General features: G+C 38.6%; 1 protein-coding gene and 1 long non-coding RNA gene across 2 annotated transcripts; both read right to left on the bottom strand.

The window, feature by feature from the left end:
• Nucleotides 1-27426: 27426 nt before the first annotated feature.
• Nucleotides 27427-28355, bottom strand: LOC122012111. The gene is made up of 4 exons (XR_006120128.1): nucleotides 28222-28355; nucleotides 28056-28136; nucleotides 27557-27639; nucleotides 27427-27479 (listed from the first exon to the last, which is right to left on the bottom strand). It is a non-coding gene; the product is annotated as an uncharacterized LOC122012111 (long non-coding RNA).
• A 21050-nt stretch (nucleotides 28356-49405) lies between these two features.
• On the bottom strand, nucleotides 49406-50071 carry LOC122011000. The gene is made up of 2 exons (XM_042567450.1): nucleotides 49907-50071; nucleotides 49406-49813 (listed from the first exon to the last, which is right to left on the bottom strand). Exons 1-2 carry the CDS (start codon nucleotides 50069-50071, stop codon nucleotides 49406-49408), a joined length of 573 nt encoding a protein of 190 aa, XP_042423384.1.
• Between the last annotated feature and the right edge of the window lie 22018 nt (nucleotides 50072-72089).

Raw genomic sequence — 72089 nt, forward strand, 5'->3', positions numbered from 1 at the left:
GAGATGATACAATTGATTGATTATGGTTTGATGATATGGTTGATAGGTTGATTGGATGATTATCGAAATTGGGAGATATTATTGATGTTGGATAAAAATTGGATTATTGATTTGGGGAGTTTTAGAGATGATTACATGATTGTTAATTGAGTTCATTGGATTGATATTGTGATGTGTAGGGATGGAATAGAATATATGATGGAATTTGATAATGGATGAATTTAGGTTGTGTGGTTAAGGATTATTTGGAGGATTAGTCAGGGATCAGATTTGATTGGAGTGATCCTATTGGGTTAGGGATTTTATTTAGTTATTTAATTCATATGGATATAGCTAAATGAAATATATATATATTGATCACAGGACTTGGATTCGGGACGAGCATCTTGACACGGGATTACTTGGCACGATCTACACTTTAAGGCGGGTATTTCTTCCTTGGTCTCTACGTAGTTTTTTTCTTGATCTTGGTGCATGGCTATTATGTGATGATTTAGGCTGCTTTATCTTATATCATGACCGGTTGCTGTTTTTCCTGCATGATACTTATGCTTGACCCTTGTGATGATCTACGTAATTCATATACAGTCTTCACTTTTGATATCTACTCTGTTGTGATTACACGTGTAGAGTACGTCTTGTAGGGATTGTCGGGTTGTTGGTATTACCATGCTGATTGGGTATATGATGTGGACTGTACATAGGTGGGTATGTGTTTTAGGGGTTATCTTGTTGACCGTGCATTTGCATGTTGTATGTACACACGTATTTGTCATGTACTTTTGGAGGAGTTGTGTTGATTGTATGTTCGGAGTATATACACACGTCCGTTGTGTTTTTATTGGAGGATACATGTTGATTGTACTTACGTTTTGTGTACATGTGTCTGGTGGGATTATTGGAGTTTTGGTTGATTATACATGTGTAGTAGGTACATATGTTTGGTGGGATACGTGGAGGTATCATGACGATTATACTCTTGTTGGAGGTATTTATGAGGTTTGGGGTGTTACATGGATGATGATTATATATATATATATATCATGTTCATCATTCATTGCATCTGATGACTATTGTCTCCCTTGTGGTTGAGAGAGTCATCAGCAGGTTTGGTTTAGCATCGCACACTCGGCCACTCATGGGTAGTGGTAGTTGGAGTAGTTGCTGCTAGTCCTGTCGTGCCACCCGGTCACGAGGTTTAGTGAGATCCGGCGTTGTGAGCAGTCAGGGACCCTGATGCTATGTAGTTAGATAGCTACTAGCGGACTGTCCGCCTCGACCACTATATAGTGGGCTGGAGGGTAGTACAGTCGTCACAGACCCAAGCCTCTCGGCCATACAGGGGTCATGGTGTTCGGAGAGGTGGCGGGGGTGACCATGGAGCATGCATGCACTTTTGCATATGATGCACGGTGCATCTGGGGGTTATATTTGCATACATGCCTACTAGATACTAGTTGCATGTGTTTGTGGTATGTTGCATTTGTTTGCGATATGATTGTTGCATATGGTTGCCATACTGCATACATGTCATTTATTTTACATGTATATGCAGTCGTATCTATATTGCACAGGTGTCACGGGTATATCTGTTGCAGATCCGGTGAGTTTACTGATCATTGTACTATGTGTCGATTCCAGATTGGGTATGTATCTGTCCTTATGTTAGTTGTGGTTTGTACAGTTTATATGTCAGGTTATTATGTCAGGTAGGTTCAGATGCATTGACTATGATAGTATGATCATGTTCTTTATTCCCTACTGAGACTGTATACTTGTGATCTCCATGTTTGTTTATTGACCATGCACTATCTTGTCTATTACCCGCTGAGTTACCTATACTCACCACCGCATGTATACATTTATGTTTTCAGGTAGATGGTTGGAGTGTCGCTCGGAGTATCCTGTCTGCCGGGTCCTACGTCACATCCGAAGACTGTGTTCGTTTTCTATTGTATATTCTTTTCTTATTCGTGGCATTGTATTTGTGTTTAGCCATGTGGCTATCTTATTCTTTTGGTGTTGTATTTGTGTTTAAGCCGTGCCGGCATGCATTGTATCTATTTGTCTTGTGTGGGCTTTCCGTTTTCATTTTTCCGCTGTGTTGGTTTTTGGTACAGCCGTGTGGGCTGTTTTATATATAACTGCGTGGTTGTGATTGTTTCATTCCAGCCGTGTGGGCTGTTATTATAACTGTGTGGTTGTGTATATAAATATTCCAGCCGCATGTGGCTGATGTATTTTGCTTGTAGTGATGCTTCATATTGTCACTGGTACAGGGGAGGCTCTGTCGGATTTTTGTCTGGCAGGGACTCCTTTGGGGCGTGACACGTACTGTGCTGAATCCTTCTGTCTGAGACATTTTAGTCCTGCGAAAAAGAGAAGAGAGAAAAAAATCCCAAGACTTGGTCTTGGATTAGTAGTGCGGGAAGAGAAAAAAATAGTAGTAAAAATCTAGATTCGTGTTGCACCAATTTAGATTAATTAAGAAAAAATATTAAAGTAAAGATACACCAGTTTTAGAATTAAACGTCGAACTGAAAACAAAAAAAATTTTACCCCCAGTCTGATTGGTGGTTGCACCAAATCAGAGCGGAACCTGGCTCTGATACCACTTGTAGGACCGTTAGATTCGATAGAGGGGGGGGGGGGTGAATATCGATTCGAAAAACAAGAGTATAAATACGCAGCGGAAAAGTAAATGAACACAGTTGTTTTTTACTTCGTTCGGAGCCTGTGACGACTCCTACTCGAAGGCTCGTGGTCCTTGACCACTTTCGTTGGGCAATCACTAGCAATTCGAATATAGTTACAAGATGAATACAGAAAATGCTAATGGAACAAAGTAATACCGACAAAGAAGTAAACTAAAAACCGAATGAGCACTTTGTCGGAGCTTTATCAGCGTCGAAGGAACGTAGAGCAGCAAGACCAGCAGTAGAAGAGTTCTCAGATTGATTGTTGATTCTGAAGCTCCTGCCTGGGGCTTCTTTTATATGTTGCTCCGGGCGCCTGGATTCCTTCCGGGCGCCTGGAATGTGACGTAGCTACTCAAACCGTGATGCTACACGTGGCGACGACTTGGCTGGATATAATTTGCCTTCCGGGCGTCCGGATCCCCTCCAGGCGCCCGGACCACCTTGTTCCAGAAAACTCCCTTTTCCTGCAAAACAAAGTTAGTCCGAGGCAATATATAACCTGCAACATAGATTATTAGCACATTTTATAATAGTATGAATTAGCACAAGTTAGTATGACTTAGATTCCGTCTTTCCGAGACCAGAATCTAGTCACGATCTCGACTTAGATATCCGAAATGGATCTAAGCCGGATCGACGCCTAATGTTCCCTTCCCGGGAACGCGTCCTCGCAGTCACTCCCCTCCAGTGACTTACCTCACTTACCTGCTAGACGTCCGGTCAGCCCGTCGACCCGTCTGGACTTCTCGCCAAGCGTCCGGTCAGCCCGTCGACCCGCTTGGACTTCTCGCCAGCTATCCGGTCAGCCCGTCGACCTAGCTAGACTTCGTGCCAGACATCTGGTCAGCCCGTCGACCTGTCTGGACTTCTCTTGCACACTCGATCAAAGTGTCAGACAACAACAAAACTAACTTAACCTATTTGTCATTCATCAAAACCTAGGTTAGACCGTTAGTGCTACCCGCACCAACAATGTTAAACTCTGCAGGTGGACTTAGTCCGACACGACAATAAGGTTGAGTGATACTACTCTTGGACTATGATATTAATTAAAATGAGTTGTTAGTAACTCAATTAATTAGTGGGCATCCGACATCTTAAACACAGGGAGATTAACACACTCATAATAAGAAGGAGCCCAAAATGTAATTTGGGATTGGTGTGGTAGTTCAATAATAATTCTTTAGTGGTATGAATTATTATTGATGAAATTAAGTTAGGTGTTCGGGGCGAACACGGGAAGCTTAATTTCATCAGGAGACCAAAACTAATTTCTCCTCTCGGTCCCTATCGTAGCCTCTTATTTATAAAGTATTATACCCACCTATACCCACCTTCTTACCCACCTTAAGGTGGTCGGCCAAGCCTAGCTTGGAGCCCAAGCTAGGGCCGACCAAACCAAGGTGAGTTGGATCTAAGGTGTGGCCGGCCCTAGCTTGAACCCAAGCTTGTTGTGGCCGACCACATTAAATTAAAAAGGATTTTATTTTTTTTTTAATCTTTCTTATGTGGAAGCTATGGTTTTAAAAGAGAGTTTAAAATTTAAATCTTTTCTTTTATAGCTTTCTACAAAGGATTAAAAGAAAGGTTTGATATCTTTCCTTATTTGTAGTTAAAAGAAAGATTTTAATTTTTGATAAAACTTTCCTTTTTTATAACCATCCTCATGGTTTTAAAAGAGAGTTTTAAAATTTTAAATCTTTCCTTTTATAACTTTCTACAAAAGGTTAAAAGAAAGGTTTGATATCTTTCCTTATTTGTAGTTAAAAGGAAGATTTTAATTTTTGATAAAATTTTCCTTTTATGAAACCATCCTCATGATTTTAAAAGAGAGTTTTAAAATTAAATCTTTCCTATTATAGTTTCTACAAAAGATTAAGAAAAGATTTGATATCTTTCCTTATTTGTAGATTGAGAGGAAGATTTTAATTTTAAAGATAACTTTCCTTTTTGAAAATAATCCACATGTTTTAATAGAGAGATTTTAATTTATAAAATTTCCTTTTATAACCAACCATGAAGGGAAAAATTAATAGAAAAATTTTTATTTTAAAATTTCCGGAAACAAATAAGGAAGTTTTAATTTTGTGTTTAAAACTTTCCTTATTTGGAGTATGAGATGCGGCCGGCCATGATAAGGGTTAAAAGGAATGTTTAATTAAATTTTCCTTATTAACCAATGGCAAGGAGAATAAGGGAATTTTAATTATAATTAAATTTCCTTATTTGCCAAGACCAAGGAATATAAAAGAGGAGGTAAAGGTGGCTCACCTTACACAACATATCTTCTATAGTTTCTCCTCTCTTCCTTGGTGTGTGGCCGACCCTATTCCCTTCTCTTTCTCTTCTTCTTTAGTGGTCGGTGCATCCCTTCTTGGAGCTCTTGTGGTGGTCGGTTCTTGCTAGGAGAAGAAGGAGAGAAAGGAGGCTTTGCTCTTACATCCCTTGGAGTTTGGTTGGTGGCCGAGACTTGCTATCTCTTGGAGAAAGGTGCTTGGCCGAAACTTGGAAGAAAGAAGAAGGAGGCTTGGTGGATTCTCATCTCGGTAGATCGTTGCCCACACAACGTCCGAGATTAGAAGAGGAATACGATAGAAGATCAAGAGGTTGTTGCTTACAAAGAAAGGTATAACTAGTAATTGTCTTCCGCATCATACTAGTTTTCTTTGTATGAATTCCAAACACAAGATGCATATAATTCTAGGTTTCGAATTTGTGATTCGAGTTTGTGTTATTTTTGTTTTTCGAATTTGTGATTCGATTGTTCCTTTTGGTTAAACCTAGGGTTATATAAGGAAATTAAATATTAGATTTCATTGAAATGCTTTGTCTAGGAAGTGGTGGATGCTCTCATACCCAAGAAGACCTAGTGCATCGCCATGCTTAACCTGGAAGCTGATTTCTAAAATTAATATTTAATTGAATTTGTAATATGGGTGGATTTGGATCAATAATGTTAAGCATCGTTTGCGATCCAAGTCTAAACCACTAAGAACAGATAAGTTAAATTTGAAATCAATAATGTTAAGTTCCGTTTGCAATTCCGAATTTAATTTCTAAAGAACACAAAAGGTTGTTAGGAAAGGTTCGATACTTGTACAAAATTTTTATACAATGGAACCGATACGATATTCCTAGGATCAACCAACACTAAGTACACTTAGGACTTTCCTGCAAACTCATTCAAACATGTTAGACAACACATAACCTTAATTTGAACCCTTTGCAATTATCAAAATTTAGGTTCGATCATCGGATGCTTCCCGCACCAACAATCTCCCCTTTTTTGATTATGACAACAAAATTCAAAGTTAAGTAAAACATAAAATCATAGCATAAATGCAATATATAAAAACATAGCATAACATAAATGCAAAAACATAGCATAACATAAGTGCAACAAACATAGGTGCAATTTGTTGTATCTCCCCTGGCCTAACCTTAAGGATCTTACCTTCACTTCACTTAAGATTGAATAGTAGATAACTTTGGAATAGTCATAATATTTTGGTTACTAGATGACCTCGGATCATGTCAACTCATTTGGAAAAATTAAAATCCCTATATTTGCATTATACTTGCATATATGTTAGTGTTATATTTTTAAAGCACCAAAAAAAAGAAACAAATCATTTGAATAAGGGATAGAAAATAGTTGTCGTCAGTGGAAACTAATAATTTACCCCTTTGAGACTGAGTTAGCTTACAGAAGAAATAAATATTATGTTTCTCTTAATTCTGATTAGTCCTTTGAGACCTTGTGTAGTCTAAGAAATATGAACCAAGTATGTAGCAGGTAAGTGTCTATCATCGGGAATATAAGAACTTAATTGGATAATGAATTTACTAGGATAGAGATTGAAACTTGAAAAACTTGGGTCACTTTTTGCACTATACACTAGAACTTATGCTTAGGTCATACTTGGGTTACTCCATAATCATACTCACAAATGAAACTAGTTGATAGAGTTAGGCAAGTGCACTAGGGATTATGATGTATTATAGGAGCACATGAATTTAGATTGTAGCATTTTGCTTGAGGACAAGCAAAGGTTTAAGTCTGGGAGAATGATTTACGTAAATTATATATACTTTTATGTATATTTTGATGCACATTCACGTATTATTTACGTTTGATCTATAAACTTTTACATCTCTTATCATATTTTTAGCATAATTACTATTCTTTGTCGGAGATATGCTCTTTGTGTATTTTTTTTTTTTGTTGACAGGATGCGCTTTTGGAGTGAAAATTATGCTTGTAGATGAATTGGAGAACAAATAAAGAAAAGGGTCTGGCAATGTGGAATCCACACGGTCGTGCCACATTCCAGAAGAGGATAAGGCTCCAGTTGTGTGAACTCACATGGCAATGTTGGTTAGTCCTAGGAAGATCGTACCGATTCCACTGTACAAAAATTTTGTACAAGTGTCGAACCTTTCCTAAATAACCTATTGTGTTCTTTAGAAGTTAAATTAGGAATCACAAACGGAACTTAACATTATTGATTCCAAATTTAACTTATCTGTTCTTAATTGTAAAGCCCGAAAATTCTCAAAACTGTTTTAGAAATACAGTATGATTTTTCTGGAATTTTTGGATATTTTTCCGGAATTTTCCGAGTAGCGGAAGGAGCAAAAATAATTAGAACCGTAAAATAGCTTAGGCGGGAATCGAACCCGAGACCTATGGTTTACGGATAAGTTTAGTAACCGGTGAACCCAGCAGGGCCGTGCTGAAAGAAAGGAGAACCAAATATATTTATGTTAGAGTTGGGTTCATTAAACCACTTAATATAAATAATAAACTTAAGTTGAAGTTGGGTTATTTTTATTTTGGTTCGGCACCTTCCCCTCTCAAACCCTCACGCCGGCGCCCCTCTTCTTCTCCTCTTCCTCACGCACGGCACACCAAGCCTAAGGTCCATCGGTTCACCTTCCGGCGACGACTCCAACACGAAAGAGGTTCTTCTCCGCGAGAGGAACGCGAAGACGTGATCGGATTGTCGAGAGGATCACCTCTACCGGAACTTTAGCGGATAGAATCGTAAGAAATTACGATCAAGAGGTAAGAAACCCCTCACCTGCAGTATAATAGCTCCGGTTGGTTTCCTATGCATTAGTTTTAGCTATATGCAGGTTTTTCCGGCACATATGGTATGTTAAACCCTCCTCGAGGATTTAGGGATTTAGTTGAACACCTCTGGACGGGCCGGACACGTCGTTCTCCTTTAGTTGGAGATTCTAGACGTTGTCGGGTGCCTAGAGGTGATCTCCCTATTAGAGGAGAGAGTTGAAGCACACCAAGTGTTCGGTAAAATGTTAGTGTAGCTAAATACCACCTCAGTTATGTTTAATAGCTCAATTAAAGGCAGTAGAGGCATTTAAACCAGCACATTAGTTTAGTTCAGTTTTATGGGACTACGGTCCAATGGGTGGGCTCCCACAGTCGCCTCTAGGTTCAGATAACCTCGCTCTAGGTTCAGATAACCTAGAAACAGCATGTTATATCAGTTAGCTATGGATATCAGTATTTTATTTTTAGTGGCACTGTACTGGATTAGATATCCATTGGGTTGGACTCCCACAGTCGTCCCTAGGTTCAGATAGCCTAGACAACCCTGCTAAATTCGGGACTTGCAACCCCGGGTCTAGTAGGGATGCGCGCACAGCAAGTACAGTTGCCGGGCCCAACAACATGTTTAGTATTTTCACTTATTACGTATTAAATTTCAAAACTCAAAATCAGTTATGCTAGTTGAGTTTGTTTCCAGTTACAGATTCAGTTTCAGTTAGTTTAGCCTATATTCAGTTCAGTGTTCTTTGGGTTGCTTTGCCATGATTCAGTGCTTATGCCATGCTTATATGTTATGCCTTATGATTTCAGTATACCATGTCTTAGTAAGTTCAGTGCATATTTTCAAATAGCATGATTTAAAAGCATACTGCATCGAATGCATGATTTTGTGAGGTAGATGGTTTCTTACTAAGCTTTAAGCTTACAGATTCTATTTTTCCTTATACTGCAGATAAAGGTAAAGGAAAGATGGACTAGCGGAGGCTGGAGGTCAATGCATTGATAAGGATGTGTGTGGATGGAACCTGGAAGAAGATCTTAGGGAACCTTAGCAAGCTTTATTTCAAACATTAGAACTTTTCAGTGTTTCTTTTTATCATCTTGCACTTTAGTATGTTATTCATTATGAATTAGTTAACCATGCACTTTATTATGCTTAGAACACCTCTTTTATGTTGTTAGAATGTTAGTTGTTGTCATTAGAGTGTTTCTTAGTCATTTTGGTACTTGTAATGTGGTTGAGGCACGAAACAGTGCTGAAATCAGATTGTGGCACGCGTCTGAATCGATCACCGATCGATTCGAGGGTTTCCAATCGATCGATCGATTGGGCAATCTGCTCCGCGAATGAGCCTTTGGATCGATCACCGATCGATCCGGACTGATCGCGAAGCGAGAGCCCAGGATCGATCATCGATCGATTGATCATCCTGGATCGATCACCGATCGATCCAAAAGACCTCGACAAGAGTACGCCGGATCGATCATCGGATCGATCCAACTTATGTCATGCATACGATCACTGGATCGATCCGACTATTCCAATCGATCCGTGGATCGATTGGGAGGTCTGGTATCAGCATGGAAGTGTCTAAGTCCAGTTCCTTGGCCATGGGGAAGGTAAGACATATTATGAGTAGTTAGTTACCTTCCTTAGCATGTATAGAACCAGGAAATGTCAGGGTTTTAGTGAAATTTTAATTAGTACAGCTTCCGCATCTAGACTTACTAAATGGTCAGGGAATAGTTTAGCACAGCATAATGTGACGATCAGCCTTACAGCCTAGTGGTAGAAGGCGGGTCGTTACAGAGTGGTATCAGAGCGGTGTTCCATACTTCCTACACACACATCAGCATTGTACCTACAGCTTCCAAGTAAGAACACCTCTACTTTATTTATGCTTCTTGTTTATTATTACAGCTCATGTTTATATACCTACTGCTTGTTAGCATGTGATAGTTTAACCATGATATCAGTAGTTAGATAACCGTGATAGTGTTAGTTATACCTGTGTTCTCTATGTCTTTAGAAATGGCACGAGGACGCCCAGCTAGAAGGGCACTAGCTACTGAGCCCCAGCAAGAGGCAGGCAGTTCAGTGCCTCCTCCAGACCTTACAGCACTGGTAGCTCAGTTACAGCAGCAGCTAGCTGAACAGCAACAGGAAATAGCCACCTTAAAGGCTAATCAGCAGAATACCCCCAGAGGTACTCAGTGGTCAGTTTCTGACGGCACTACCTTCAGGAGAGGTCATGGCATCCACGCACTGGCTCAGAGCAGTGCCAGTCATTATAGCAGACAGGGAACTCTTCTGTGATCTGATCCTGCTCGAAATGACTGACTACGACGTCATCCTTGGGATGGACTTTCTGATCAAATACGGTGCTTCCATAGAGTGCCGTAAACAGAAAGTCGTATTCCAACCCGAAGCAGAAGCACAGTTCGAGTACATCGGAGAACCAAAGAGAAAAGCCAGAAAATTTCTCTCAGCTATGAAGGCACAGAGGTTGATGGATTCGGGATGTGCGGGGTACCTAGCACATGTAGTCAATACCAGCCATGACGAGGACCAACAGCTAGCAGAGGTCCGAGTTGTATGTGACTACCCAGCAGTCTTCCCTGAAGAGTTACCAGGCCTAGCACCAGTCAGGGAGATTGAATTTGAGATAGAGCTCTTTCCCGGCACCAATCCTATATCCAAAGCGCCCTACCGCATGGCTCCAGCAGAACTGAAGGAACTTCATGAGCAGCTACAGGAGCTACTTGACAAGGGTTTCATACGCCCTAGTCACTCACCATGGGGAGCGCCTGTGCTATTCGTGAAGAAGAAGGATGGAAGCATGCGGCTATGTATAGACTACAGAGCACTGAATCAGGTCACGATCAAGAACAGGTATCCTCTTCCCAGAATAGATGACATGTTCGACCAGTTAAAGGGAGCAGCAGTGTTCTCTAAGATTGACCTCAGATCAAGATATCACCAAGTCAGGGTCAAGGAGGGTGATATACCGAAGAGAGCATTCAGGACCCGATACGGACATTACGAGTTCGTAGTCATGCCTTTTGGCGTGACAAATGCTCCAGCTACATTCATGGATCTCATGAACAGAGTATTCAGGGAGTATTTAGATAAGTTTGTTATTGTATTTATCGATGACATTCTTATCTACTCAGGAACTCAGGAAGAACACTCAGAGCACCTGAAACTAGTATTGCAGACCCTTCAGCAGAATCAGCTATACGCCAAGTTCACGAAATGTGAGTTTTGGCTAAATCAGTGTCCTTCCCAGGTCACGTAATCTCAAAGGATGGTATTATGGTAGATCCCAGCAAGATAGAAGCAGTAAATGGAGGAGACCTAGGAACGCCAGTGAGATCAGGAGCTTTCCGGGATTAGCAGGATATTACAGGAAATTTGTAGAGGACTTCTCCAGATAGCCTCCCCACTGACAGCTCTCACCGGGAAGAACAAGAAATTTCGGTGGACAGAGAGTTTTCAAGAACTCAAGAGGAGATTGACTAGTGCACCTATTAATCGCTGTAAAATACGCATACCGATATATATAGTGCGCCTAAATTGGGATTAGGAGCGGTCTGATGCAAGATGGCGGGGTAATCGCCTATGCCTCCGGACAACTCAAGGATTATGAGAAGAACTACCCTACTCATGATCTTGAGCTTGCAGCAGAGTGTTCGCTCTCAAAATTTGGAGACATTATTTGTATGGAGCTCGGTGCAGAGTGTGATCATCGAGTCTGAAGTACTTCTTCACTCGAAGGATCTGAATATGCGACAGTGCAAGTGGCTAGAGCTAGTCAAAGATTATGACATAGACATCCTCTACCACCAGGAAAGCCAATAGGGTGGCAGATGCACTTAGCAGGAAATCCAGCGCTACCTTATTATCTCTAGCAGCCATGTCACCACCCCTATAGAAGGAGATCGCGGATTTTGGTCTCGAACTCATCGTCGGACAGCTCTCTACTATGACCTTAGAGTCTACCTTGCTTGGTGATATTCCGTCAGCTCAGGACCTCAAATTCAGAAAATCAAGCAAGGGCTATCAGAATCAGAAAGTAGAATTCAGAGTTCGATAGCGGGGTGTTGTATTTTGGTGATAGACTATGTGTCCCGATCGGGAGGAGCTACGGAGCAGATTTTAGATGAGGCTCACAGGACTCCTTATGCGATGCATCCAGCTCCACCAAAATGTATCAAGACCAAGAAACGTTTTGGTGGCCGGGATGAAGCGAGACATCGCCAGATATGTTAGCATCCCTCACCTGTCAGAGGGTCAAGGCGGAACATCAGCGACCGGGAGGAGTTCTGCAGCCTATACTGATTCCAGAATGGAAGTGGGAGGATATCTCGATGGACTTTATAGTGGGACTACCCAGAACCACAAATGGTTTTGATGCCATCTGGGTAATAGTCGACAGGTTGACTAAATCAGCCCACTTTTTAGCTATCAAGATATCCTACTCCATGGAGAAGCTAGCTCAGTTGTATCTTCAGGAGATCGTCAGACTACATGGAGTCCCACGAACCATCATTTCAGACAGAGACAGCAGATTCACATCACACTTCTGGGAGTGTGTACAGTCAGCATTGGGCACCAAATTGAAATTCAGCACAGCCTTCCATCCTCAGACAGATGGTCAGACGGAGCGAGTAAATCAGGTACTCGAAGATATGCTCCGAGCGTGTGCCCTAGACTTCAAGGGAAGTTGGTGCAAATATCTGAGCTTAGCAGAATTTGCATACAACAACAGTTATCAGGCCACTATCGGCATGGCACCGTATGAGGCACTCTATGGGCGGAGGTGCAGATCACCAATCCGTTGGTATGAGAGTGGTGAACAGAAGGAGCTAGAGCTTCAGACAAATCTAGTGGCAGATACCACAGTAGCCATACAGCAGATTCGCCAGAGGATAGAGACTGCACAGAGCCGCCAGAAAAGCTATGCTGATACACGACGCAGACCCCTAGAGTTTTCAGTTGGGGATAAAGTTTTCCTCAGAGTAGCTCCCATGAAGGGAGTCATGCGTTTTGGGAAGAAGGGCAAGCTAGCTCCCAGATATGTGGGACCATACCCTATCACGAAGAGAGTGGGCAAGGTAGCATATGAGCTAGAGCTACCTCAGGAGATGTCAGCTGTCCACAACGTATTTCATGTCTCCATGCTGAAGAAGCCTATCCCAGACGCCACCCAGGTGATTGAGCCCCAGTTGGTACAGGTCCGTGATGATCTCAGCTATGACAGTCGGCCTATTCAGATAATAGACCGAGCAGTAAAGAAATTACGGAACAAGGAAGTACCATTAGTCAAAGTCAGCTGGCAAAATCACACAACAGCAGAGGCGACTTGGGAGACAGAGGCCAGCATGAGACAGAAATACCCAGAATTGTTTTAAGTTCGGGGATGAACTTTTTATAAGGTATGGGGGATTGTAAAGCCCGAAAATTCTCAAAACTGTTTTAGAAATACAGTATGATTTTTCTGGAATTTTTGGATATTTTTCCGGAATTTTCCGAGTAGCGGAAGGAGCAAAAATAATTAGAACCGTAAAATAGCTTAGGCGGGAATCGAACCCGAGACCTATGGTTTACGGATAAGTTTAGTAACCGGTGAACCCAGCAGGGCCGTGCTGAAAGAAAGGAGAACCAAATATATTTATGTTAGAGTTGGGTTCATTAAACCACTTAATATAAATAATAAACTTAAGTTGAAGTTGGGTTATTTTTATTTTGGTTCGGCACCTTCCCCTCTCAAACCCTCACGCCGGCGCCCCTCTTCTTCTCCTCTTCCTCACGCACGGCACACCAAGCCTAAGGTCCATCGGTTCACCTTCCGGCGACGACTCCAACACGAAAGAGGTTCTTCTCCGCGAGAGGAACGCGAAGACGTGATCGGATCGTCGAGAGGATCACCTCCACCGGAACTCTAGCGGATAGAATCGTAAGAAATTACGATCAAGAGGTAAGAAACCCCTCACCTGCAGTATAATAGCTCCGGTTGGTTTCCTATGCATTAGTTTTAGCTATATGCAGGTTTTTCCGGCACATAGGGTATGTTAAACCCTCCTCGAGGATTTAGGGATTTAGTTGAACACCTCTGGACGGGCCGGACACGTCGTTCTCCTTTAGTTAGAGATTCTAGACGTTGTCGGGTGCCTAGAGGTGATCTCCCTATTAGAGGAGAGAGTTGAAGCACACCAAGTGTTCGGTAAAATGTTAGTGTAGCTAAATACCACCTCAGTTATGTTTAATAGCTCAATTAAAGGCAGTAGAGGCATTTAAACTAGCACATTAGTTTAGTTCAGTTTTATGGGACTACGGTCCAATGGGTGGGCTCCCACAGTCGCCTCTAGGTTCAGATAACCTCGCTCTAGGTTCAGATAACCTAGAAACAGCATGTTATATCAGTTAGCTATGGATATCAGTATTTTATTTTCAGTGGCACTGTACTGGATTAGATATCCATTGGGTTGGACTCCCACAGTCGTCCCTAGGTTCAGATAGCCTAGACAACCCTGCTAAATTCGGGACTTGCAACCCCGGGTCTAGTAGGGATGCGCGCACAGCAAGTACAGTTGTCGGGCCCAACAGCATGTTTAGTATTTTCACTTATTACGTATTAAATTTCAAAACTCAAAATCAGTTATGCTAGTTGAGTTTGTTTCCAGTTACAGATTCAGTTTCAGTTAGTTTAGCCTATATTCAGTTCAGTGTTCATTTGGTTGCTTTGCCATGATTCAGTGCTTATGCCATGCTTATATGTTATGCCTTATGATTTCAGTATACCATGTCTTAGTAAGTTCAGTGCATATTTTCAAATAGCATGATTTAAAAGCATACTGCATCGAATGCATGATTTTGTGAGGTAGATGGTTTCTTACTAAGCTTTAAGCTTACAGATTCTATTTTTCCTTATACTGCAGATAAAGGTAAAGGAAAGATGGACTAGCGGAGGCTGGAGGTCAATGCATTGATAAGGATGTGTGTGGATGGAACCTGGAAGAAGATCTTAGGGAACCTTAGCAAGCTTTATTTCAAACATTAGAACTTTTCAGTGTTTCTTTTTATCATCTTGCACTTTAGTATGTTATTCATTATGAATTAGTTAACCATGCACTTTATTATGCTTAGAACACCTCTTTTATGTTGTTAGAATGTTAGTTGTTGTCATTAGAGTGTTTCTTAGTCATTTTGGTACTTGTAATGTGGTTGAGGCACGAAGTGCTGAAATCAGACATTTGGCACGAAATCGGTAACTCGAATCGATCAGGTGATCGATTGGGGTTCAATCGATCGGTGATCGATTGGGCAATCTGCTCCATGAACAGTAGGCCTTTGGATCGATCACCGATCGATCCATGCATTCGCGAACAGAGAGCCCCAGGATCGATCATCGGATCGATTGATCAACTGGATTGATCGACCGATCGATCAAATTATCGTCCCGCCACGGTAGCATCTTTGGATCGATCGGATCGATCCAACTTATGTCCCGCATATAGTTGCCGGATCGATCACTGGATCGATCCGACTATTCCAATCGATCCGTGGATCGATTGGGAGGTCTGGTATCAGCATGGAAGTGTCTAAGTCCAGTTCCTTGGCCATGGGGAAGGTAAGACATATTATGAGTAGTTAGTTACCTTCCTTAGCATGTATAGAACCAGGAAATGTCAGGGTTTTAGTGAAATTTTAATTAGTACAGCTTCCGCATCTAGACTTACTAAATGGTCAGGGAATAGTTTAGCACAGCATAATGTGACGATCAGCCTTACAGCCTAGTGGTAGAAGGCGGGTCGTTACATTAATGGTTTAGACTTGGATCGCAAGCGGAACTTAACACTATTGATCCAAATCCACCTATGTTATAAATTCAATTAAATATTAATTTCCAAAATTGGCTTCCAGGTTAAACATGGCGAGGCACTAGGCCTTCTTGGATATGAGAGCAACCACCACTTCCTAGACAAAGTCTTTTAAGGAAAGCTAATATTTAATTTCCTTATATAACTCTAGGTTTAACCAAAAGGAACAATCGAATCACAAATTTAAAAAACAAAAAACACAAACTCGAATAACAAATTCAAAAAACTAGAATCTATTGCCTCTTATGTTTGGAATTCATACAAAGAAAAATAACTAGCATGATGCGGAAGAAAATTACTAGTTATACCTTCTCTTTGTATTCTAATAACCTCGAGATCTTCTGTCGTATTCCTCACCTCACCTTGGACGTCGTGTGGGCGACGATCCTCCAAGATGAACACCACCCAAAAGCCTTCTTCTCCTTCTCTATGTTTCGGCCACCACCACCACCAAGGAGCAAAAGAGAGCAAAGGGAAAAGAGAGGGAGAGAGGGCCGGCCACAAGAGGATCACCAAGCAAGAGAATAAGAATTGTTATCTCATGAGGCCTCCTCTCCCCTTCTTTTATATTACTTGCCCAAGGCAAATAAGGAAAGACTTTTTACAAAAATTAAAATCTTCCTCTTGTTTTTCCTTTTCCCCTTTTATTTTTTTTTTCTTTCCTCTTGATTGATTCAATCACCAACCATTGATTGGTTTAATTGATTGAACCTTTTAAAGGATGATTGGTCGGTCCCTTGCTTGGGCAGCAAGCAAGGGTGGTCGGCCACAATTAAAAGGAAAGAAATAATCCTTGTAATAATTTTATAAGCAAAGAAAAAACTCTTATAAATTTTTACAAGCTCTCTTTTAATTTCCTAAAGTGAATGTTAAAAAAGGAAAGTTTTAAAAATTAAAACCATGTTTTAAAATTTAAAACTTATCTTCTAAAAATTTCCTTTTTTAACATGGTTACAAAATTAGAAAATTTAAAACTTCTCTTCCTTTTTTCTTAAAACCAAAAGGATGGTTAAAAAAGGAAAGTTTTAAATCTTTTAAATTTTCTTTTAAACCATGTGGCCTAATTCAAATAAGGAAAGTTTTAGAATTTTAAAATCTCTCTTTTAAAACGTGTAATTTTCTACAAAGAGAAGATTTTAAAATTCAAAACACCCCTCCTTATTTGACATATAGTGGCCGACCCCTCATTGCTTGGGCACCAAGCAAAGGGCCGGCCCCTCATTGCTTGGGCACCAAGCAAAGGGCCGGCCCTCTTTGAGGAGATAGTGGTAGGCCCTTGCTTGGTCACAAAGCATTGGGCAGGCCCCCTTCTTGGACACCAAGATGGGCTATTATTTGGATGGACTTGAGGCTTTAATGAGGCTACGACAGGGACCTAGAGGAGAAATTGGTTTTAGCCTTCCGATGATCTTGAGTATCCCGTGTTCGCCCCGAACACACAACTCAAGTTCATCAATAATAACTCATTCCACTATAGAGTTATTATTGTACTACCGCACCAATCCCAAATTACATTATGGGCTCCTTCTTATCATGAGTGTGTTAGTCTCCTTGTGTTTAAGATAACGAATGTCCACTAATTAAGTAAGTTACTGACAACTCACTTAATTAATATCTAGCTCCAAGAGTAGTACCACTCAACTTCATTGTCATGTCGGACTAAGTCCACCTGCAGGGTTTAACATGACAATTCTTATGAGCTCCTCTTGGGGACATTCTCAACCTAGATAACTAGGACACAGATTCTTTCTATAATCAACAGCACACACTATAAGTAATATCATTTCCCAACTTATCGGGCTTATTGATTTATCGAGCTAAATCTCACCCTTTGATAAGTTAAAGAAATAAATATTAAATATATGTGCTTGTTATTATATTAGGATTAAGAGCACACACTTCCATAATAACTAAGGACTTGTTCTTTTATTAAGTCAGTATAAAAGAACTTTCCTTAAATGGTGCTGCTCAATACACTTAGAGTGTACTAGTGTAATTTATTAGTCAAGACAAACTAATACCTAATTACACTACGACTATTCCAATGGTTTGTTCCTTTCCATCTTAGTCGTGAGCTACTGTTTATAATTTATAAAGAACTGATAACACGATTTCCTGTGTGTGACACCACACACCATGTTATTTATATTATAAATTAATTGAACGACTACACTCAGTATATATAAATGTAGACACTTGACCAATGTGATTCTTATTTCTAAATAAATATTTATACAAAAGCTAGGCTTTTAGTATACAGTCTAACAATCTCCCACTTATACTAAAAGACTAAGCTTCCATATATCCTGCCATACATCTGATTCCCAACCCTTCAACATGCCCATCAAAAGCTCTTGCTTTAAGGTCCTTAGTGAAAGGATCTCTCAAGTTATCATCTGATGCAATCTAGGCGGCAACAACTTCTCCTCGTTATACGATTTCTCGTATTGGGTGGTACTTGCGCTCTATTGTGTTTACTTGCCTTATGGACTTATCATTTCTTTGAGTTTGCTACTGCACCACTTATTATCACAATTTATTGTAATAATTTTGGGCAAATCAAGAATCACATCTAAGTCCATTATGAAGTTTTTGACCCATACAACTTCTATGGTTGCCTCAGAGGCTGCCACATACTCAGCTTCTATGACGAAGTCCGGAAAATCACCTATGCTTAACACTCCTCCATAGTTATGGATTCACCTCCTAAAGTAAACACAAAACCCTGAGGTCGACTTACTATTGTCACTATCTGATTGGAAGTCAAAAATCCGTATAACCCACAGGGATCAAATTATCTGCCTTGAAAACTAGCATATAATCTCTAGTCCCTCTAATGTACTTTGATATATGCTTTACGACAGTCCAGTGTCCTAGTCCTGGGTTACTTTGATATCTAATAATCATGCCCATGGCAAAACAGATATCTGATCTCATTCATAATATGACATACATTCATTAGGCTTCCGACAGCTGAAGCATAAGAAACTGCCTTCATGTCCTTTATCTCCTTTGATTTCTTCGGAGACATCTTTTTAGATAAAGCTACTCCATGCCTAAAAGGTAGAAAACCTTTCTTGGAGTCTTGCATGCTAAAATGAGCAAGGATTGTATCGATATATGAAGTTTGGGATAAGCATAATATTCTTTTCTTGCGATCCCTTATTACTTTGATCCTAAGAATATGTGCATTCTCCCAAATCCTTCATATTGAATTGTTTGGACAACCATACCCTTACTTCCGACAACACTTTAATATTGTTTCCAACTATCAAATATGTCATCTACGTATAGTACAAGAAATACCACCACGTTTCCATCACACTTCTTGTATACACAAGACTTATCCGGTCACTGAATAAATCCATAGGTATGGATTACTTCATTAGACCAGATGCCCAAGACCTTGAAGCTTTGCTTCAGTCCATAGACCGATTGAGCTTACATACTAGATGCTCCTTGCCTTTTTCAATGAACCCTTCTGGTTGCTTTATATGGATATTTTCTTTAAGACTTCCATTAAGGAAAGCTGTCTTGACATTCACTTACCAAATCTCATAGTCCATATAGATAAAAGAATCCGGATAGACTTAAGCACGGCTACTGGCGAAAAAGTTTCCTTTTTCAACAAGCCTTGCTTTGAAAATTTCCACCTTCCTGTCTACCCCTCTTTTCCTATTGTAGACCTATTTACACCCAATGGCTTTTACACCATTTGGTGGTTCTACAAGCTCCCAGACTTTATTAGAATACATATATTCTAATTCTGTATTCATTGCTCTTTACAAAGATGCTGCATCTTTATCTTGGAGCGCTTCGTCATATGTCCGGGAATTAGGTTCATGTTCACCAGGGATCAAGTCCAAAGACTCTCCCAAAACATGAATATTTTAGGTTGCCTAATAACCCTCCCACTATGACGAGGTACTTTTTACAATTGTGTATCATCTGTGATACGTGTTTGCAGTTTCTTGTGATATTTCATCTTGTACAGTTAGTACTAGATTAGACGTGTCTTTTATTATTTCCTTAAGAACAAATTTACTTATGGGCTTATGGTTTATTACATAGTCTTCTTCTAAAAATCATGCATTGATGCTAACAATGACCTTCTAATTTTTAGGACTATAAACCTCCTTTCATTTCACTAGGATAACCTACAAACAAGTGAACTCCTATCCAACTTATCAGTGTCTCTCATGTGCTAGACCACCCAAATCCAAATATGCTTCAGACTAGGCTTACGCCCATTCTGCAATTCTATGGGAGTAGAGAGTTCTGACTTAGAAGGTACTATGTTCACTTCCGTTTCTAGTGTATATCCTCAAAACGAATTTTGGTAATTCTGAATAACTCGTCATTGATCTAACTATTTTCATAAGAGTCCTATACCTTCTTATTACACCATTCTGTTGGGGTGTACCAGGTGTAGTTAGTTGGGATTGAATCCCGTTTTATAATAAGTGACTCCTAAACTCTCTTAAGAGGTTCTTGCCACTACGATCTCAGCGTAGTGTCTTGATACTTTTACCTTGACGTTACTCCACATCAACCTAATACTCTTTGAACTTATCAAATTACTTAGACTTGTGGTACATCAAGTAAATGTACCCACATCTCGAATAGTCATCTTATAAAAGACACGAAATATTCGAGACAACCTCTTGCCTGGATAGTTAAAGGTCCACACAAATCAGAATGAACCAATATATCTTTGGCTCCATACCCCTTAGTCTTAAAAGCTTCTTGGTTATTTTTCCTTCCAAGTAAGACTCGTAGGTTGGAAAGATTTCCACTACCAATGAACTTAAGAGTTCACTGATTATTATCCTTTGAATCCTACTCAAGTTAATATAACCTAGCTTTAGATGCCAAAGATATGATTGGTTCATCTCCGAAGGTTGCTTTCTCTTATTAAAGTTAGAAAATATGTTATTAATTTTCATCTGTTGCATTGTGGGAATAATTAGATTTTTAAATTGCCAATCAATGTACCAAAATAGATAAATTTCCTCTTTTTCTTGATAACAACTTTGTTATTAAAAGAGGTAGAATATCAAGTTCTTTAAATAGTTTAGAAACTGAAAACTAGTTCTTTCTAAACTTGGTACGTAAAGACAATTTCTCAAAAAATCCATGTTTTATTTCTCTCGGAGGATAAACACCTCCCACTGCAACAGCTACTACTTTTGTAGCAGTGCCCATGTAGACGATGATTTTCCTTTCATATAGTTGTCGGGTTTCTTGGAACCCCTGCAATAAATTACAGACATGATCAGTGGTTCCCGTATCTACACACTAGGTACCAGTAGATAACTCCACTAAACATGTAATAACTAATGAATAAAATACACCTTTATTGTTCTTAGTTCTAAGAAGAAAGTCCACCTTAATGTCCAAGTCTTATTTCCAATCATTATAATTTGGGCCACTAAGTCTATCCTATAGTATAACAGCTAGGGCTTTGACTAACATTTGAAATCCTAAGAATCACAAAAATATTTGATCAAGACCAACATCTCAAAATCCCCGTGAATTTTGTATGCCATGATAGTGTGGACGTATACAAATTCTAAAAGGAGATTTTATCCATTAATTTTATTATCTTGTCAACTTATGACAAATAAAATTAATAGTTGGTCTTGTTGGAATGTATACTAAAAGCCTAGCTTTTGTAGACATTTATTTTTGAAATAAAAGAATCACATTGGTCAATATCTATATTTATTTGTTAAATGTAATTGTTCAATTAATTTATATAGTAGATAACATGGTGTGTGGTGTCATACTCAGAAGATCATGTTGTCGATTCATTATAAATTATAAACAGTTGCTTGTGACTAAGATGGAAAGGAACAAACCATTAGAATAGTCGTAGTGTAATTAAGTATTAGTTTATCTTGACTAATAAATTACACTAGTACACTCTAAGTGTATTGAGTAGAATCATTTTAGGTAAGTTCTTTTTATACTGACTAGAAAAAAGAACTAGACCTTAGTTATTATGAAAGTGTATACTCTTAATCCTAATATAATAACAAACACATATATTTCATATTTATTTCTTTGACTTATCAATGGGTGAGATTTAGCTCGATAAATCAATAAGCTCGATAAGTTGGGAAATGATATTACTTATAGTGTGTATTGTTGTTTATAAAAGGAATCTGTGTCCTAGTTATCTAGGTTGAGAATGCCCCCAAGAGGAGCTCATAAGGATTGCCATGTTAAACCCTGCAGGTGGACTTAGTCCGACATAACAATGAAATTGAGTGGTACTACTCTTGGAGCTAGATATTAATTAAGTGAGTTGTTAGTAACTTACTTAATTAGTGGGCATTCGTTATCTTAAACACAGGGAGACTAACACACTCATGATAAGAAGGAGCCCATAATGTAATTTGGGATTGGTGCGGTAGTGCGATAATAACTCTCTAGTGGAATGAGTTATTATCGATGAACTTGAGTTGTGTGTTCGGGGCGAACACAGGATACTCAAGCTCATCGGAAGGCCAAAACCAATTTCTCCTCTAGGTCCCTGTCGTAGCCTCATTAAAGCCTTAAGTCCATCCAAATATAAGTCCATCTTGGTGTCCAAGAAGGGGGTCGGTCCAATGCTTGGTGACCAAGCAAGGGCCAGTCACATCCTCTTCTATGGGGGTCGACCCTATTGTTTGATGATCAAACAAATAGGGGTCGGCCACATTAATCAAACAAGGAGGGTTGTTTTGAATTTTTAAAATCTTCTCTTTGTAGAAAACTATAAGTTTTAAAAGAGAGATTTTAATTTTAAAAACTTTTCTTATTTGAATTAGGCCACATGGTTTAATAGAGAGTTTTAAAAGTTTTAAAACTTTCCTTTTTTAACCATCCTCATGATTTTAGAAAAAAAGGAAGCGAAGTTTTAAAAATTAAAATTTTCTATTCATGTTAAAAAAGGAAACTTTTGAAGAGAAGTTTTAAATTTCAAAACATGGTTTTAATTTTTAAAACTTTCTTTCTTAACATCCACTTTAGGAAAGAGAGCTTGTAAAATTTTATAAGAGGATTTCTTCTTGTAAAATTTTATTAAAATTTTTATTTCTTCCTATAAGTGGTCGGCCACCTTTGCTTGGTGCCCAAGCAAGGGGTCGGCCAAGATTAAATCCATCCAACCATTGATTTGGTGATTGATTCAATCAAGAGGAAAGAAAAGGAAAAATAAAAGGGAAAAGGAAAAACTAGAGGAAGATTTTATTTTTTGTAAAAATTCTTCCCTTATTTGCCTTGGGCAAGTAATATAAAAGAAGGGGTAAGGAGGCTTCATGAGATACAACTCTTATTCTTTTGCTTGGAAGATCTCTTGGTGTGGCCGGCCCTCTCTCTTCTCCCTTTCCCTTTGCTCTCTTCTCCTTGTTGGTGGTGGTGGCCGGATTTTAGAGGAAGAGGAAGAAAGCTTTTAGGTGGTGTTCATCTTGGAGGATCGTCACCCACACGACGTCCAAGGCGAGGTGAGGAATACGACAGAAGATCTCGAGGTTATTAGCATACAAAGAGAAGGTATAATTAGCAATTGTTTTCCGCATCATGCTAGTTATTTTTCTTTGTATGAATTCCAAACACAAGAGCCATTAGATCTAGTTTTTCGAATTAGTTTTTTGAGTTTGTGTTTTCTTTGTTTTTCGAATTTGTGATTCGATTGTTCTTCTTGGTTAACCTAGAGTTATTTAAGGAAATTAAATATTAACTTTCCTTAAAAGGTTTTGTCTAGGCGGTGGTGGTTGCTCCCATATCCAAGAAGGCCATGTGCCTCACCATGCAGTCCTGGAAGCCAATTTTGGAAATTAATATTTAATAGAATTAGTAACATAGGTGGATTTGAATCAATAGTGTTAAGTTCCGCTTGCGATTCAAATCTAAACCATCAAGAACAGATAAGTTAAATTTGGAATCAATGATGTTAAGTTCCGTCTGCGATTCTTAATTTAACTTCTAAATAACACAATAGGTTATTTAAGAAAGGTTCGACACTTGTACAAAATTTTTGTACAGTGGAACCGGTATGATTTTCCTAGGACTAACCAATAGGTCTGTCTTTAATCAAATATTTGGTCAAGACTCTAAATTTAAAATAATATTGTTTCCTCTAACAATACTATTTAAATTTACCAACACCTCAAAACACCGTGAATTTTGCATTCCACGTTAGTGTGGACGTATACAAAATCAACATTTGTAAGAAGAGGGTTTTACCCATTAACTATCTTGTCAACGTAACTTTATGACAAATAAAATTATCTCAAACACTGTTAATTTTGTATGCTACGTTAGTGTGGACGTATACAAAATCAATCATTTGTAAAAGGGGTTTTAACCTATTAATTTTATTATCTTGTTAACCTAGTTTTATGGCAAATTAATAGTTGGTTTCCTTTTGGTCACACAAGTAATAGCAGTGACTCCGTTAGGGAGGATACTATTAGATGCATCTAAGTGTATACCATTACTTTGATACTAAGTTCATTAAATAAAATTGTGCCCCTTTAGTTGGAGAAGATCACACACATCATAAATAATTTCCTATAACCATCCATTAAGAAAATTTGATCTAGTGATCCGTAAACAAACTCATCCGTTGTGGAGGGAGGCACTCAGAGCCAACACGCAAGCTTATTGCATCACTTACAAACCAGTAATGGAGACCGTGAGATTTATATATTAATCCCTCTCCCACTTAGTTATTTAAAATGAGGAATTTTAACCTATGCTAGCATATAATACATGCACACACACATCACAGTAAATAAAAGCAATAAATATGGGAATTAATTTTCCAACTATTATGGCTTCTTCCATCACTGTCCATCGCGTGCTGCCAGCCCTGGCTGCTGCCATCTTTAGCCACCGCCATCGGGTCCATGTCGTCGGGTCCATCGAGCTTCCTTTCCTGCTGCGCCTCTGGTCCTCCAATAGCACCACGCTTCTCAAGGATACGATCCGCGACAAAAATAGAATTTTACATATATCAATCATATATTCCACAAAGGAATGTACATGTAATCTAGATCGAAACCAAAATGTAAAATCCTATTAACTAATATAGCTCCTGCTGTATTTAATATTATAATCATGCACACACAATAAAATGTCCTTGACATGTCCAAGGGTCCAATCACACACAATATCTATATGCCATAATAGTTGGAGCCTGCAACCACAAAGTTAGCACATCTACTATTATCCTACCTAAATTATGTATGACATGTGCATAATCTATTTGAAAACCAAACACACAGAGGCAAACCCTAGCTCTGATACCAATTGTTGGTTGGTCCTAGGAGGATTGTACCGGTTCCACTGTACAAAAATTTTGTACAAGTGTCGAACCTTTTCCTAAACAACCTATTGTGTTCTTTAGAAGTTAAATTAGGAATCGCAAACGGAACTTAACATTATTGATTCCAAATATAACTTATCTGTTCTTAATGGTTTAGACTTGGATCGCAAGCGGAACTTAACACTATTGATCCAAATCAACCTATGTTATAAATTCAATTAAATATTAATTTCCAAAATTAACTTCCAGGACTGCATGGCGAGGCACATGACCTTCTTGGGTATGGGAGCATCCACCACCGCCTAGACAAAGCCTTTTAAGGAAAGCTAATATTTAATTTCCTTATATAAATCTAGGTTTAACCAAAAAGAACAATCGAATAACAAATTTGAAAAATAAAACAAAAGAAACACAAATTCGAAACAAATTCGAAAACTCTAGAATCATATGCCTCTTGTGTTTGGTATTTCCAAAAATAACTATACAAAGAAAACTAGTATGATGCAGAAAATAATTACTAGTTATACCTTTCTTTGTAAGCAAATAACCTCTTGATCTTCTACCGTATTCCTCTTCTAATCTCGGACGTTGTGTGGGCAACAATCTTCCGAGATGAGAACCACCCAAGCCACCTTCTTCTCCAAGTAAGATTCGGCCACCACAATAACTCCATGAAAGGATGAGGTTCGGCCACCACCAAGCTCCAAGGGATGCTTCCTTTCTCTCCTTCTTCTCCAAGCTAGAATCCGGCCACCTTCAAGCTCCATGAGATGATGAAGTTCAGCCAATGAAGAAGAAAGAAAAGGAAGAGGGAAAAGCAATAGGGCCGACCATCATCAAGGAGGAAAAGAGAGGAAGAAATAGAATAGAGTTGTCTAGCCATGAAGGCACCTCTACCCCCTCTTTTATAATCCTTGGTCTTTGGCAAATAAGGAAATTTAAATAAAAACTTCCTTAATTCTTTTGCCATGAAAAGGAAAATTTATTTTGATTAAAAAATAATTTTCTTCTCTTATACATCATGGCCGGCCACCTTCTCACTACAACAAAAGCCCTCATAGACATCGGTTTTCCACCGGTGTCTATTTCATTTTCGACCGATGTCTATGAAGCCGATGTAAAAGGTCTGCCATTTTAGACATCGGTTTAAAACCGGTGTAGTATCACTTAACGACACCGGTCTTTGAATCGGTTATTAACCGGTGTAGTATCATTTAACGACACCGTTTCATCAATGGTGTAAAATCGATGTAATATTGTATGTTAATAACACTAGTTTTGGCAGCAGTAAATGACCGATGTAATATTAATTAATAACACCTGTTTTGCAGCGGTGGAAAACCGATGTAATATGAATATTTTTTAACAATTTGATTTCTGAAACAATGAAAAACCGACAATAATAAAAAATATACACAAATATTCACAAATTATACAAATATTCTTCATTCAACAATATCCATAAAATACACAAATATTCACAAATTATATAAATAATCTTCTTACAACAGTATCCATAAAATACCCAAACATTCTTTTTACATCAAAAGCTAGCTAATAGATATCAAAATCAAGGTAGAACATTCTTTTAACAACACATCAAGGTAGAACCGCACTTCAAATGTAATCTAGCATGCATTCAGCCCACTCAATCCGCACTTCATCAATTTCAACTCTAGAGTACTTGAGATTTGTAAACTGTAAAAATACATAAATAATATATTAGTAAACCAAGACCAAAAATCATAGTTGAAAAAGCAGTAAGGGCACCAGGTAACAAGATGATTAACTGAAATGCTTAAAAAAAGAAACATTCATCAATTATCACATAAATATAAGGGATTAATTTGTAACAACAACTCAACAAAATGTACTACCTCCCTAAACTAAGGGATTGGTGTGCATTGAGATCAAGAAAGGTGAAACAAACAACTGTATATATCCACTAAAGAACTTGAGCTTTTCTGACTTGTAATCCTCTCCCCTAAACAATCCAAAACTCTTGTACGTATAAAAAGTGACGAAGAATAAATTTCCTTTAGAACCAACTGAACTATGAGATCAACTTGATAATCAAATTACTAATATTATGGTCAATATATAATTGTATATAATTTCCAAGGCCTATAATATATGGATGAGGATGCTCAATAATACATCAAGTAAAACAAGAAATAAGTAAAGAAGTAAATTCACCATATATCATCATTGCTTATTGTATATTGTTTATAATGTGCATGTGTAGATCATATCATAAAAGAATGATATTATATCTGCTATAATACTACCCTGTTTACTTGATGATATGGACAGGATGGAAGGCAGAAATTTATGCACAGGCACAGGGGGATTAGCAGTGGATAAACAGGACGGTAACATTTGCTACTTTCATTGTGCCAAAAATGCAAAGCCCGAACTCTAACAAAGGAAAGGCGGTGGATCAATATCTGCTATATCTATTTCTGTCATTAACTTTGAGATATCATCGACCAAAAATGGAATGCTGCATCAAAGGAGAATGTAAATCTAATTTATAGTAACTAATATGTAGAACAGAGGAAGAAAAAGTTTAAGGCCTACCTGGAATCATCATCTAACAAGAAAGAATTATTGGAAGAATTATTTGAGCCCTCGGCCATCACAAGTCTCATACTTGAAATGATCTATAAAATTGAAAAGGAAAAAAAAACTCTACGTCATTACTTGGAAAGACCTAAAAGTGCAACAGAACAGTTTGAAGTCATTGCAAAATAAGGTTGATACCATTTGTCCCAAAGGCAAGCTATGAGATAGAAGACTTGGTATAGGCCAATATATTTATTCCCAATTGTCTTCCATCAGTTGGTTATGTCAACAAGAATATTACTAGATGCTAGAAACGCACCATTATTGTGTCACTAGACTGGCCCCATCTTGGTGCCTTAATTGCTCTCTATTTTGTCCCCACACAAACTTAGTTGGTACCACACTTAGCTATTCCATTGTGAATATGAAAATTATGCATGTGATATATATATATATATATATATATATATATAAACAGAATGCAACTTAAGAACATATCTAAGTGAAATCAGACCTCTGATGTAACACTCTGCGTGCCATACTTGTCATCCCAGTACATAGTACTGATTCTGTATAACTGTTGTATGCTAAGAACCTGAAAACCAAATCAAACCAAAAAAACAGTTCGTTACTGACAATCTAAATGACTGAAACTTTGAATATTTATAAGTGGTCTCAACTGGGCATAAATCTTTGGTTATCTCCTTCAGTGTCTTCTTTGGTTTCTGATGTAAAACCTATATCACGATATAATATTAATAGTTCAAAGATAAGTTACTGGACAACAAGTATAGTATACAATAAGCAATCTTGATGTCTGGTAAGTACGTGCTGAATCGCTCAAACTCATGGCAAATCTGCACAAATATAAATATGAATCAAAATTCTAGAACCACTAAAATCAACATAAATCATTCTTTAAAAATAAAGTCAAACCTGGAAGGCCAATTCTCTTGTATGACACATCACAAGTGCAACAACTTGGCCTGCTGTTGGCTCAATTTACTGAAGAGTAGAAAGTACAAAAACCGCCATTTTACCCATTCCAGACTTTGCTTGACAAATAACATCCATTCCCAGAATAGCTTGTGGAATACATTCATGTTGTACTGATGAAAATTGAGGAGTACCCCAGTAAGTAAAAAATAATCTTCTGGATCCTTTAATGGAAAGGTTTACCTTATTCTCCACCAAACTGAGAAACATGCAAGTGATCTTTACCTGCAAAATACCATAAAGATTTATGCATCTATCCACTTGATGATGAAACGAGATATCTATTTAAATTTAAATAGGCTTCTCCTGATTTGCTCTCAAATTAAGAAAGTAAAATGACAGAAGACAAGTCTATAGTTCTAGTACTTTAATTGAAAAAAACCACTTCCATATAATTTCACTGATTACCTCATACGCCTAAGATAAAAGCAGCATGGACTTTAATTGAAATTACTAGGCATGATAATGATAATGATCCGCTTTTTTGCACCATCACTGACCAAGGCACACAGTTCTTCCTAGTGTTTAGTGACTGTGGCTTTTGATTGTGCTAAATAATAGAGATAAACAGACTAAAAAATGTCTCTAAGAAGATCTTAACTACAAATATAAGTTGATGATTCACTCTGATCCAACATTTCTCACTGAATTAAAGGGTATATCCATTTTCAGTAGTCAAAAACCGCATCAAACTATTTATTCTCAGGTTTGTGTGAAACAATCAGAGAGAAGGTCAAAAAGTAGAATATTTTCACTTCTCTCTGCAATATGGATAAGAACTCATGTTAGCCAACACAAAGAAAGAGATTGAGGATAAGATAATATTGGAATTCATCGTTTTAAGCCAAAGTGAAAGATAAACTTACAGCTAAACTATTTAAGGAACATTGATACTAATTCATAACAATAACCAATTTTCCCAACACACACATCTAGAAGTTATCCAACACTATTTTAATGTTGAAAAAGAATAAAAACAAGGTGTCGGAAAGATAAAAACAAGGAAACATTCTAACCGAGCAATAAACGTTGAAGTTGCCACAAAATGTGGTTGGTGCACCAAGCGAGGTGCGGTACCATGTATGTCATTTTCCACAAAGCACCATGCTTTACCAAAAAATTGTAGCTTCTTGGTAATTGATTAAATGGCCAGGGCGTATGCTTCGTCCACAAGTCAGTCACAAAGACCTACACTAGCACAAGGTTTTGATCCATAGAGCAAGGGGAAAAAGCTACTTTCTGGACCACTTGGAGACAAGACCACTAATTAAATTTCTAATTCACCTGGTACTCATCGTCGAATTCCTAGTTGAGGGCAGCCCTGATGGCCTCCGCCCGCGCGATGCCCACCACCAGTATCACTCATCAAAATCAAAACCTTCTTCGGCCTCTCATACTCTGCCACGCCGTTAAAGGGGGTGTCGTTGTCCTCGGCAATGAGAGGGATCTCATCCTCCAGACGGATCTCGTCGTTTGAGAGGCCGGCGGAGGCAAACCCGATGGGGGCATTAAATTATGAGAATCAGAATCTGTTCAACTTGCTATATTGCTCCATTCTTGAAGTACTCTTGAAGCTCCTAATGGTTCAAAGTTTCCAAAGATTCACAACACCAATGAAATAGAAGTTAGGTTAACATTTCAAGCAAATTGAATATAAATCATTTGCGCTGACAAAATTAGCACCTTCCAAGCCTCATCAAGACTTTGGTTGGTATTTTCTGCATTAACCTTCTTGGAAAGGGTAGTCAGCAATTCAGCTTGTTGCAACAAGGCAGTAAGTTTTGGGTCATCTCTCCCAAGGAAAGTTGCTTGACTAACCTTATTAGAAGCTGCTTAGTCATTAGGAAAAGGCGAGGGCTTAGGGGGAAGCAGAAGGCATCAACAAATCTTTTCACAAAAAGAAGATAAACCAAATTGATAGCGGTTTACCATCATATGTATAACCTCTCATATTACCTGATGACTGATTAACTGTGTCAAAGTTTTGAACTTCTAATAGAGGTGGCCTTTGCAGATGTTGAGCTGGACCATGTTCCCCAAGAGATCTCCTATGTGCTTCAATTGTCTCTTTGAGAGGAGAGATGTGATACCTATCTTGCAAATGAAATACTAATAAGAAAAATAAATAATTAAACTTTTTCTTGATGGTTTAGTTCATAGTGAATTCATCTACCCCGTCTGCTTATTTGATGTCGATGGTTCCCCTATTAGTATTGCTATAGATGGTTCTTCAACAAGAACCCTCTTATTGCTTGGGTCCAAAGATGGAACACTATTCTCCTTGGATGAAGCCTCAAATTTTGCCCTTTTCTTGCAGAGGGTGGAGAAGCGGTTCTTTACAGCGTTATCTGTTCTATTGTAAAGCAAATACAAATCATATTTATACAACCTGTCCACCCATCACAGCGGATGGCTTATTAGTAAATACTAAATAAAGAAGTTTGGTTGAAATACCTTCCTGATACAACCTTTGCAATCTCTGTCCATCTGTTGCCAAACATCTTTTGTGCCTGATTGTCAGAAAGCTTCAAGCAATGACAGGTAGCTTGATTAGTTAGATTACAAAACCCAAACAACTATATAAGAAATCCAGATTTGATCAAACCAGTAACTTAAATCAATAAATGACACAGATGTAAGTAATAATGCAATAAAAAGGAGAAAAGAAATACCTTAAAGGCAAGGTATTGATCTATATTGTTAATTAGCTCCAGGGAACACGAGCTCTGCTTCTTCAACTCAACTGCTCGATCCACAACCAGCAAAAAAATTGTTAGAAAACTAATTGAATTCCTTGCGATCAAACAGTCCACCCAAGAAGCCAAACAAAACAATCCACAACCATCATGCATGATCATAAAAAAAGGGAAATGTAGGACTTAGACTGTTTCAAAGACCAAATGCGAACCATTAAGCAAGTTTAAGATCGTACACGACTCCAACCTCACACCGTCCAGAAAGAAAGCAAACCACGAAAAACACATAAAACATGGATCGATTGATCGAGGAGGAGAAAAGGGAAATGTAGACTTACAGACGGACTTGAGCTCCTTAGGCTCGATTTCCAGTAACCCTCCTCTCATTTCTCTTCGACTCTGTTTGCGATTTGTTGCCTCCTCCTAACAAATTGAAAGTGTAGAACCTGGAGATTGGTACAACGATGGTATCTCAGAGAGGAAATGTTCGATTTTGGCGGAGTACAGATTTTGTAGACCCAGGAGATTGATATAATCAGAGTTCGAAGGTGGTCTCGCAGACAGCCACTAAAAGGCAGGAACCAAACCGATCTACGGGCGTAGATTTACAAAGAAAACAAATCGATCGAGTAAACCCTACACATATCAACCGATCCACTCAAATCTCCCAGCGACGACCACAATAGTGAAAAGGCAAACAAAACCAACATCAGATCAAAGAACTGCAACAGGTAAGAGTGTAGATGTAAGGAGGGGATTAGGGTTTTCACATTTCCACAGGGCCTCAATCTTCACCCTCAATCTTCCCAGGCAGTGAAAAGGGCCTCAAAGACTTCATCCAGTGGAACCCCTCTCCTTCCGAGGCAAAGGCAAGGGTGGGCGGCGAGGAGAGCATCACGGTGTTGCTGGTGTGGGCGAAGCCGAAGCTCCCCGAGCTTCCCCTTTCCTGCACGGGATGATCGTGATCCCCAAAGAACCCTTTCCACATGTACAGTGGGATCGTGCAGAGGGTCACCGACGAGAAGGCCGGTGTGCTCTTCGAAGGGGGGAATTACATCTATCATTTATGCTGCGGTTTTGCTTAGGACCGGAGCAAGTGATTTTGATCCTGATCGGGAGAGGCAGGTACGCTAGAAGGAGAAGAGGGAGATGAGGGGCTGAGAGAGATGGCCGGAGGAAAGTGGTGGTGTTGTAGCGACGATATAGGTTTAGGGCTAAGTATGGGTGGACGGCGCGACATAGGTTTAGGTTTGGAGGGAAGAATGAAGTGTTGCAAATTTCGGCAAAGTATGGGTGGAAAAATTAAATTATTTTATTTAATCATAGACATCATATTTTAAAAACCGCTGTAAAAATCGGTGTCTATTAACGAAAAAAAGGCGCTAATAGACATCGCCTAAAAAACCGATGTCTATGAGCGAAAATCTGCGCTCATAGACACCGGTTTTGGAAAAAATCGGTGTAAAATACTCAAAGACATCGGTTTTTGCTTAAAACTGTTGTTGTTCCACCGATGTCTATGAGGGTTTTTGTTGTAGTGTCTAATCCCAAACAAGGAGAGTTTTAATTTAACACAAGAATTAAAACTTCCTAATTTGTTTCCGGAAATTTATAAAAATTCTCTAATAATTTTTCCCTTCATGGTGGTTTGCAAATAGGAAATTTTATAAATTAAAAGCTTTCTTTTAAACATGTGGATGATTTCCAAAAGGGAAAGTTGTCTCCAAAAAATTAAAATCTCCTTTCAATCTACAAATAAGGAAAGATATCAAATCTTTTCTTAATCTTTTGTAGAAACTTATAAAAGAGAATATTTAATTTTTAAACTCTCTTTTAAATCATGAACATGGTTAAAAAAGGAAAGTTTTCTCAAAATTAAAATCTACCTTTCAATCTACAAATAAGAAAAGATTTTAAATCTTTTCTTAATCTTTTGTAGAAAGCTATAAAAGGAAAGATTTAAATTTTAACTTCTCTTTTAAAACCATGGAATCCACATAAGAAAATTTTAAAAATAAAATCCCTTTTAATGTGATGTGGCCAGCCACATCATGCATGGATTCCAAGCATCGGTCGGCCACCAACTTAGCTCAACCACTTGGTCTTGGCCGGCCCTAACTTGGGTTTCAAGCTAGCTTGGCCGACCCCATTAGGATGGGTAAGAAGTGGGTATGTGGTGGGTATAAATCTCTATATACAAGAGGCTACGATAGGGACCGAGAGGAGGAATTGGTTTTAGTCTCCCGATGAAATTAAGCTTCCCGTGTTCGCCCCGAACACACAACCTAACTTCATCAATAATAATTCATACCACTAAAGAATTATTATTGAACTACCCACCAATCCCAAATTACATTTTGGGCTCCTTCTTATTATGAGTGTGTTAGTCACCATGTGTTTAAGATGTCGGATGTCTACTAATTAATTAAGTTACTGACAACTCATTTTAATTAATATCACAGTCCAAGAGTAGTACCACTCAAACTTATTGTCATGTCAGACTAAGTCCACCTGCAGGGTTTAACATGACAATCCTTATGAGCTCCTCTTGGGGGCATTATCAACCTAGATTACTAGGATACAGTTTCCTTCTATAATCAACAACACACATTATAAGTAATATCATTTCCCAACTTATCGGGCTTATTGATTTATCAAGCTAAATCTCACCTTTTGATAAGTTAAAGAAATAAATATTAAATATATGTGCTTGTTATTATATTAGGATTAAGAGCACACACTTCCATAATAACTAAGGACTTGTTCTTTTATTAAGTAAGTATAAAAGAACTTTCCTTAAATGGTCTTGCTCAATACACTTAGAGTGTACTAGTGTAATTTATTAGTCAAGATAAACTAATACCTAATTACACTATGACTATTCCAATAGTTTATTCCTTTCCATCTTAGTCGTGAGCTACTGTTTATAATTTATAAAGAACTGATAACACGATCTCCTGTGTGTGACACCACACACCGTGTTATCTACAATATAAATTAATTGAATGGCTACACTCAGTATATATAAATGTAGACACTTGACCAATGTGATTCTTATTTCTAAATAAATGTTTATACAAAAGCTAGGCTTTTAGTATACACTCTAACATTTAGTATACACTCTAACAATCTTCCACTTATACTAAAAGACTAAGCTATCATATCTGCTGCCATACATCTAATTCCCAACCCTTCAACATGCCCATCAAAAGCTCTTTCCTTAAGGGCCTTGTGAAAGAATCTCTCAGGTTATCATCTGATGCAATCTAGGAGGCAACAACTTCTCCTCGTTATACGTTGTCTCATATTGGGTGGTACTTGTGCTTATTGTGTTTACTTGCCTTATGGACTTATGGTTTCTTCGAGTTTGCTACTACACCACTATTATTACAAAAATTGTAATAATTTTTGGACAACCCAGAAATCATGTCTAAGTCCATCATGAAGTTACTGAGCCATATAACTTCTATGGCAGCCTTAGAGGCTACCACATACTTAGCTTCTATGGTGAAGTCTGAAAAACAACTATACTTAACACTCCTCCATTGTTATGGCTTCACTTCCTAAAGTAAACACAAAACCCCGAGGTCGACTTACTATTACCCCTATCTGATTGGAAGTCAAAATCCGTGCAACCCACAAGAATCAAATCATCTACCTAGTAAACTTGCATATAATCTCTAGTCCCTCTAAGGTACTTCAATATATGTTTTACCGCAGTCCAATGTCCCTGTCTAGGGTTACTTTGATATCTGCTAACCATGCCTCGGTAAAATAGATATCCAGTCTCGTACATAGCATAGCATTCATTAGGCTTCCGACAGCTGAAGCATAAGAAACTGCCTTCATGTCCTTTATCTCCTTTGATGTCTTCAGAGACATCTTTTTAGATAAAGCTACTCCATGCCTAAAAGGTAGAAAACCTTTCTTGGAGTCTTGCATGCTAAAACGAGCAAGGATTGTATCGATATATGAAGTTTGGGATAAGCATAATATTCTTTTCTTGCGATCCCTTATTATTTTGATCCTAAGAATATGTGCATTCTCCCAAGTCCTTCATATTGAATTGTTTGGACAATCATACCCTTACTTCCGACAACACTTTGATATTGTTTCCAACTATCAAAAAAGTCATCTACGTATAGTACAAGAAATACCACCATGCTTCCATCACACTCCTTGTTTACACAAGACTCATCCAGTCACTGAATAAATCCATACGACTGGATTATTTCATTAAACCGGATGTTCCAAGACCTTGAAGCTTTACTTCAGTCCATAGACTGATTGAGCTTGCACACAAGATTCTCTTTGCAATGAACCCTTCTGGTTGCTATATATGGATATTTTCTTCAAGACTTCCATTAAAGAAAGCTGTCTTGACATCCACTTGCTTAAATCTCATGGTCCATATGAGTAGATAAAAGAATCCGGATAGACTTAAGCATGACTACCGATGAAAAAGTTTCCTTTTTCAACAAGCCTTGCTTTGAAAGTTTCCACCTTCCTGTCTATCCCTCTTTTCCTATTATAGACTTATTTTCACACAATGGCTTTTACACCTTTTGGTGATTCTACAAGCTCCCAGACTTTATTAGAATACATATATTCTAATTCTGTATTCATTTCTCTTTGCAAAGACGCTACATCTTTATCTTGGAGCGCTTCGTCATATGTCCGGGGATCAAGTTCATGTCTACCAGGGATCAAGTCCAAAGACTCTCCCAAAACATGAATCTTTTAGGTTGCCTAACAACCCTCCAACTACGATGAGGCACTTTCTGCAATTGTGTATCATTTGTGATACATGTTACAGTTTCTTGTGATATTTCATCTTGTACAGTTGGTACTAGATTAGACGTGTCCTTTAATTTCCTTAAGAATAATTTTTACTCATGGGCTTGTGGTTCATAGTATAGTCCTCTTCTAAAATCGGGCATTGGTGCTAACATTGACCTTCTAATTTTAAGGACTATAAACTTCCTTTCATTTCTCTAGGATAACCTACAAACAAGTGAACTCCTGTCTAACTTATCAGTGTCTCTCATGTGCTAGACCATCCTAAATCCAAATATGCTTCAGATTAGGCTTATGCCTATTCTACAATTCTATGGGAGTAGAGAGTTCTGACTTAGAAGGTACTATGTTCACTTCCGTTTCCAACGTATATCCTCAAAATAAATTTTGGTAATTCTAAATAACTCATCCCTGATCTAAATATTTCCATAAGAGTCTTATTCCTTCATTCTACTACACCATTCTATTGGGGTGTACCAGGTGCAGTCAGTTGGGATTGAATCCCTACTTCTGATAAGCGACTCTTAAACTCTCCTAAGAGGTGCTCGCCACTACGATCTCACCATAGTGTCTAAATGTATCTGTATCCCGAATAGTTGTTTATAAAATAGATGAAATATTCAAAACTACCTCTTGTCTGGATAGTCATAGGACCACACAAATTAGAATGAACCAATTCCAACACATCTTTGGCTCTATACCCCTTAGATTTAAAAGATTCTTGGTTATTTTTCCTTCCAAGTAAGACCCGCAGGTTGGAAAGATTTCCACTCCCGATGAACCCAAGAGTTCATTAGTTATTATCCTTTGAATCCTACTCAAGTTAATATAACCTAGCCTTAGACTACCAAAGATGTGATTGGTTCATTTCCAAAGGTTGCTTTCTCTTATTAAAGTTAGAAGATGTGTTATTAATTTCCATTTATTGCATCATGGGAGTTATTGGATTTATAAATTATCAACCAACGTACCAGAACAGATATCCTTCCTATTTTCTCGATAACAACTTTGTTATCAAAATAGACACAATATCTATTCTTTAATAGTTTAGAAACTGAAATCAGGTTCTTTCTAAACTTAGTACGTAAAGATAATTTCTGAAAATCCTAGTTTTATTCCTATCAGAGGATAAACATCTCCCACTGCAACAGCTGCTACTTTTACAGCAGTGCCCATGTAGACGGTATTTTCCCTTCATATAGTTGTCAGGTTTCCTGGAACCCTTGTAATGAATTGCAGACATGATCAGTGACTCCCGTATCTACACACCAGGTACCGGTAGATAACACCACTAATCATGTATCAACTAATGAATAAAATACACCTATATTGTTCTCAGTTCTAAGAGGACAATCTACCTTAAAGTCCAAGTCCTATTTCCAATCATTATAATTGGGACTACTAAGTCTATTCTATAGTATAACAACTAGGGGATTGACAAACATATGAAATTCTAAGAATCACAAAAATATTTGGTCAAGACCTAACACCTTAAAATCCCCGTGAATTTTGTATGCCACGATAGTGTGGATGTATACAAAATCAAAGAGGAGATTTTATCCATTAATTTTATTATCTTGTCAACCTAACTTTATGACAAATAAAATTAATAGTTGGTCTACCTTTGATCAAATATTTGATCAAATCTTTGAATTTAAAAAAACATTGATTCTCAAACAATATTATTTAAATTCATCAACACCTCAAACACCGGGAATTATGCATGCCACGATAGTGTGGACGTATACAAATTCAAACATTTGTAAGAGGAGGGTTTTACCCATTAATTATCTTGTCAATAAATCTTTATGACAAATAAAATTACCTCAAACACCGTGAATTTTATATGCCATGATAGTGTGGACGTATACAAAACCAAACATTTGTAAGAGGAGTTTTTCCCATTAATTTTATTTTCTTGTCAACTTAACAAATAAAATTACCTCATACACCATGAATTTTGTATGCCACGATAGTGTGGACGTATAAAAAACCAAACATTTGTAAGAGGGGTTTCAATTTTATTATCCTGTCAACTTATCTATTTGACAAATTAATAGTTGGTTTTCCTTCGGTCACACAAATAATAGCAGTGACTCCGATGGGGAGGATACTATTAGATGTGCCTAAGTGTATACCATTACTTGACACTTAGTCTATTAAATAAGATTGTGCCCCTTCTGATGGGGAAGATCACACGCTATTAGTTAATTTCCTATAGTCATCCAAAATGGAAGTTTGATCTAGTGATTTGTAAACAAACTCAACCGATATGGAGGAAGGCACTCAGAGCCAACGCGCAAGTTTGTTTGCATCACTTACAAACCAGTAATGGAGATCGTGGAATTTATTTAAAAATCCCTCTCCCACTTAGTTATTTAAGGTGAGGAATTTTAACCTATGCTAGCATATATCACATGCACACACACACAGTAAATAAAAGCAATGAATTTAGAAATTAATTTTCCAACTATTATGGCCTTTTCCATCACTGTCCTCTGTGTGCTCCAACCCTAGCTGCTGCTATCTTTAGCCACCGCCATCAGGTCCAGTCGTCGCATCTATCTTGCTTCTTATTCCTCTGCGTCTCTGGTGCTCCAAAAGTACCACGCCTCGTAAGCATCCGATCCGCGACAAAAATATAATTTTACATATATCGATCCTATATTCCACGAAGGAATGTACATGTAATCTAGATCGAAAATAAAATTCTAAAATCCTAGGGCTAATACAGCTCCTACTGTATTAGTTACATACAATCATGCACACACAAAAATAATGCCCTTGACATGTCCAAGGGTCCAATCACACACATCATCTATAAGCCATAATAGTTGGAGCCTGTAACCAAAGAGTTAGCATATCCTACAATTATCCTACCTAAATTATGTATGACATGTGCATTATCTAATTGAATTCTAAACACACAGAGGCAAACTCTGGCTCTGATACCAATTGTTGGTTAGTCCAAGGAAGATCGTACCAGTTCCACTATACAAAAATTTTATACAAGTGTCGAACCTTTCCTAAATAACCTATTGTGTTCTTTAGAAGTTAAATTAGGAATCGCAAACGGAACTTAACATTATTGATTCCAAATTTAACTTATCTGTTCTTAATGGTTTAGACTTGGATCGCAAGCGGAACTTAACACTATTGATCCAAATCCACCTATGTTATAAATTTAATTAAATATTAATTTTCAAAATAGGCTTCCAGGTTAAACATGGCGAGGCACTAGGCCTTCTTTGATATGGGAGCAACCACCACTTCCTAGACAAAGCCTTTTAAGGAAAGCTAATATTTAATTTCCTTATATAACTCTAGGTTTAACCAAAAGGAACAATCGAATCGCAAATTCAAAAAACAAAAAATACAAACTCGAATAACAAATCCGAAAAACTAGAATCTATTGCCTCTTATGTTTGGAATTCATACAAAGCAAAATAACTAGCATGATGCGGAAGAAAATTACTAGTTATACCTTCTCTTTGTATGCTAATGACCTTGAGATCTTCTGTCATATTCCTCACCTCGTCTTGGACGTCGTGTGGGTGACGATCCTCCAAGATGAACACCACCCAAAAGCCTTCTTCTCCTTCTCTATGTTTCGGCCACCACCACGACCAAGGAGCAAAAGAGAGCAAAGGGAAAAGAGAGGGAGAGAGGGTCGGCCACAAGAGGATCACCAAGCAAGAGAATAAAAATTGTTATCTCATGAGGCCTCCTCTCCCCTTCTTTTATATTACTTGCCCAAGGCAAATAAGGAAAAACTTTTTACAAAAATTAAAATCTTCCTCTTGTTTTTCCTTTCCCCTTTTATTTTTTCTTTTCTTTCCTCTTGATTGATTCAATCACCAACCATTGATTGATTTAATTGATTGAACCTTTTAAAGGATGATTGGCCGGCCCCTTGCTTGGGCACCAAGCAAGGGTGGCTGGCCACAATTAAAAGGAAAGAAATAATCCTTGTAATAATTTTATAAGCAAAGAAAAAACTCTTATAAAATTTTACAAGCTCTCTTTTAATTTTCTAAAGTGAATGTTAAAAAAGGAAAGTTTTAAAAATTAAAACCATGTTTTAAAATTTAAAACTTCTCTTCTAAAATTCCCTTTTTTAACATGGTTACAAAATTAGAAAATTTAAAACTTCTCTTCCTTTTTTCTTAAAACCAAGAGGATGGTTAAAAAAAGAAAGTTTTAAATCTTTTAAATTATATTTTAAACCATGTGGCCTAATTCAAATAAGGAAAGTTTAAAAATTTTAAAATCTCTCTTTTAAAACTTGTAATTTTCTAAAAAGAGAAGATTTTAAAATTCAAAACACCCCTCCTTATTTGACATATAGTGGCCGGCCCCTCATTGCTTGGGCACCAAGCATTGGGCCGACCCCCTTCTTGGACACCAAGATGGGCTATTATTTGGATGGACTTGAGGCTTTAATGAGGCTACGACAAGGATCTAGAGGAGAAATTGGTTTTGGCCTTCCGATGAGCTTGAGTATCCCGTGTTCGCCTCGAACACACAACTCAAATTCATCAATAATAACTCATTCCACTTGAGAGTTATTATTGTACTACCGCACCAATCCCAAATTATATTATGGGCTCCTTGTTATCATGAGTGTGTTAGTCTCCTTGTGTTTAAGATAACGAATGTCCACTAATTAAGTAAGTTATTGACAACTCACTTAATTAATATCTAGCCCCAAGAGTAGTACTACTCAACTTCATTGTCATGTCGGACTAAGTCCACCTGCAGGGTTTAACATGACAATCCTTATGAGCTCCTCTTGGGGACACTCTCAACCTAGATAACTAGGACACAGATTCCTTCTATAATCAACAACACACACTATAAGTAATATCATTTCCCAACTTATCGGGCTTATTGATTTATCGAGCTAAATCTCACCCTTTGATAAGTTAAAGAAATAATTACTAAATATATGTGCTTATTATTATATTAGGATTAAGAGCACACACTTCCATAATAATTAAGGTCTAGTTCTTTTTTTAAGTCAGTATTAAAAGAACTTACCTAAAATGGTCCTACTCAATATACTCAGAGTGTACTAGTGTAATTTATTAGTTAAGATAAACTAATACCTAATTACACTACGACTATTCCAATGGTTTGTTCCTTTCCATCTTAGTCATGAGCTACTGTTTATAATTTATAAGGAATTGATAACATCATTTTCTGTGTGTGACACCACATACCATGTTATATACAATATAAATTAATTGAATAACTACATTTTGCATATAAATGTAGGTATTTGACCATTGTGATTTTTTATTTCTAAATAAATATTTATACAAAAGCTAGGCTTTTAGTATACACTCTAACAGGTAGTGCCACAAAGCAGAGGCAAAGCAGACCCCGGCCGTCTGGAATCCACACAGCCATGTGAATTTTCTAGAGAAGTATCAGACCTCTACCGTGTGGATTCCACACGGCCATTTGGATTTTCCAGAGACAAAGCAGCATCCAGCCATGTGAATCCACGTGGTCGTACAACCGGACCAAAGCCGAGGTAGACCTTGGTCGTGTGGATGCCACACGGTCATGGCACCGGCCATGCCTAGCTTATGCACTGCCCTATTTAAGGGGTCTTCTTCCTCTTCTTGAGGGATGAAGGTTCTCTCCTTTGGGAGATCTAACTTGGACGAGATCTGGACTTCTTTAGGGCTTTCTTGGACAATTGAAGTCAAATTCAGCGTCTCTATCTCTCCAGAAGCTTAGATTGGATCCAAAGGCTACACTTTGTATAGGATAAGCCTTCTCCCCTTTCTCTTCTCAAGTTTTGGATAATTTTACCTTAAATCTTTATATCTTTGGATTCTTTCCTCCTAGTTATGAAGTAGATCTCTTGTTCTAGAATTAAGGGAGTAGTTGTGATGTGAATTGATGCAAAACTCATGGATTTGTCAATTTCCTTTTTATATAACATTGTTATGATTTGTATATATTTGATCTTATGTGTGTGAATTGTGCTTGAGCTTAATTTTCATGTTTAATTGAATATTTATGTAAAATTGCTAATCTTGTAGAGAGAATGCCCTATATCATATGACCGAGAGGCCCTAATGACAAGCGTATCCCATTTCTGGACATCTACGACATTACCTTGAAAGGAAAAGCAATTCTTCACAAGGAGGTAGGGAATTTGACATAATTGTTATTTCTATCTCTATGTTATTGTGTGTTAGTATGTTCTTATGATTTATGACTGAGGGGCTCTAGTGACAGGGGTATCCCGTTACCAGACTTCATAAGAATAACATCCATTTAGTAGCATAGGATATGGATTAAGATAGCATTTCGGCTTGAGCCCCACGGGAAAGAGCTGGTAATAAATCTAACTTTCTACAAGTGCATAGGAATAGAGGATAGGTGATTCATGATACATTGATTAATATCACAATGAAACCAAACCCTTAGAACATTTCCCAAACCAAGTTCCTCAACACTCTTTCTCTCTCTTTCTCAATATTGCTTCTCTTTACTTAGTGCGTGACTCTCAACCATCAATCGTTTAGCTAATTCATCATGAGTCATCGCTAGTGTTTATAATCAGTCATCGTGGGATCGATATTCTTTTATTACTTGATGGCGCCCATATACTTGCGGGTATACATCAAGTTTCCACATGGTCGTGTGGAATTTCTAAGGAGGAAGCAGGATGTGGCCGTGTGGAATCCACACAGCCATGCCACCGACGAGAGCTAAGGCAGTACACAGTCATATGGATTCACACGACCGTGGCATGGGTTGTGTGGATTCACACAGTCGTGGCACGGGCAGTGTGGATTCATACGACCGTGACACGGGCCGTGTGGATTCACACAGTCGTGGCACGGGTCGTACCCCCTTGCTATAAAAGGGGATTTTTTTTTTCTCCCCTTTTCACCAATCTTTGGGTTGGGGCTCGCCCCCATTTCTTGGGGGAAGGGTTTTCCCCCTTGGGAAAGGATTCTCCCCCCTTGGGAGAACCCTAGATCTTCCATCTTCACCGATCAGTCCACCTCCAGATCAAGGTTGCATCCAAGAAGACAAATGCTACATGGATAAGCCTTCTCTTCTCTTCTCTTCTTTTTATGTTTTGAGTTGTAGATTACTTTATTTCTTGTCTCTTAGTTAGATCTAGAAAATAGGAAGTAGTTATGATGTGTTGTGGATGCATGCACTATATATTTGGACATTTTCTTATTCTATGAAGTGTTTACGTCATGTTCTATGTGTGTTGTACCTTGTATGTGTTTAACGAAATGTATGTGAGGTCAATTCATGTAGAAGTAGGGTTTTGTTCACTGTGTAGAGGGCATACTTTGGTTTGTTTATCCAAGAACCCTATGACAGAGGGTATCCCTTACTTTCTAGGGTATCATCCTTAAAACGGAGGGCAATTCCCTACAAGGGAAGCTAATTAAAGTTTAGAGGATTTTTTCTAAATTAATGTTAGTAAGTGATTTGGGTAATCTAACGATTGTATGACCGAGGACCCTGTAATAGAGGGTATTCCTTTAATCAGACTTTCTAAGTTACCTCTTCTACATAATTGCATTAATGTACCGTTAGGAAGTAAATTAGTTAACTCTAGCGATTGTATGACCAGGGGGCCCTGTGACAGAGGGTATTCCTTTAATCGAACTTTGTAGAGTTACTTATTTACTTAATGGCATTAGAACTTGGGTAACATTGTGACTGATGCACTGTAGCAGTCGACTGGTAGAGAGCCGTTGAGAGAGTCGTTGGGCTAGCACCAGTCGACTGGTAACGGTAAAACAACAGGGCTGCTTTCTTCCAAGCTCTATAAGAAGGAGCTTGGGATGGCCAACCAATGTGACGAAATTAGACTTAGTTAAAGCCCAATTAGTAGTCATAAGAGATCTCAAGTGCTTGTGTAATCCAAGAGGTTTTGGTGAGTTGGTGGTGAGGTTTCTCCACCCACAAGGAGCAACTTGAGCTAGTCGGAGTTTCTGGGGACTAATCCACCAACGGATTGAGAAATCGTCCACCTTACGGACAGCCGTTGAGTAGGAGCAAGTTATCTCTGAACCACGTTACATCAACGTGTATTGGTTTGCATTTCTTTCTTGTTTATGTTTGTATTCATATTTGTATTTGTTATTGTATTTCCGCTTGCGCACTAACGAATACGTAGGAAGTAATCGATTTGGGGGCGCCGTCTATCCAACCCCCTTCTAGCCGGCCACCGATCCCCTACAAAAGTTTCTTAATCAATTAGGCTAATCGATTAGGAAAGCTTAATCAATTGGGATAGTCGATTAAGCTTCAGAAAAGTAGTTGTTATATAGGTTGCTGACGTTGTAATCGATTAAGGAGATTCTTAATCGATTAAGGCGCCAATGGTAACCCTAGAAAAAGGTTTTTCGACATTGTTTCATCAGATCTCTCATCCATATTTCTCACCAACACACATATGCTTTTGGAGGGTTACAGAGGAGTATTGCTGCACTTCCAAGTTGATCAAGAGATGTCTACATGCAAGAAGAGAGCAAGCTAGGGTTTCATTATTGTAAATCTGGTAAGATTTCATTTGTATTATCTTGTATCTTTCTCTTCTTGTATCTTCTTTGTGTATGAGCTTCTACAAGGTTTCTCCACCTCCAGATTATTTTCAAGAAGGGGTGTTTTTATAGTGGATGTGTGAGAGAGGGTTGGATACTAGGATTAGTCACCACATTTGAGGTGGATATTAAGTAAATTCATCTTGTTAGTATTGGAGGAGCTTGCTCCGAGTATTCTGCTACAAATCATTGTCAATCGAAGCAAGCTAGCTATTCAACCCCTTGTTACAATTCTGCAAGTGCACGGATTCGTCGTCAGTAATAAAAATATCGATCCCACAAGGACTGGTTATAAGCACTAGCAATTGTTCACTTAGGGTTAGCGAAGCTACCGATGGTTTTGAATAATCTAAGAAGAGAGGTCGGGGAAAAGAATCAAAAGCTGGAAAGTCAAAATGTTCACTTGGTTATGAGGTATTCTAGGAGGTCAGTTTCCTTATGGTGGTATTGATGTGCCATGATTTATCCTACTCTCGCGCGTTGTCCTTTATCATGCAATTACTGGGAACTAGAGCGTCTATACTTAAGCACCAAGAGGAGGAACATCCCTAAGAAAGCACGTTATGGTTTACCCCTGTCACTAGGGCACCTCGGCGAATCTAGAGGACACAACTCTAATTGGTATGTTAAGAATAGCAGTTAAGAGCTAAGTTCGGTCTTTCATTTCCTTGAGGAGAATTTGCCTCTCCTTTCAAGGAAGTGCCCTAGATGTCCGTGAACGGGTTACCCCTGTCACTAGGGCCCCTTGGGTGTACAATCTAGGGACAATTCTTATGCAAGGTCAACAAGTTCTACACAATCAAGCAATAAGCGATTGAAACAAAGCATAAAAGATCATCCAACGTGAATAAGCAAAATGCGAGTTTTACATCAATCCGTGTCACAACTACTCCCTACTACTAGAACAGAGGATCTACTCCATAATTATCGGAGAAACAGCCAAAGACATAATGTAGATAAACATACAATCTTCAGATAGAGATAGGAAGAAAGAGTATGCTTGTCCGATGATGACGAGTGGCCATCAGATCCAATTCTCTACTTCTGGAGTCGATGTGATGGTCGAAGATCATTGGACGGGCATCCAGAACGGCACGAGATGGCTCCAAGATATTTCTCCAACTGATGGCTCGCCTCCCCCTCGTGAATAAGGGTTAAAACCGTTATATAGACTAGGGATCGGCCACGGCGACACGGCCGTGCCAAGATGGCACAGCCATGTTCATCTCCTTCTCTGGCAAGGCTGCACGGCCGTGCCGATTGGCACGGCCATGTGGTCTCTGGCCTCTGTTCCCTGAGGGGCGGCCGTACAAGGAGGAACGACCGTGCAAGGAGGCACGACCGGGCATTTTCTTGTCTCGGTCTAGGGTGGCATGGTCGTGCAAGGGTGCACGGCCGTGTGTTGCTTTGCCTCTGCCTCGGTCGCACGGTCGTGCAAGGGTGCACGGCCATGCGCTGCTTCGCCTCTACCTTGGCCGCACGACCGTGCAAGGGTGCACGACCATGTTCTTTGGCTTGTTTTGGTGCGTAGATAATCGTCATTTTTGCTCCAAAAATCGTTCTTGTCAACATAAAATCAAACAAAGAGCAGATATCCGAACAAAAGAGTATATATGATGAATACAAGATGAAAGAGGCAATCATGCAACAAATACATATGTATAAAGCACGTGAATCTGCGCTAAAACACGCGTAAATGATCATAATATTTGTGCACATCACACCCCCAGACTTGAACCTTTGCTTGTCCTCAAGCAAGATGCTACAAACTATGCTCATGGACTCCTGCAATGTTTCATAATCCCTAGTGCATTCGCCTAACTCTATCAACTAGTTTCATTGATAAGCATGACTGTGGAGTAACCTAAGTATGGCCTAAGCGTATGTCCTTTGTGCTCAGTGCAATAAGTAGCTCAAACTCTTCAAGTTTCAATTCTCTGTCCTAGTTAAGTCAGCATACAATCGAGTTCCTAATGTTCCCGGTGATAGGCACTTACCTGCCACACACTTGGTTCGTTTTTCTTAAATTACACAAGGTCTCAAAGGGTACTTCTCGGAATCAAGAGAAACACAACATTCATTTTCCTAGTAACCTAACTCGGCCTCAAAGGGGTGAATTGTTAGTTTCCACTCACGACAACTAGTTTTTATCCCTTATTCATTTTTTTTAAAACACATGCATGATGCATATGTCGGGATTTAGATTTTTCCGAATGAGCTTCCATGATCCGAGGTTATCCAGATAAAATGTGAATAACTAAAACTAGACTAACCAAAACAAAACAAATAAAATATGCAAAAGCAACAGAAAGACTTGATTCAAGTTGTGCAACAACACCCCCAGACTTAAACCTTTCATCGACCCAATGAAATCAATACGGTTGATGAGGTCAGAGGTCAGGGAGATCTGGAAGCTCAGGATAAGTCTTAACCACCCATCTCACAACCTCACCCGATTATGATATGCAAACAACTCGTCGATGTTCCTCTGAAAGTTCCTCATGTACCATCTAAAATCTTCGTTCCAAACCATTTTCCTTCTATGAGTCTCCATAAATTCAAGCATTCGTGTGCATGACTCTCTTTCACTCTTGAAACAATTTTGTAGTTGCTTAAACTGTTCATCCTCCATACAAAAGTTTCTAGTCAGTAATTCATTATTTTCTTCTAGATCATGATGAAGAAAGTCAATGATAGAGCCGAGCTCTTGGAAATCAAATCGTGCAACATCCTGACTAACTGAAGGCATTTTTCTAGGAAATTAAAGGAGGTCATAGGTGGCTTAATTTGTTGCTTTGCCAAGGTCAAGCGCCAATTCTCCTTAATATGGACCGTAGTCAAAGCTTGGTTGGGCAGTCTGAGGGGAAAACTATCCTTAATCAGAAGAGTATACACAATTTCCTCCTAACGAATCAAACGAGTAGTTATACAAAAATTTAAATCCATTCGAGAATCGTCTTCAATCATTTCAAGGTCACTTAGGTCATATCCTAATACTACTGCAATATGAGTAAGCAGTCCATCCAAAACAATGGGGGTAGGGGAGGAAATTTTTCCTAACTTTACCAAATGCTTCAAGAAGAAATATCCTGAGTTAATAGGCACATTCTCTACCATCCCCCATAAACAATACAAGTCAAGAAGTCTAACGGTTCCATCTTTACCGCCCCTCCCAAATATCATGTTTCTCATCATCATATGGATATATCAAAAGATCGGGTTAATGATACTATACTACCATTTGAGACGTGTGGATTAAAACCGCACTCGCCACCAATTTCTTCCCATCAATTTGATTTTTCAAAAGCAGGCAGGATAATGCAAGTACCATCCCTAGGCAAATCATAGCATATATTAAGATCTTCAAGACTCCATTCATAGTCATCATTAAATAAATGAAATTTTAATTTTCCTCCTCCTTGAACATTATCAACAGAGATCGAACTTAAAATTTCCAAGACAATACGAGGATAAGTTAGGTACCTTAGGGTCATTATACTAGTCCAACCTATTCTATCAAGCAACCAATCAATATCATTTCCAAACCCCATTATTTCTAACGTTTCTCGATCCATAAATCTTGTACTCAAAATGGGACATTTAGATAAAGAGTGATAACGAAGCAATTGATCATCATTAGAGAAAGTAATGCCAAAGTTGTTCGATATACCTTCGAAGCGTGCATTCTCCTCATTTGAGCTGACCAGTGCTTCTTTCCCTTTCCTTTGGCGAGAACTTGACATTCCGGATGATGGGAACTCTTAGTGGGATGAATGTGGGAGAAGAGTGGTTGAGCTTTGGGGAGTTTGAGAGCAACCATAACAAGGAAAGAGATATGAGGGAGGAGGTGAGGGAGGCGGCACGAGCGTGCAAACCCTCGCACCCCCGTGCCCTAGTATAGAGGGGGTTTGGGTCGGGCTGTGTAGGGTTGCACGGCCCCCCTTTTCCCATTGATATTGCATGGACGTGCCATCTGGCACGGCCTCCTCTTTTCTTCTCTCGGCTGAAGTCGCACGATCATGCCAATCGGCACGGCCCCCGCCTCCTTCTTCCTCTGCATAGTTCGCACGGTCGTGCCAGTTGGCACGGCCTGGGCCTTCTTCCCCTCTTGCAGTGTTGCACGGTCGTGCCAATCAGCACGTCTAGTGCTTCTTCTTTCTATGAATAAGCCACACGGTCGTGCAAGGTCGCACGGCCCGTGATTTCTGCTTCTTTTCAGGCTCCACACGGTCGTACGAGATCACACTTCCACTTTCCTTTAAGCGCGGGATGACTCGTCCTCCGTTGTTTTGGCTCTTCTGATGCCTCCACGCCCATGAAATGCTCACGGCCAGCTCGTGGAGATTGTGCACATCCTGAAAATGAACACGAAATAAGTAATGCTACTCGACTAAATTTACTTAAAGAAATAAAATGAATGACGGGACATTAAATCAAAATGAAAATCACTTGGGTTGCCTCCCAAGAAGCGCTTGTTTTAGGTCTTTAGCTCGACCCTATGTCAACTCATTTAGGTGGTCGCAGATCTGTGAAGTATACCTGCGTATCATCTTCCAACGGCACATCGTGAAGGTACTTTTTAGACGCTGCCCGTTCACTTTAAGTTCTCCTCGTTCCTCGTTCCAAATGTCAACAGTTCCGAACGGGTAGACCTTTTTGATTTGGAACTGTCCTGTCCACCTTGATTTTAACTTTCCAGGAAAGAGTTTCAATCTTGAGTTAAATAGTAACACTAAGTCCCCTTCTTTGAATTCTCTTCGCGTGATATGTTGATCATGTCATCTCTTGGTTCTTTCTTTGTAGGATTTGGCATGTTCGTAGGTGTCCATCCTCAACTCATCAGGTTCATTTAATTGGAGTTTCCTTTTGTCCCCCGCTAACTTCAAGTCCATATTAAGATGTTTTATTGCCCAGTAGGCTTTGTGTTCTAACTCCACCGGGAGATGACACGGCTTCCCATACACCAGTCGGAATGGGGTCGTATCAATTGAAGTCTTGAAAGTAGTGCAGTATGCCCATAAAACATCATCCAGTTTCAACGACCAGTCCTTGCAAGAGCTAGATACTGTCTTTTCTAATATTGCCTTGATCTCCCGGTTGGAAATCTCAGCCTGTCCATTTCTCTGAGGATGGTAGGGTGTCGCAACATTGTGGTTGACTCCGTATTTCTTTAACAATTTCTCAAACTATTTTTTGATGAAGTACAAACCCCCATCGCTAATAACTGCCCTAGGTACACCGAATCACGGAAAAATCACCTTTTTAAACAATTTAATTACCGTTCTGGCGTCACTGGCAGGAGAAGCTATGGCTTCTACCCATTTAGACACATAATCTACTACCACTAGAATATAATTGTTTCCATATGATGAGGGAAAGGGTTCCATGAAATCTATCCCCCATACATCGAACAATTCCACTGCAAGAATGTAATTCAGTGGCATTTCATTTCTTCTGGTAATGTTCCCGGTCTTTTGACATTGATCGCAAGACTGCACAAAGTTTTTCGTGTCTCTAAACAGACTTGGTCAAAAGAATCCTGCTTATAGAATCTTAGCTGTTGTTTTTGATACTCCCAAGTGTCCACTGTAAGGGGACGAATGACAGTGAAATAAAATGTCCTTGATCTCGTCTTCCGGCACACACCTTCGGTAGATTATATCCCCGCATCTCTTAAATAGCAGTGGTTCGTCCCATATGTACTGTTTGATGCCTGAGAAAAACTTCTTCTTTTGTTGCCAAGTGAGGTTTGGGGGGAGTACTCCACTTGTAAGATAGTTCACCAAATCCGCATACCAAGGATTACTTTCAGAATTTATTGTCAGCAGATGCTCGTCAGGGAAAAAGTCATTTATAGGAGGATCAAAATCTACACCTCTTGGTCCATTAGGCCACGCTCGGGATAGATGATCTGCCACAACATTCTCAGCCCCTTTCTTGTCTCTGATTTCCATATTAAACTTCTGAAGAAGCAAGATCCACCTAATCAAGCGGGGTTTAGCGTCTTTCTTATTGAGTAAATATCTTATGGCCGCATGATCCGAATACACTATCACTTTCGAACCCACTAGATAGGACCTGAACTTGTCGATTGCAAATACTATGGCTAACAATTCCTTTTCAGTGGTAGAATAATTCATCTGGGCTGCATTCAATGTCTTGCTTGCATAGTGGATTGCGTGAAGAACTTTGTCCTTTCTTTGTCCTAGTACTGCGCCTACTGCAAAGTCACTAGCGTCGCACATGATTTCTAACGGAAGCTCCCAATCTGGGGCCTGAATTACGGGAGCTGAGATGAGAGCACTCTTGATCTTCCTAAATGCTTCATTACAGTCGGCATCAAAGTAGAATTCAGTGTCTTTGATCAACAAGTTAGTCATTGGCTTGGAAATTTTTGAAAAATCTTTGATGAAACGCCTGTAAAACCCAGCATGCCCCAGGAAACTCCTAACTCCATTCACGTTAGTAGGCAGAGGTAGCTTTTCAATTATCTCTATCTTGGCTTTATCGACCTCGATTCCTCGTTCTGAAATTTTATGTCCTAATACCATGAAATGACATTTCTCCCAGTTTAGAACCAAGTTTATGTCTTCGCATCTTTGGAGAACATTTGAAAGATTCAGAAGGCAGGAGTCAAAGTCGTTCCCATAGACTGAGAAATCGTCCATGAATACTTCCATGATCTTTTCTGTGAAATCTGAGAATATTGCCATCATACATCGCTGAAATGTGGCTGGTGCATTGCAGAGTCCAAAAGGCATTCGTCGATAAGAATAGGTGCCGAAAGGGTATGTGAAGGTAGTCTTTTCTTGATCTAGGGGGTGAATTAGGATCTAAAAGAAGCCGGAATATCCATTTAAATAGCAGAAGTAGGAATGTTTTGCCAACCTTTCCAGCATCTCATCAATAAACGGCAAGGGGAAATGGTCTTTCCTAGTCTCCTTGTTCAGCTTCCTGTAATCAATACACATCTGTCATCCTGTAACCGTCCTTGTTGGAATCAATTCATTATTCTCATTTTTAGCCACTGTCATCCCCCCTTTCTTAGGAACCACATGAACCGGGCTCACCCATTCACTATCCGATATAGGATAAATGATTCCGGCATCAAGAAGTTTCAATACTTCCTTCTTCACAACTTCTTTCAGATTCGGGTTTAATCTTCTTTGATGCTCCACTGAATTTTTGTACCCTTCCTTGAGTAGAATTCTGTGCATGCAGATTGAAGGACTGATCCCTTTAATGTCATCAATGGTGTATCTGATCGCTCTTCTATGTGCTCTCAGCTCCTTGATCAATTTCTGTGTCTCTGTCTCAGTTACATTCGCATTAATGATTACGAGAAATGTGGAACCTGGACCAAGGAACACATATTTAAGGTTGGGTGACAAGGGTTTCAATTCTACTTGAGGTGGTACAATATCAGGCAGTGCTGGTTCCTGTTCCAGTAATTGCATCTCTTCATTCACCATGACTTCTTCTGGAGCTTCCTTAGTGTCTTGAGCCACTCTTTCAGTATCACCATCACCATCCAAGTCCTTCTCTACAAGTGATGAGGTAGATATCAAGCCTCCTTGCGATTTTAATAAGGCTTCTCCATACCAAGGAAACATTCTTTTTGCCTCTTTACACCATACACTGATGGATTCCTCTAAATCTTCCTGGACCTCATTCCTCGCACATCCCAACTTGCTTTCATCCATCAGCACTCCTATATCTTCCTTGGGTTCAATCGGGTGTAAAGATGAGTTCAGCGTATCTTGTCCCGACCACTCGTTGAGATTCGACACCACCATATGGATTATTTCTCGAGCCTCATCCAAACCCTTTTCCATGAGCGATCCCCCAACTACCGTGTCCAGAAGGCTCTTTTCGGGAAGGAGAGCCCTATGTAGAATATGTGAAGAATCAACCAGCCCTGGATCCTGTGATGCGGGCATTGATATAAAATTGACAAGTATCTGTCCCAAGCTTGATGCAATGCTTCCTCGTCACGTTGCTTGAAGTGCAGGATCTGGTCCCTCAAATGAGCAGTCCTTTTTGGAGGGAAATATTTGTTTAGAAATTGTTTTTCCAATTCTTCCCATGTCCTGATGCTTCTTGGCTGTAGAGTGTTAAACCAGACCTTTGCATTATTCCTGAGACTGAATGGGAAAGCTAATAATTGTATTGACTCAGCTGGAACTCCCTCAACTGTAACACCCCTAGAAAGCCTAGATAAGAAAGTAAGGATAATGAGAGTTTGAAGGTAGTGAAAAGAAGGTGTAAATATTCTAAGTTGAATATTAAGATGGGAAGGATTTAGATGATTAAAACTTTATGAAAGAAAATAAAGTTGAGAATATAAATCATCTATATTTATAATACATGGAATTAATGTAAACAAAAGGAAGGAATATGAGATAATATATATGTGTATGAAATATTTATGCATAATGCATAATATGGTGATATATGAATTATTATGTACAAAAGAATATCAATAATATGTTAGAAGAGAAATAAGATTGAACCTTGGACCTCTTGTAAGGAACATGTATAGGATATCAAAGGGGATAGGAGAATTATTGATAAAGAAAGAAAGGACTAAGTAGTTAAGAATAAGAAAGGATTCTTTTTACTTAAAAGGAAAAGGAAGTAAAAAGAAGTAAAAATATACATAACCAAGTTTTGATCCTTGGTTCTCTTGTGGATGCATGCATATGTTAACCAAGTGTGATAGGAGAGGATATTGTAAGAGGAGAGATAGGAATTTTAATTAAAGGAAAGAAAAGAGAGAAATTAAAGGAAAGAAAAGAGAGAACTCAAGAAGCATTTCTCTAGAATATTCTTATCATTAAAGAGGAGAAATAAATAAGGAGGATGAATCAAGTCAAGTTTTCCTCCCCTCATTTTAGTATAAATAGGCATGGAGGGGTGGCTTCATCCTCAACTCACTCTCCTCCTCTTCTCCTAGAGGTGCCGAGACACTCCCTCTTTTCTTTCTTTCTTTTTGTTGCCGAGCAACACAAGAGGAAGAAGCCTCCTCTTCTTCCTCCTCCTCTCCACCAAAAGACCTAGCCACTTCTTCCTCCATTGGTGCCGAGCAAAGCAAGCAAGGAAGAAAGGTCCACAAGCAAGTTCTCAACTCTAGGAAACTTAAGCAAAGAAGGTAAGCTTCCCTCACCGTGGTACAAGGCTTTTATGTAATTTTCGGATTTATAAGGATTAGAAAACCTAGGAAAGAATTTAAGAAAATTCGGCTAAAGAAAAGGTTTTCAAATCTAGGATGATTTAAACAAGACCTCATTTCATGATAAGATTTTCTATGCTATGTAGAAGGATTCTTTTCCATGATTTTATACTGATATGATGTATGATCAGAGGAGTATCTAACCCTAGGATTTAACCAAAAATATTTTAAAGAGGCTAGGAAGATTATTGTCTAACCAAACTAGTGCAAGGTTCCTTCTATGAAATGCTAAGGACCTTTCTATGGTTTTCTTGCTTGGAAATTAATTGGAACCAAAGGAAAACTCACTTGTATGCTTCGGACCAGAAAGGTTAAGGGTTAGAAAGACCTTCAAAAATTTAAATAAACATGCTCCTATGATAGGATATAAAGTTTCTTAAAGGGTGTTCACATTGCTAGAAACTCATGAACTCTTTTTAGGGTTTTTCGGCCATGATAAAAGGGATAGCTTAGATTAGTCTAAAAAAAAATATTAATATGCTCAAGACCTCTGTGATATTATGATATGAAAGTTGATTAATGTTCTCATGTTTAATTGGAATGTAGAAAATTAGTTACATGATATAAGACATGTAAGATCACAAGAGTCCTAGCTTGTTTATGATCCAATTTTGTGTATGATGTTCTTAGTAACTTTTGCCATGATATTTACTTAGGCTTTCCATGCTTTAGGCCACTTAAGAAACCTAGCTTAAGGACTGGTAGGTTTCGGCCATGAAGGAAAATAAAAGAAAAAGGGAAAGAAATCTAGGAAATGCTATACATAATGAGAAGAAATGAAATTGTGTTATGTAATATGCTATGATATGTTATAGCATAGGAAATGCTATACATAATGAGAAGAAATGAAATTATGTTATGTAATATGCCATGATATGTTATAGCATAGGAAATGCTATACATAATGAGAAGAAATGAAATTATGTTATGTAATATGCCATGATATGTTATAGCATAGGAAATGCTATACATAATGAGAAGAAATGAAATTATGTTACGTAATATGCCATGATATGTTATAGCATAGGAAATGCTATACATAATGAAAAGAAATGAAATTATGTTACGTAATATGCCATGATATGTTATAGCATAGGAAATGCTATACATAATGAGAAGAAATGAAATTATGTTACGGAAATGCTATACATAATGAAAAGAAATGAAAAAGGAAATGCATGAAAGATTGTTAGGGACATGATATGATAGTTATGCATGATAAGTTATTTTTTGTATGGTTTGTACCAAGGGTGGGCTCCGTAAACGCCCCGGGGTCGATGGAGTAAGACTCGGGCCTCGTCAGTAATGGGCCTCTGAATGTCCTAGGTCGATGGAGTAAGACTCGGGCCTAGTATGTATGCATGGTAGGGTTCAAGACTTGCTACCTTGGACCTACCTATGAAGCGCGCGCATTATGTATGTGGTACAAACCGGGATCCCCTCTAATGATGATATTAATTTCAAGTACTTATAAGTATAAGTTTTCAAATTCATGATGCATTGCCTACACATGTGCTTGAATTATCTGATGATTAGATATAATGTCATGTGATATTATGATATGAATATGAATATGATACCCTTGTATGTCGTATGCTTATGATACCTCGCATGATATTGATATGGAATGATATGAATTTGGTTTTAGTGAGTAGGAAAGGAACTTACTGAGCCATGAGTGCTCATAGCTTACTTTCCTTGTACCGCAGATATGGGGGACGGATATTCGGAACGACGGCGCAGCAGGAGGAGCAGATAGTGATGTGTGTGGTGGTGGCTCGACAAGAACGATTCGGACAAATTAATATTTTGAGTTATATGATCAATATATGCACATTCAAACTAATCAGAATATGTGATATCATGCTTATTTAAATAAAAGGAATGATTTAAAATTTTCCGCTGTTATAGTATAACTAAAGCATGTCAATAAGTAGTATAAGATTGTAGCGCCGCCCTTGGGTAAGAAGGGTGGGCGTTACATCAACTCTCAGTGTGTTGCAATAGCTGTGGAAGACTAAGAGATGCAAGTAAGGATTCTCGGAATCTGATCCCCCAAACTGATTTTCCTGAACTTTTGAGACGAATGAGGGTCTGATCATAAAGCTCCTGGCTGGGATTTTCGGGAACACAATAAGTCCCAGCTCATTAACTGACTTTGGGGCTCCATAGTCCTTCAGCCGTTTCTACATCATGCCACACCCAAACCAACTAGGAGCGTTCAATACACTGACATGTGGGTCGGAACTTCCTGCCAGGTTAGCCTCTCGCATGCAAAAATAGGGTGTAGAATATTATAATACGAAATAAAGAATGATAGAAGAAAGAATAAAAATGAGGTAAATAAAGAAAATAAAACCTAGTCTAATCCAATATGAATATGCTAATGTTATAGACGGAGTCCCCGGCAACGGCGCCAAAAACTTGTTACGATTTCGCAAGTGCACGGATTCGTCGTCAGTAATAAAAATATCGATCCCACAGGGACTGGTTATAAGCACTAGCAATTGTTCACTTAGGGTTAGCTAAGCTACCGATGGTTTTGAATAATCTAAGAAGAGAGGTCGGGGAATAGAATCAAAAGCTAGAAAGTCAAAATGTTCACTTGGTTATGAGGTATTCTAGGAGGTTGGTTTCGTTGTGGTGGTATTGATGTGCCACGATTTATCCTACTCTCGCTGTCCTTTATCATGCAATTACTGGGAACTAAAGCGGCTATACTTAAGCACCAAGAGGAGGAACATCCCTAAGAAAGCCTGTTACGGTTTACCCCTGTCACTAGGGCACCTCGGTGAATCTAGAGGACACAACTCTAATTGGTAAGTTAAGAATAGCGGTTAAGAGCTGAGTTCGGTCTTTCGTTTCCTTGAGGAGAATTTGCCTCTCCTTTCAAGGAAGTGTCCTTGATGTCTATGAATGGGTTATCCCTGTCACTAGGGCCCCTCGGGTGTACGATCTAGGGACAATTCCTATGCGAGGTCAACAAGTTCTACACAATCAAGCTGTAAGCGATTGAAACAAAGCATAAAAGATCATCCAACGTGAATAAGAAAAATGTGAGTTTTACATCAATCCGTGCCACAACTACTCCCTACTCCTAAAACAAAGGATCTACTCCATAGTTATCGGAGAAACGCCCAAAGACATAATGTAGATAAACATACAATCTTCATATAGAGATAGGAAGAAAGAGTATGCTTATCTGATGACGACGAGTGGCCTTCAGATCTGATTCTCTGCTTCTGGAGTCGATGTGATGGTGGAAGATCATTAGACGAGAGTCTAGAACGGCACGAGATGGCTCCAAGATATTTCTCCAACTGACGGCTCACCTCCCCCTCGTGAATAAGGGTTAAAACCCTTATATAGACTAGGGATCGACCGCTGCGACACGGCTGTGCCAAGATGGCACGGCCGTGTTCATCTCCTTCTCTGGCGGGGCTACACGGTCGTGCCGATTAGCACGGTCGTGTGGTCTCTGGCCTCTGTTCCCTGAGGCACGGCCGTGCAAGGAGGCACGGTCGGGCGTTTTCTTGTCTCGGTCTGGGGTGGCACGGCCGTGCAAGGGTGCACGGCTGTGTGTTGCTTTGCCTCTGCCTCGGCCACATGGCCGTGCAAGGGTGCACGGCCATGCACTGCTTCGCCTCTGCCTTGGCCGCACGGCCGTGGAAGGGTGCACGGTCATGCAAGGATGCACGACCGTGTTCTTTGGCTTGTTTCGGTGCGTAGATAATCGATATTTTTGCTCCGAAAATCGTTCCTATCAACACAAAACCAAACAAAGAGCAGATATCCGAACAAAAGAGTATATATGATGAATACAAGATGAAAGATGCTATCATGAAACAAATACATATGTATAAAGTACGTGAATGTGCGCTAAAATATGCGTAAATGATCATAATATTTGCGCACATCACCCCCCCCCTCTAGTTCCGAAGTGTCCTAACACAGCTAGAGCTACGAGACCTAATAGTTGATAGAAATCCAGTTGGGTCTGCGGACCTGACAGCTGGTAGGAAGACCTGATGGGTCAAAGGAGACCAATCAATTCTACATGGTAAGTGAGGTAAGTCACTGGAAGAGAGTGATCAGTGAGGACGAGTTCCACTTAGAGACTTTAGGCAATAGTCCAGCTTAGATTCATTTTGGAAGTCTAAGTTGAGACTATAACTAGATCCTAGTCTAGAGGACATGATCTAATTAATAATCTTATTAAATTATGCTAACTCTATTTTGTAGGTTAAATATTTTTGTGTTAGACTAACGAATTTTTGCAGGGCAAAAACAAGTAAAGCCTCGGATGAATAGTATCCAAGGCACTTCGGAGGGTCAAGGAAGTACCTCGAAGCTACATGGAGGTGCCCTGGATCTAGACGAGTGCCCTTGCATGAATAAACTTTGAGGATAAAGTTCTTACAGCGAGGAAGTGCCCTGGAGTACATTGGAGGCATCTTGGAGTGCCTGGAAGGCGTCCTCGTGTAGATAGAAACCGCAGTCTGCAGAACTTATCAAGTTCGAAGCTTGGGGGATCATTTTTGTAGCTGAAGGTGCCTCAGACAAGGCTGAAGGCATCCTCAACACTCCATAAAAGCTCTATTTGACCAGCCATCTAAACAACACTTCAATACAAGCTACTACAACTCTCCTGCTACTTCGACTACGCTCTACTACTGCGCTACTACTCCGCAACATCCAACTACTATCGGTAGACCAACATCAACACACGAGCATCCCCCATCGACATACTTTGTGATTGGTAATAATTTACTTAAAGTTATTTAATTTATTACTAAGGCATTGCAATTTGTTATATTGTCCTTATTTTTTGTTTCTGTACTCGATTCACTCTTTCAGCTATTCCAGAAGAGGTCTTTAGTGGATTTCCCAACAATACAGTCCAGAGGACAGTGGGTCTTGCAGTAGGAGTCATCGAAGGCTCCGAAACAAGTAACCGACTTTGTCTTTGTGTGTTTGTTGTTTCATTTTCTATCTTTCCATTACATACTTTGCACTCGTACTTAATTTTTAAAAGTGAAAAAGAACAAAGTTTTTAAACACACATGATTCACCCCCCCCCCTTCCCTCACGTGCACCGATCTTATAAGTGGTATGAAAGCGAGGCCGCTCTAAATTGGTACAACCATCAATCGAGCACGGGGTTCATTTTTTATTTTTGCCTAGGTTTTTATTTCAATTTTAAGTTTTTTTTATTTTATCTGAATTGATATAATTACCTCTTCAGATAAGTTTTTCATTGTGATTTCTTCGATTTGCTCAAAATTAGTGCAACATCACTCGAGCTTTATTTTCTTTCATCTCCCACATTATTTACCCCAAGACATAGTCTTGGAATTTTTGTAAGCTTGTCTATTTCAGAACCAAATGGCCCAAAGTGAATGTTACAGCACTGTATGTCCACCACTATTCAATAGAGATGACTTCCCCTACTAAAAGAGAAGAATAGAGGTGTACCTGATGACAAATATCGAGCAATGGTTCTACATTCAACAAGGATACACGACTTCAAAGAACAACAACAACAACAACAACAACATGACCATCCTTCCAAAAAATTGGAATCCAAAAATGAAGAAGAAGGCACAAACTGAGTTCAAAGCTATAAACATCATTCAATGTGGACTAATAAACAAGGAACTAAAATAGGTCAAACTGTACAACATTGCAAAAGAGTTGTGGGACAAGCTGATAGAACTACACGAGGGCACAACCGACTCAAAGGAAACTAAAAGAGATTTACTTTTGAATAATTTGTTTAATATTAAAATGTAGGATGGTGAGACCGCAAATCAACTCCATGCTAGAATAAAGAACATCTTCAATAGTCTTCACCTGATCGGGCATCAACTCGAGAACCGCAGTATTATCAGGTATGCTTTAAATTTATTCCCTTGAAATGCATAGTGGGCATCTATAGTTGATGCCTATAAAGTTTCGAAGAATTTATCTAAATTAAAATTAGATGAGTTATTTTATGAATTAAAACTTCATGAGTAAATTAATGTCAAACAGGTTGAGAAGGGTATAATTTTTTTTGTAGATTCTTCAAAGGAGGAAAAGACTAAGACTAAACCTAAGTCTGAATCTAAGTCTGACCTTGATTCAAATGAAGAAGAGAAGCTTGTGAACATAGTGAGGAAGATATTCACCAAAAAGAAGGACTTGAGCAAAAGGGATCTTCAGAAGATGATCAAGCCAAACTCCAACCAGTCAAGTATCACTTACTTCGGGTGCAACAGAAAGGGACATTACAAGCATGAGTGTCCAAATCTCAAGGAAGACAAGCCAAAGAAGTTCAAGAAAAAGAAGGCCCTCAAAGTGACTTGGGACAAGTTATCCTTAGAAGAATAGGATACAATTTTCCTTTTCAAAAAAGGACCCCCTGCTTGATTATTGGTTTCACCAATTCAGAGCGGCCTCACTCTGATACCAATTGTATGATCGATGCATGCTAGAGGGAGGTGAATAGCACTCATGGCCTTTTTAGTTCATTTTAAAGCAATTGGAGATAGACACAACAAAAAAGAAAAAATAGCGGAAGTAAAACAATCATTAACACGTATTAGTTTTACTTGGTTCGGAGCCTGTGACAACCCCTACTCCAAAACCCGCGATCGTTGATCACTTTTATTAGATAATCCACTATCAGGTTAGAAGATCTTTACAAGAATATTGAATTACAACTTTGCATTAAGTAAAATATACGAACAACGTAAGAATTCTAAGAGTTGTGCTTTCTATTGTCGAAGTTGTATCACTGAGTGACAGAAACGTCTCTGGAGCAGCGCATAAGAAAGCTCGTCAGAAGATTGATTATTGAAGTGCTGGTCGAGACTCCCTTTTATAGCCAAGCTAGACCTGATCCAGATTCACTAATCTCGGGATCAGGGTTTGACTCAAAGCTGATTGGTCGACCGATCTAGGTGTTCAATCGACTGAACCTTATGCACCTACCCAGCTTCCCGTCCAGATTCTACCACTTCGGATAGAGCCTTCATTCGATCGATTGATCCCACCATTCGGTCGATTGATCCCACCATTCGGTCGACCGATCCCACTGACCTCATTGAATTATCTGGTCTAATCAACTTAGCCCGACTATGTCAATGCCTATCCACTGTTCGGTCAACTGAACCCACTGTTCGGTCGACCGATCCCTTGGTCAAAACCGATCAACTTGCTGGAAATTTGATCCTTTTGTTTGAAGGTTTGATCGACCGAACAAGGCACCATCTGACCTTGTAAAAATGTTAGTCTTCCTACAAAACATAATTAGACAAATAGCAAACAATAAAGCAATATTAAAAGAATAACTTTTGACAGCCTCAGGACTGTCCGGTCCTGACTTTTGGATTTTTCGAAAACCCTAGATCGAACCGACGCCTACTGTTCCCTCTTCGGGAAACGCATCCTCACCTACTCCTCTCAGGAGAAATTACCTTTTGTTAGACCAGTCCTTCAGACCGTCAGGACTTTTGCTCAACATCCAAGACTTCAAGTCTTCATGCTGAACGACCGTTCCATGACCCGTCCAGACTTCCACCTGATTTGCGACCATCAGGATTTTCACCTAGAGTCCTCGACTCTAGGATTTCGCCCAAAGTGCTCGACCCGCCAAGACTTCGCCAGTCCCCTAGACCAGGACTTCATTGCCTAATCGCAGCTAGGACTTTCCATAATATAGGGTTACCACCTCCTATGACTTAGGTGTTAGAGTGTATACTAAAAGCCTAGCTTTTTGCAAACATTTTTTTAAAGAATCACATTGGTCAAATGTCTACATTTATATGCTAAGTGTAGTTGTTCAATTAATTTATATTGTAGATAACATGGTGTGTGGTGTCACACACAGAAAATCATGTTATCAGTTCCTTATAAATTATAAATAGTAGCTCACGACTAAGATGGATAGGAACAAACCATTGGAATAGTCATAGTATAATTTGGTATTAGTTTATCTTGACTATAAAATTATACTAGTACACTCTGAGTGTATTGAGCAGGACCATTTAAAGTAGTTTCTTTTTATACTGACTGTATAAAAGAACAAAACCTTTATTATTATAGAAGTGTGTGCTCTTAATCATGATATAATAACAAATGTATATATTTAGTATTTATTTCTTTAATTTATCAGTGGGTGAGATTTAGTTCGATAAATCAAGAGGCCCGATAAGTTGTGAAATAATATTATTTATAATGAATGTTGTTGATTATAGAAGGAAACTGTGTCCTAGCAATCTAGGTTGATGATGTCCCTAAGAGGAGCTCATAAGGATTGTCATGTAAACCATGCAGGTGGACTTAGTCTGATATGACAAAAAGGTTGAGTGGTACTACTCCTGGAGTTAGATATTAATTAAGTGAGTTGTCAGTAACTCATTTAATTAGTGGACATTCGATTTCTTAAACACATGGAGATTAACACACTCATGATAAGAAGGAGCTCATATAGTAATATGGGATTGGTGTGGTAGTTCAATAATAACTCTTTAGTGTTATGAGTTATTATTGATGAACCCGAGTTGGGTGTTTGGGGCGAACACGGAAAGCTCAAGTTCATCGGGAGACCAAAATCAATTCCTTCTCTCGGTCCCTGTCGTAGCCTCTTAATTATAAGGTCTTATATCCAACTAAAGCCCACCTTCTTGCCCATCCATAGGTGGCCGGCCAGGCTAAGCTTGGAGCCCAAGCAAGGGCCGGCCAAACCAAGCCTTGGATGGGATTAAGATGTGGTCGGCCTAGCTTGGAGCCCAAGCTTAGGTGGCCGGCCAAATAAAACATAAAAAATAAAAGGGAGTTTCTTTTTAAAATCTTTTCTTATGTGGAAGTCATGATTTTAAAAGAGAGTTTGAAAAATTAAATCTTTCCTTTTATAGTTTCTACAAAGGATTAAGAGAAAGGTTTGATATCTTTCCTTATTTGTAGTTAAAAGGAAGATTTTAATTTTTGGAGAAAATTTTCCTTAATTGTAATCATCCACATGTTTTAAAAGGGAGATTTTAATTTATAAAAGTTTCCTTTTATAACCAAACATGAAGGGAATTTAAAAGAGAAATTTTTATTTTAAAAATTTTCGGAAACAAATAAGGAAGTTTTAATTTTATGTTTAAAACTTGCCTTATTTAGTGCACATGATGTGGTCGTCCATTGAAAGATTAAAAGAAAGTTTTAATTAAATTTTCCTTTTTAGTCATTGGCAAGGAAAATAAGGAAGTTTTAAACTATCCTTATTTTCCATGACCAAGGATTATAAAAGAGAGGGAGGGGTTGCCCCATGAGAATATATACATCTATTATTCCTCTCCTTTCTTCCTTGGTGGTGGTCGACCCTCTTCTTTCCCTATTCTTCTTCCTTGGTGGCCGGCGGCATCTCATCTCTAGGAGTTGTTGGTGGCCGGATCTTGTTAGAGGAAGAAGGAGAGATAGGAGACATTGTTTCTTAGCATCCCTTGGAGCTTGGTTGGTGATCGAAGTTCTTCATCTCTAGGAGATTGTTGGTGGTCGAAACTTGCAAGGAGAAGAAGGAGGCTTGGGTGGATTCTCATCTTGGTAGATCGTCGCCCACACAACGTCCGAGATAAGAAGAGGAATACGATAGAAGATCGTGAGGTCTATAAGGTATAAAAGGTATAACTAGTTTTGTTTCTGCATCATAACTAGTTCATCTTTTGTATGAATTTTGAAATACCAAACATAAGAGGCTAACGATTCTAGGTTTTGGATTTATGATTCAATTTTGTGTTTCTTTTGTTTTTCTATCTTGTGATTCGATTATTCTTAATGGTTAAACCTAGGGTTACTGTAAGGAGATTAAATATTGAATTTCGTTGAAAGACTTTGTCTAGGAAGTGGTGGATGATCTCATACCCAAGAAGGCCTAGTGCCTCGCCATGTTTAACCTGGAAGTCGATCTCTGAAATAAATATTTAATCAAATTTGTAACATGAGTGGATTTGGATTAATAATGTTAAGCATCATTTGCGATCCAAGTCTAAACCTCTAAGAACAGATAAGTTGAATTTGGAATCAATAATGTTAAGTTTTGTTTTTGATTCCAAATTTAATTTCTAAAGAACACAATAGGTTGTTAGGAAAGGTTCGAGACTTGTACAAAATTTTCATACAGGGGAACTGGTATGATATTCTGAGTAGCAACCATCAATTGGTATCAGAGCTAGGATTTGCCTCTGTGTGTTTGGTTTTTCAGTTTAATTTTGCACATGTCATATATATTTTAGGCAGGATAATAGTAGGATGTGTAAATAAATTAACTCTGTGGTTGCAGGCATCCTAGATTCAACTATTATGGCCCTAATGTGATTGTGTGTGATTGGACCCTTGAACATGTCAAGGGCATTTTATGTGTGTGCATGATTGTATTTATTAAATACAGCAGGGGCTGTATTAGCCCTAGGATTTTATATTTTTTTTTATCTAGACTTCATGTACATTCCTTTGGGGAATATAGGATCGATATATGTAAAATTTTATTTTTGTTGCAGATCGTATCCTTGCGAGGCGTGGTACTATTGGAGCACCAGAGGTGCAACATAAAAGGAAGCTCGATGGACCCAACGACATGAACCCTAGGGCTGGCAGCACACAAAGGATAGTGATGGAAGAAGCCATAATAGTTAGAAAATTAATTTCCATATTTATTGCTTTTATTTACTGTGATGTGTGTGATGTGTGCTTGCATAGTTAAAATTCATCGCCTTAAATAACTAAGTGGGAGAGTGATTTTAAATAAATTTCACGGTCTGCATTACTGGTTTGTAAGTGATGCAAACAAACTTACGTGTTGGCTCTGAGTGCCTTCCTCCATAACGGATGAGTTTATTTGCAGATCACTAGATCAAACTTCCTAAATGGATGATTATAGGAAATTATTTAGGAGCGTATGATCTTCTCCAACTGAAGGGGCACAATCTTATTTAATGGACTAAGTATCAAGTAATGGTACACACTTAGGCACATTTAATAGTATCCTCCCCAACGGAGTCATTGCTATTATTTGTGTGACCAAAGGAAAACCAACTATTAATTTTATTTGTCATAAAGTTAGGATGACAAGATAATAAAATTAATGGGTAAAACCTCCTCTTATAAATGTTTGAATTTGTATACGTCCACACTAAAGTGGCATACAAAATTCACGGTATTTTGAGGTGTTAGTGAATTTAAATAATATTGTTTGAGGACTCAATATTATTCTAAATTCAAAAGTCCTGACCAAAATTTATTTTGTGATTCTTAGGATGACTTTCAACCCACTGGCTATTATTCTGAAAGAGAACAAACTTACTGGTCCCAACTACATAGATTGGAAAAGAAACCTAGACATTGTCCTAACTGCTGAAGGTTATAAGTTTGTACTGTTAGAAGTCTGCCCTAACGTGCCTAATAGTGATTCTAGTGAAGAGGAGATTGAGTATCATAAGAAATAGGTAAAGGCAGATGAGATGGCGCGGTGTTACATTATGGCCTCAATGTCAAATGTGCTGCAACATCAGTATCAGGACTTGCCAACTGCCTATGACATGATGAACAATCTCAAGAAACTCTTCGGACACCAGAATCGGGCTGCTAGGCAAGAGGCTATGAGAAGTTTAATGATAGCCACCATGTCTGAGAGGACACCTGTAAGGGATCATATCCTAAAGATGATGGTTTACTTGAATGAAATGCAAATCCTTGGAGCTGAAATTGATGGGGAAACTCAAGTCGATATTATTCTCCTAACTCTACCCAAAAGTTTTGAGCAGTTTCGCCTGAACTACAACATGAATAAAAGGATTTATTCATTGGCGGAACTACTGACAGAACTTCAGGCAGCAGAAGGGTTATTTCGTCATAATTCTCAAATTCACTTTGCTGAAAATATTTCTACTTCTAAGTCGAAAGGCAAGAAGAAGAAGAAACAGGCTGGCTCAGCAAAGAAGGTGAATAGATCTCTAGGTACTAGACCAAAAGCTTGAGTGAAGAAGCCAAAGGGCAAGTGCTTCATCTGCAAGCAGCCTGGACATTGGAAGGCGGACTATCCTTGTAAGAAAGAGAATAATAAAGGTATATCTTATTCTCTAGTAGTTGAAACATGTTTAGCGGTGTTATCTACCAGTACTTGGTGTGTAGATACAGGAGCCACTGATCATGTCTGAAATACATTGTAGGGGTTCCAGGAAATCCAACGACTATATGAAGGAGAGATAACCATCTACATGGGCAATGCTACAAAAGTGGCGGATGTTGCAGTGGGAGACGTCTACTTATCATTCGATAGGAATAGAACTTTGGTTATGAGAAATTGTCTTTATGTACCAACTTTTAGAAAGAATTTAATTTCAGTTTCTAAACTGTTTGTAGATGGATATTCTGTTTCTTTTGATGACAAAGTAGTTATCAAGAAAAATAGGGTTATTATCCGTTCTGGTACATTACTAGGTAATTTGTATACTCTAAATCTAATTTCTCCCACAAAGCAACAAATGGAAATTAATAACACATCTTCTAATTCTAATAAGAGAAAGAAACCTTCGAAAATGAACTAAACATATCTTTGGCATCTAAGGCTTGGTCATATTAACTTGAGTAGGATTCAAAGGCTAATAGCCTATGGACTCTTGGATTTATTAGTGTTGGAAAACTTTCCAACTTGCGAATCTTGCTTGGAAGGAAAAATGACTAAGAGACCTTTTAAGGTCAAGGGGTATAGAGCCAAAGATGTGCTAGAACTGGTTCATTCTGATTTGTGTGGTCCTATGTCTATCCAGGCAAGAGGTGGTTTCGAATATTTTGTCTCTTTTATAGATGACTATTCGAGATATGTGTACATTTACTTGATGCGCCGCAAGTCTGAATGCTGTGATAAGTTCAAAGAGTACAAGGCTGATGTGGAGAAACATCATGGTAAAAGTATCAAGACACTACAGTCTGATCGTGGTGGCGAATACCTCTTTGGATAGTTTAGGAATTACTTATCAGAGGTCGGGATTCAATCTCAATTGTCTATATCTGGTACACCCCAACAGAATGGTGTGGCAGAACGAAGGAATAGGACTCTTATGGAAATGGTTAGATCGATGATGAGTTATTCAGAATTACCAAATTCGTTTTGGGGATATGCTCTAGAAATAGCAGTGTACATTCTGAATATGGTACCTTGTAAATCAATACCCTTTACTCCCATAGAATTGTGGAATGGGTGTAAGCCTAGTCTGAAAGACATTCGGATTTGGGGTAGTCCAGCACATGTGCTGAAGGGAGACATTGACAAGTTGGAATCACGTATAGAAGTTTGTCTGTTTGTGGGATATCCTAAAGGAACGAAAGGTGGTTTGTTTTATAATCCTAAAAATCAGAAGATCATTGTTAGCACTAATGCTTGATTTTTAGAGGAAGATTATGTAATGAACTATAAGCCCATGAGTGAAATTATTCTAGAAGAAATTAGAGAGGACACGTCTAGTCTAGTAACAACAGTACAAGATGAAATATCATAAGAAACTGCAACACGTGTCACAAATGATGCACAGTTACAGACAGTGTCTCGTCATAGTGGGAGGGTTGTGAGGCAACCTGAAATATTCATGTTTTTGGGAGAGTCTTCGGACTTGATCCCAGGTGAGCATGAACCTGATCCTCGGACATATAACGAAGCACTCCAAGATAAAGATACAATATCTTGGCAACAGTGATGAATTCTGAAATAGAATTTATGTATTCTAATAAGGTCTGGGAGCTTGTAGAACCACCAAATTGTGTAAAAGTCGTTGGATGTAAGTGGATCTACAAAAGGAAAAGAGGAACAGATAGGAAGGTGGAAACCTTCAAAGCAAGGCTTGTTGCGAAGGAGTACACTCAGAAAGAGGGAATTGATTATGAGGAAACTTTTTCGCCAGTAGCCATGCTTAAGTCTATCCAGATACCCTTATCTATTGCTGCTCATATGGATTATGAGGTTTGGCAAATGGATGTCAAGACAGCTTTCCTTAATGAAAGTCCTGAAGAAAACATCCATATGAAGCAATCAGAGGGATTTATTGCAAAAGGCAAAGAGCATCTAGTGTGTAAGCTCAATCGGTCGATTTATGGACTGAAGCAAGCTTCAAGATCTTGGAACATCCGGTTTAATGAAGTAATCCAGTCATATGGATTTATTCAGTGTCTGGATGAGTCTTGTGTATACAAGAAGTGTGATGGAAATGTGGTGGTATTTCTTGTACTATACGTAGATGACATTTTGTTAGTTGAAAACAATATCATAGTATTGTCAGAAGTAAGGGTATGGTTGTCCAAGCAATTCGATATGAAGGACTTGGGAGAATGCGCGCATATTTTCAGGATCAAAGTAATAAGGGATCGCAAGAAAAGGATGTTGTGCTTATCCCAAGCTTCATATATCGATACCCTTGCTCATTTTAGCATGCAAGACTCCAAGAAAGGTTTTCTACCCTTCAGACATGGAGTATCTTTATCTAAAGAGATGTCTCCGAAGACATCAAAAGAGATAGAAGAAATGAAGGCAGTTCCTTATGCTTCAGTTGTAGGAAGCCAAATATATGTTATGTTGTGTACGAGACCAGATATCTATTTTGTCGTGGGCATGGTTAGCAGATATCAAAGTAATCTAGGACAAGGACATTGGACTACCGTAAAGCATATATTAAAGTACCTAAGGAGGACTAGAGATTATTTGCTGGTATACCAAGCAGATGATATGCTCCCTATGGGTTACACGGATTCTGACTTCCAATCAGATAGGGACAATTGTAAATCTACATTAGGCTATGTGTTTACTTTAGGAGGTGGAGTCATAACATGGAGGAGTGTTAAGCAGAAATGTATTTCAGACTGAACCATGGAAGCGAAGTATCTGGCAGCCTCTGAGGCAGCCAAAGAAGCTGTATGGCTTAGGAACTTCCTAATGGACTTAGATGTGATTCCTGGTTTTCCCAAAATCATCACAATATATTATGATAATAGCGGTGCAGTAGCAAACTCGAAGGAACCACAAGCCCATAAGGCGAGTAAATACAAAGAGCGCAAGTACCACCTGATACGTGACATCGTAAAGCGAGGAGAAGTTGTTGTCACCAAGATTACATCAGCAGATAACCTGGCAGATCCTTTCACTAAGGCCCTTCTGGCGAAAGCTTTTGATTGGCATGTTAAAGGAATGGGAATCAGATGTATGGCAGCATTTATGACAGCATAATCTTTTAGTATAAGTGAGAGATTGTTAGAGTGTATACTAAAAACCTACCTTTTTGTAAACATTTTTTTAAAGAATCACATTGGTCAAATGTCTACATTTATATGCTAAGTGTAGTTGTTCAATTAATTTATATTGTAGATAATATGGTGTGTGATGTCACACACAGAAGATTATGTTATCAGTTCCTTATAAATTATAAATAGTAGCTCACGACTAAGATGTATAGAAACAAACCGTTGGAATAGTCATAATGTAATTTGGTATTAGTTTATCTTGACTATAAAATTATACTAGTACACTCTGAGTGTATTGAGCAGGACCATTTAAGGTCGATGGCTTACTAGTACCCGTAAGGGATCATATCCTAAAGATGATGGCTTACTTGAATGAAATGTAAATCCTTGGAGCTGAAATTGATGTGGAAACCCAGGTCGATATTATTCTCCAAATGCTACCCAAAAGTTTTAAGCAGTTTCGTCTGAACTACAACATGGATAAAAGGATTTATTTATTGGCGGAACTACTGACAGAACTTCAGGCAGCAGAAGGGCTATTTCATCATAATTCTCAAATTCACTTTGTTGAAAATATTTCTACTTTTAAGTCGAAAGGCAAGAAGAAGAAGAAACAGGCTGGCTCAGCAAAGAAGGTGAATAGATCTCTAGGTACTAGACCAAAAGCTAGAGTGAAGAAACCAAAGGGTAAGTGCTTCATCTGCAAGCAGCCTGGACATTGGAAGGTGGATTATCCTCGTAGGAAAGATGACAATAAAGGTATATATTATTCTCTAGTAGTTGATGTTGGTTGCTACTCGGAATATCGTACCGGTTCCCCTGTACAAAAATTTTGTACAAGTCCTGAACCTTTCCTAACAACCTATTGTGTTCTTTAGAAATTAAACTTGGAATTGCAAACAAAACTTAACATTATTGATTCCAAATTTAACTTATCTATTCTTAGAGGTTTAGACTTGGATCACAAACGATGCTTAACATTATTGATCCAAATCCACCCATGTTACAAATTCGATTAAATATTTATTTCAGAGATCGGCTCCCAGGTCAAACATGGCGAGGCATTAGGCCTTCTTGGGTATGAGATCATCCACCACTGTCTCGACAAAGCATTTCAAAGAAAATCAATATTTAATCTCCTTATAGTAACCCTAAGTTTAACCAATAAGAACAATCGAATCACAAGATCGAAAAACAAAAGAAACACAAATCTGAATCACAAATCTGAAAACCTAGAATCACTAGCCTCTTGTGTTTGGTATTTCAAGATCTAAACAAAAAGGATGAACTTGTTATGATGCGGAAACTAATAACTAGTTATACCTTTTATAGATTATAGACCTCATGATCTTCTATCGTATTCCTCTTCTTATCTCGGATGTCGTGTGGGTGACGATCTACCGAGATGAGAATCCACCCAAGCCTCCTTCTTCTCCATGCAAGTTTCAGCCACCAACAATCTCCTAGTGACGAAGAACTTCGGCCACCAACCAAGCTCCAAGGGATGCTAGCAAACAATGCCTCATATCTCTTCTTCTTCTCCAAGCAAAATTCGGCCACCAAGATTTCTCCAAGAAGATGATGTCGCCGGCCACTTAAGAAGAAGAATAGGGGAAGAGGAAGAAGATGAGGGTCGGCCACCACCAAGGAAGAGAGGAACAATAGAAGATAGATTGTTATGAGGTGAGGCACCTCTACCCTCTCTTTTATATTTCTTGGTCTTGCCAAATAAGGAAAGTTTTAATTAAAACTTCCTTAATTTCCTTGCCAATGAAAAGGAAAATTTAATTGATAAAAAAAATTTCCTTTTCTCTTAATGTGGTCGGTCATATCAAATCCTCCAAGGAAGGAAAGTTTTAAACACAAAATTAAAACTTCCTAATTTATTTCCGGAAATTTTAAAATAAAATTTCTCTTTTAAAAATTCCCTTCATGGTTGGTTATAAAAGGAAACTTTTATAAATTAAAATCTCTCTATTAAAATATGTGGATGATTTACAAAAAGGAAAGTTTTCTCTAAAATTAAAATCTTTCTTTTAACTACAAATAAGGAAAGATATCAAATCTTTCTCTTAATCTTTTGTAGAAAAAGCTATAAAAGGAAAGATTTAATTTAAAAACTCTCTTTTAAAATCATGAAGATGGTTACAAAAAAGGAAAGTTTTATCAAAAATTAAAATCTTCCTTTTAACTGCAAATATGGAAAGATATCGAACCTTTCTCTTAATCTTTTGTAGAAAACTATAAAAGGAAAGATTTAAATTTTAAACTCTCTTTTAAAACCATGAATTCCACATAAGGAAAGATTTTAAAATAAAACCCTTTTAATTTATTGTGGCCGACCACCTAAGCTTGGGTTCAAGCTAGGGTCGGTCACCTACTTGACCCAACTCATCTTGGATTGGCCGGCCCTAGCTTGGGCTCCAAGCTAGGCTTGACCGGCCACCTTAAGGTGGGTAAGAAGGTGGGTATAATATAACTAAGAGGCTACGACAGGGACCGAGAGGAGGAATTGATTTTGGTCTCCCGATGAACTTGAGCTTCCCGTGTTCGCCCCGAACACCCAACTCGAGTACATCAATAATATCTCATTCCACCAAAGAGTTATTATTGAACTACCGCACCAATCCCATATTACTATATGGGCTCTTTCTTATCATGAGTGTGTTAGTCTCCCTGTGTTTAAGATATAGAATGTCCACTAATTAAATAAGTTACTGACAACTCACTTAATTAATATCTAGCTCCCAGAGTAGTACCACTCAACCTTATTGTCATGTCGGACTAAGTCCACCTGCAGGGTTTACATGACAATCCTTATGAGCTCCTCTTGGGGACATTATCAACCTAGATTTCTAGGACATAGTTTTCTTCTATAATCAATAACATACACTATAAGTAATATTATTTCCCAACTTATCGGGCCTATTGATTTATCGAGCTAAATCGCACCCTCTGATAAATTAAAGAAATAAATA

Source organism: Zingiber officinale, chromosome 8A (assembly GCF_018446385.1).
Source record: "Zingiber officinale cultivar Zhangliang chromosome 8A, Zo_v1.1, whole genome shotgun sequence".
Lineage (NCBI taxonomy): Eukaryota > Viridiplantae > Streptophyta > Magnoliopsida > Zingiberales > Zingiberaceae > Zingiber > Zingiber officinale.

What these genes read in the sequence shown, in the direction of transcription:
- LOC122011000 (XM_042567450.1), bottom strand. Translation starts at nt 50,071, where the DNA reads ATGCCACTGAATTACATTCTTGCAGTGGAATTGTTCGATGTATGGGGG. An exon ending in CTGCCAGTGACGCCAGAACG is followed by an intron (nt 49,814 to 49,906) that starts GTAATTAAATTG and finishes ATCAAAAAATAG; the next exon opens with TTTGAGAAATTGTTAAAGAA.